This window comes from Leopardus geoffroyi, chromosome D4 (assembly GCF_018350155.1).
Source record: "Leopardus geoffroyi isolate Oge1 chromosome D4, O.geoffroyi_Oge1_pat1.0, whole genome shotgun sequence".
Classification (NCBI taxonomy): Eukaryota; Metazoa; Chordata; class Mammalia; order Carnivora; family Felidae; genus Leopardus; species Leopardus geoffroyi.
The window spans coordinates 86610821-86679246 of NC_059342.1; the positions used below are offsets into that span (position 1 = coordinate 86610821).

The 68426-nt window shown below is 56.0% G+C and overlaps 3 protein-coding genes across 7 annotated transcripts; all 3 read right to left on the reverse strand.

Annotated features, from left to right (window-relative positions):
- Positions 1-1158: 1158 nt before the first annotated feature.
- Positions 1159-9760, reverse strand: PIP5KL1 (phosphatidylinositol-4-phosphate 5-kinase like 1). Of its 4 annotated transcripts, XR_006710174.1 has the most exons (11): positions 9630-9756; positions 8611-8814; positions 7462-7512; positions 7101-7255; positions 6700-6824; positions 6172-6206; positions 6026-6081; positions 4914-5026; positions 4454-4607; positions 1683-2453; positions 1159-1354 (listed from the first exon to the last, which is right to left on the reverse strand). XR_006710174.1 is itself a non-coding variant. In XM_045468761.1 (10 exons), the coding sequence occupies exons 1-10, from the start codon at positions 9657-9659 to the stop codon at positions 2186-2188; spliced, it is 1191 nt and encodes a 396-aa protein (XP_045324717.1). In that variant the 5' UTR covers positions 9660-9756; the 3' UTR covers positions 1159-2185. The 4 variants fall into 4 exon arrangements, 2 of the variants coding, with proteins under 2 accessions (XP_045324717.1, XP_045324718.1); XM_045468761.1 differs by having other exon boundaries at positions 1159-2453; XM_045468762.1 differs by lacking the exons at positions 1159-1354; positions 1683-2453 and adding an exon at positions 2794-3100 and having other exon boundaries at positions 9630-9760.
- A 2694-nt stretch (positions 9761-12454) lies between these two features.
- Positions 12455-15339, reverse strand: DPM2 (dolichyl-phosphate mannosyltransferase subunit 2, regulatory). Its single transcript, XM_045468765.1, has 4 exons — positions 15220-15339; positions 14840-14929; positions 13938-14040; positions 12455-13143 (listed from the first exon to the last, which is right to left on the reverse strand). Exons 1-4 carry the CDS (start codon positions 15220-15222, stop codon positions 13085-13087), a joined length of 255 nt encoding a protein of 84 aa, XP_045324721.1. The 5' UTR covers positions 15223-15339; the 3' UTR covers positions 12455-13084.
- A 1858-nt stretch (positions 15340-17197) lies between these two features.
- FAM102A (family with sequence similarity 102 member A) lies at positions 17198-52534 on the reverse strand. 2 transcript variants are annotated; one of them, XM_045468763.1, is made up of 11 exons: positions 51954-52534; positions 29464-29584; positions 29172-29201; positions 27098-27214; positions 24862-24908; positions 24580-24734; positions 22432-22536; positions 22153-22348; positions 21579-21700; positions 21403-21472; positions 17198-19988 (listed from the first exon to the last, which is right to left on the reverse strand). In XM_045468763.1, exons 1-11 carry the CDS (start codon positions 52097-52099, stop codon positions 19943-19945), a joined length of 1155 nt encoding a protein of 384 aa, XP_045324719.1. In that variant the 5' UTR covers positions 52100-52534; the 3' UTR covers positions 17198-19942. The 2 variants fall into 2 exon arrangements, with proteins under 2 accessions (XP_045324719.1, XP_045324720.1); XM_045468764.1 differs by lacking the exons at positions 27098-27214; positions 29172-29201; positions 29464-29584; positions 51954-52534 and adding an exon at positions 26534-26617.
- Positions 52535-68426: the final 15892 nt, after the last annotated feature.

The window sequence follows — 68426 nt, forward strand, 5'->3', positions numbered from 1 at the left end:
GAGCTCATTCCTACCTCAGGACCTTTGCACTTGCTGTATCCTCTACCTGGACTGCTCTATTCACATAGCCAGCTCCTTCCGGCCAGCTCCTTCTGGCCATTCAGCTCAACTGTCACCTCTTCAGAAAGGCCCTGGCCAACTACTCTATGTGGCACTGCATGCCCATCCCTCTAAGTTTCACCTTGATTGGTCTTTTTCATAGTAATCATCCAGCACGATGTGCTAGATCATGTCTGTTGAATGAGCAATTTAGGACAACCAGGAGTCCTGGGCCCTGTGAGATCTCGGATAAGTCATGTCCCTCTCCAGCCTCAGGCTCTGGCTCAGCCCATTGTGAGAGACCCCAGCTAGGTGAGGGGCTGAGTCGTGCTTATCTATGAGTGCAGGACTCTCAGGCTCCAGTCCTGTCAGACCCAGACCCTGGGGAAATGTAGGGCCAAACCTTCTGTGCTGCCCCACAGCCACAGTTTCCTCAACCCACCCACCTCCTGAGTGATGACCTTAAGGCCTCCATGTCTCAACTTCCTGCTGAGCCCAAACAAGAAATTCTCTGTGGCTTGTGCCAGTTCAGAGAGGTTGAATATCACCCAAGGTCACCCAGACAACTAGGGGTGAGGACAATTGTACACACATTCTAGAAGCCCACACTCCAGGGCGGTGGCATTCAACTTCCCTTCCCTCTCCCTTCCCTCCCCACCATTTTTCTTCATTTCCTCTAAAGGCTAGTGGAATGGCAATGTTTGGTATCGGCTGAAGGGCTTTCCCAAGGTCAAGCTCCAGTCCTGGGGGGTCAGCTCTTGGCCCACAAAATCCCACCACCAACACACTGTCCCTCCCACAGCGAGATGTTTCTCTCTCTCAAGTGTCAGGCGCTCTCTCTCACCCCAGACCTTTGCCATGACCTTGGCCTGACTCCCAGGGCTGCATCGGACTCTCCTGGTCTCAGTTAAAACGTTAGAGTCAAGTTGTTAGGTGGAGGCCCCTTCCCTCAGCACCATGGCCCCATGCTCCCTCATGAGGTTCTGTCACACTGGGCTGCTTTTGTCACAATCTCTCCCTAGACTGTGAGTTCTGTGAGGGAGAGAACTGTGGAATCTGTGGAATCTGTGGATCTTGCTCCCCAGGTCCCCACCACCCAGTAGAGGGCCTGCCACATAGTAGGTGCTCAATAAAGATTTAATGAGTTAACGAAGTCCACTTTCAGCCTTTCCATTTTACACATTCAACCACTGAAGCACAGAGAGGTTTAGCACCTTGCCCTGGTCACACAGCCAGGCCCCAGAGCAGCTCGAGAGGAGAGGCCCACTTGGGTATGGTGGGATTGGGCCAGGGTCAGAGGCCAGGCTGGAGGTTCCTGGAGGAAGGAGAAGGGATGATCAGGGGCTGTGCACGCACTGTGCTTCTTTGCTGCTGGCATTGTCTGTGCGGCCAGGCCCTTGGTCTGACCACCAACCCCTGTCCCCCTTTCGCAGATGAGAAGAGCGACTTCCAGAGGAAGGAAGAACTTCCTCAAGATCAATGGTGGGTCCTAACATAGTGTCTTCCAGAGATGCAGCCGCCCCCAAAACCTCCCCTTCTCCTGCCTGCATCCCTAGAGAAGCAGGAGCCACAGGAACCACCCCAAAAGGCCAGTGGACAGGAGGTAAGGAGACCTGGGATCTTGGGCTGGCCTTTCCACTTACCCATGGGTAATCCCATTAAAGTCTCTGGGCCTCAGTTTCCCCATCTGGACGACAGAGGGGCTTGGCTGGAGCCTTCAGCCTACACCATTCCCCAGAGCATGAAGACAGGGCTAAGGGAGCTGGTGGGTAAGAATACTGAGGCTCCTGAGTCCAAAAGGCATAGTCGAGTCCTGGTTCCAGCATTTATTGCTGAATGATCTTGCTCAGTACCTTCACCCCCTGAGCCTCCAATTCATGGTCTGTAAAAAGAGAATAATAGCATTTTTTTTTTTTTTTTGAAGATTAATCGAGCTAATGTTGGGGAGTCCCTGGCACAACGCCAACCAGTCATCACCACCAAATGAGGCTGTGTTGTCATGGTATTAGTTAGGGGATGCTGCCCTCTGGAGGCCAAAGGGAGGAACAGCAGGTGAAGGGAGGCCGACCCGCCGCCGGGGTCAGACTGGAACCCTGGTTCCCGGCGTGGGCCCATTGTCCAGATGCGACAGAGCGACGGGCGCGGGTCACTCGGTATGAGCCTCCACCCACTGGCAGAGGCGACGGGCGTAGCGAGCGGGGCTGACGGTGGAGAAGGTCCGACCTGGGTAGCGCAGCGTCTTCCATAAGTGCTCCAGCCGCTTGCGGAGCCCGTAGACCGTAGAGAGATCCACCAGACCCAGGAAATAGCGTTGCTCCGGCCCGTCCAGGATGTGTAAGGCGTTGGGGGAGTCGGGCAGCAGCCGGCGGTTCTGGGATCCCGGCTCCTCCGGGCTCTGTACCCCTCGCACAGACCTGGCGGCCGGACAGGGGGGTGAGGCTACTGCCTCCTCCGGGGGGCGGGGGCCCAGCCAAAGGGTTCCCGCAAGCCTTGCCCCGGCGCGCCCGCGGTGATTCTGCGCTGACCCTGCGCTTCCTCCGCTCATTCCCACAACTCCTGTGTGCCAGGCCTATGACGTCAGATGAACTGGGAGGCCGAGTAAAGTGTGGATGATGGTCTAGAGTCGCACTGTCCAATACGTAGCCACTAGCCATATGTGGCCATTGAGCATTAAACTGCGGCCAGTCCCAACTGAGATACGCTCTAAGAGTAAAATACAGACTGAATTTCCAGGACAGTATGAGAAAAAGAATGTAAAATACCTCATAAATGTTTATATTGATTAGATGATGAAACGATAAAATTTGGGGTGTATTGAGTAACAAATATATTCTTACAATTAGTTTTACCTGTTTCTTTTTACTTCTCTAAAGAGGCTGCTAGACAATTTAAAACCACATGTGTGATTCGCGTTACATTTCTGTTGTCTAGAGCATTTGGGTCACGCAGACCCTGGCTCTGCATTTTATCCGCCGGGTCACTTTGGGCAAGTCTGGTGTTGGGGTATTTCCCAAACTTCTGTTTGGGGTCGTCCATCTCTGGAGGATTCGGGGTGGCAGAGCTGAAAGAAACCTTGTGAACAAAGTCCAATTCCGGTTTATAGATGATGTGTGTGTTGGGGGATGGGATGCCTTCCAAATGTATTCCAAATCCGAAGATGCCTTTGGCTGGGTCCCAGTCCCAGCCCAAAGCAGGTTCAATTCCCTATTTCGTCCTCTTGGAGGTGGAGGGAAGTTGGGGAAGTGTCGCGGAGGGAAATAAGCCAACGAAAGACAGGCCCTGCCCAGGCATCGACCAATCAGAACCCAGGGGTGTGGGAGACTGGGCAAACCGCTAGCGTCCTTTGCAGTGCGGGTGCGGTGCGGTGCTGGGAGGGGGCGGGGCGGGGTCTTTTTCTGAATGGGGGGCTGGGAACTGGTAGGGGTGGGGCTGGAACAGTGGCAACTTACCAGCTAGCAAATTTCAATATGACAACAACCACTATATGCAAACTAGGGTTTACCGGCTGAATGACAGCTGTAATCTAAGCCCCAGATGGGGGCAGAGGGCAAGGCAGAAGCTGACCTAGTTTGGATGGGCAGACTTGGCTGGGGGCCCGTCTGTGCCCCATGGCAGGAATTTCACCCTCTGGTCAGGATGTGGTCAGCCCAGCCACAGGGCTGTGGGGAGCCGTTAATCTGGGTTCTGCCCAAGCCTCACCCATCCCAAGGTCTTCCTCCAAAGGGTGGGTTCGGAGGCCAGATGAGAGGACATCATCTTTCACTTTTCTTTTCCACCCACCAGATGGTTGGGCTTCTTTCCTTAATGTGCCTTCCTTAACCCCTACTTAATCCTGTTCAGTCACAAAGGTGGGCCTTGGAGGATTGAAATCAAAGCAACCAACCAAGGACTAACACGAATCCTCAGAAGTCATTCTACAACCTCACTTCCCGTCTCTGAACCTCACTTATCGCGTCTCTAAAATGGGAGGGAGCCCACCTTAATGAGGCTCGTGGCCAGCATGCAAAGAACAGTTGCTACTCCAAGGCAGGGGGACACCATGATGACGGTGCCCATGGTGATGACCCCAGGGTCCTAGAAGTAGAATTACTGGGTTAAAGGGCAAGGGCTCCTTCTCAAGTAAAAATTAAACAGGTCTGAAAACTGTTCTGAAATCTTCCATGGCTCCACACCCCTTCAGGAAAGTGGGCAGATTCTTTAAATCAGCACCGAAGTCCTTGTCCAGCTGGATCTCCCCTGTTCTGTCCTCTGCTGCTGTCCCCATGTGTCCCCCCACCCTGCCAGCCAGGCTTCTCCAGTCCTTCACCCTACACGTGGACACAGCCTTTGTCTGTACTGTCTTCCCACCTCACCACCCATCGCTCTCAGGCTCCCGTCACCTCATTCTTGCCCTTGCCCTGTAGGGGGGGCCCACCTGGCTGTGCGGAAGATGAGGCTGCCGCCCGGGCCCCTCTCATCCTCGTGGAGGCGCTGGAAGGCCATCAGAAGGCTGTAATCCAGCACGTTGAGCTCCCGGAGGAAGGCGGTGTCCAGTTCCATCTGGTGGAGGAGCCAGCTCCGCTGGGGTCCTGCCAGAGCATCAGTGCCCCCACTTGAGTGCTCATCGTGTGCCAGGCAAGGTGCTGAGGGCTCCACACATATCTGCCCCAAGAGGGCAGGTGTCATTACTGCCCCACGTCACAGATGAGGAAACTCCTCTGTAATTTGCCCTGGTCACCTAGTTAGTAAGTCGTGGAGCTAGGATTTGAACTCTGCTCTGCCTGACTCTAGACCCCGGGCTCTTAATGACTCAGGCAGAGGGCAGTGCCAGGGACACCCTTCTGACTTCACCCGGGATGGAGAAAGAGCAGCCAGTGACTGTCCCCATGGCTCACCCAGGTCGATGGTCTTGCCTTGAAAGTTGAGGTCCTTCAGCACGAGGACAAGAGGGCTGCCCTCAGGGGCTGGCTCCACCCATCGGCTCACCTCACAGCCCTTTATATCATACCTGTGAGGGGGTATGACAGAAAGGGGATGACAGAATTCAGGTTGACACAGACTGACACACACAGGGAACCAAGAAACAAGAGCTTCCACTGGGTGGATGTTCAAATCCTCAGCACAACCCATTCCATTATTGTCCCCATGTCACAGATGAAGAAAAAGGCCCAGAGTTTTCTTTGACTTGCCCACACAGTAAGTAAAGAATAGAGCGGCGGTTGGGGGGGGGGGGGGCACCTGGGTGGCTCAGTCGGTTAAACATCTGACTTCAGGTCATGATCTCGAGGCTTGGAGGTTCAAGCTCCGCATCACATTGGAGCCTGAAGCCTGCTTCAGGTTCTGTGTCTCCCTCTCTCTCTGCCCCTCCCCACTCTCACTCTTTCTCTCTCAAAAATAAATAAAATATTTTTTAAAATTAATAAATAAACTAAGAAAAAAAAAAAAAAAAGAAGGCAGAGCAGGAATTTGAACTCAGGCCTCTGGAAGCCCCGTTCAGGCTTTACCCCTGCTTGTGCCTGCCTCTTAGCACCCTGTCATCCCTGGAGGTGTTCCAGACACAGGCATCCAACCCTAGACAGCAGCACCAGGAGGGCTTGAAGGAAGTCCGTGGCCCCAGGGGAGCACTAATGGAGACCCTGCAGGCAGAGTCGGGGTTAGGAGGCACAGAGGCCATGTGCAATAAGAGGCTGGGTCCGAATCCCTGTTCCTCGCAGAGTAGCTGGCCCTCCTTGTCCTCAGCTTCTCATCTATAAAATGGGCATGATAACCACACCTGCCCCTCAGAACCGTTCTGGGAATAAAGAAGGAAATGAATGCCAAGACTCCAGTGCCCAGTGCATCCTGAGTGCTCAAGAGACGCTGGTGGTGCCTAGCACCGTCTCTGATCCATTAGGAGACCTTGGGGATGCCCCTTCTCCTCCCTGGGCCCTAGTTTCGCATCTAGGGGGGGATGGGTGCTGCAGGTGGCACGTCCCGCGTGGGGCCGGGGCCCTGTGAGGCGACTCACCTCTCAGAGATGCGGCCGGCGGGATAGAAGACGCTCTGCATGATGATGAAGAATTTCTGGGGACGGGGGTAGGGAGTGAGGGAGGACAGGATCTCACCCTCCAGCCGCCCCCTCTGACCCGGCCCCCTCGCCTCGGCCTCACCCACCTTCTTTCCCCGAGCCACCCGCAGACTGTGCACTCCTGGAAGGGGAGAGGGCGCCAGGTGAGGGGCCCCAAACTCGACACCCCTGGGCCCATCCCGCCCTAGGCCCGGCGCCAGGCCTCGCCTCCTTCTCGAGGTCCACCGCCTCCCGAGCCCGCCCCTCCCGGCCGCGCCCCCAGACCTCTTCCGCGGCTCGGGTAGAGGTCCCGACTGGGCCCGGCTCTAGGCAGCCCCAGAGATGCGCGGTCTTCAGGCGTGACTCCACCCACATACCCTCCCCACACGGGACTGTCAATCGACTCCGCCCCCTTTAGGCCCCGCCCATCCAAACACCACCTTTCCCCTACAGGAACATCTAGGACACACCCCCCACGGAACTCTCCGCGGCCGGTGGATCGGTTCCCTCCGCCCCGCTCGGGCTCAGATCCCCTACACCCCCCCAACCTGGGAACCGCCCCACTCCCTACCCTCCTCCTCTGCTCTCTCTTCCCTCCCCCAGCCCCGCAGTCCCGGGTTCCTGGCCGGTCGTACCCAGCAACCGCGCAAGCAGCGAGTGCGGGTGCCGCTGCAGGTGCTGCACGTAGCGGGGCAGGTGGGCGAGCAGCGCCCGCACCTCCCGGCGGCGCTGGGTCTTCAGGAAGAAGCGTTGATCGTGGCTGGGGTGGAGGGAGAGGTCACTGGTCAGGCAGGGCTGGAGCGGCCCCCATCAGGCCCTCTGCCCGAATGTGTATCTGTCTCCCCAGGCCCAGGTTGGAGGTCTCCCCACCTCCACCCTTGTCACCTCCCGTCCTCCCTCTCCTCCTCCGTCTGATCCCTACCTGGCCCTGGCCCTCCCCGACCTTGCCATCCTGTTTCTCTTCTCCGCCTCCCCCCCCTCCCCTTCACCCAAGAACAACACTCCCACCCCTTCCCCACCCCTGCTGCCAGCTCACGACAGGAAGAAGCTGGCCTTGCTCTTGGAGGTGCTGAGGAACTGCAGGTAGGGGCCACCTGGGCCTAATGCCGCCTGATAGTCTCCCTCAGCCAGGCCTAGGGAGTGGCGTAGCCAGGCGAAGGCCGGGCCGGCCAGGGTGCCCAGCTCGAAGCCCTGCAGGGGAGGAAAAGCAGGCCCAAGAGTGTCCACGGGGGCCAGGTGTGTGCAGTTGGCCCTAGCGTGGGAGGGTCAGGGTAATCACATCCTTCCCACAAGGCCCTGAGGCAAGTCAGCACTCCCACTGCAAGAAGGGGGAGACCGAGGACAGAGAAGGAACACCAGTACACGCCCCTCCCATGCAGCAGTCTTGGGCTTCCTACCTCATGAACCTGGGTCAGGACCTCGGAGAAATCCTCCTCGGTGGGTGGTCCCTACAGGGAGGGGTGGAGGGATTCAGGGCAAGTCTCAGCCCCAGGATCTCCAAGAGCCCTGCCTCTGGCCTCACCCCCTTTCCACAGTCTGATTGCTCCAGCCAACAAGCAGCAGAACTCAGAGCCTGGTCCATTCACCCAGATGCACGTGTTGGCCAAGTGAAGCCGGAGGCCATCCCAGTGAAAGGGGATGGCCTCAAAGCCAAGGGACCTGCCTGACTCAGTGTGAGAGAGGCAGGATCAGGGAAGGCTTCCTGGGGGAGGTGACCTGTAAGCTGAAATCTGAAAGGTGGTGGAGAGGACGTGCCTGGTGCTCACGGCAGGGGGGACAGCACTGGTGGCCACCGGGAAGAGCAAGAGGGCCCAAGTGGTTGCAGTAGGTAAAGGAAGGATGGAGTATGGATGCAGCTGGACAGCTGGCTCTTGGACTTGAGCCAGCAAGGTCCTGAGGCCATGCTGAGTACTGGGGAGCCATGTTAGATTGGCAGCAGGCGATGAGAGTTAGAGGACCTCTTGTCGGGCTCCGACACTCTTCCTGGACCTCTAGGTCCATGTGCCAGGACTTGGCCTATGGGCTGTGGTCACACTGTGCACATGTGTGCACACACACAAACAACACACGTGCTTGCTCGGGCTCCGTCCAGCTGCTGAGCTTGCAGTTGGGCGACCCTTTCTGCTGAGCCAGCCTGGCCCCAGCCTGAGCTCCGGGGAGGATGGGCCAGGCTGGCAGGGTGGGGGTGGGGTCCTTTCTCAGCCATGCACCCTAGCAGAGCTAGGAGGGCCTCAGAGACCAGGGAATACAGTCCCCCCTACCCATTATACAGATGGGGACTCTGAGGCCCAAAGAAGAAGAGGCCCAACTAGATCACACACCAACCACCTGGGTTAAGGGGGCCTTCACCTCCCCAACACACACTGGGCTGTGTGGCTTCCTGGCCTCAGCCCCCACCCCAGCATGTCCCTCCCTGCACCCCAAGCCCCTGATTTCCTCCTCTTATAGCCCTCTCATCCCCAGTCCTGCAGTATTAACAAGACAGGGCATCGGCGCAGTCTTGCCCTTGGTACTGTTGAGGTGCATGGCACAGATCAGCCACTCACTGTGGGTGGGTGGTCCATGGAGACCTGAGTGGCAGCCCACAGCCCTGCCTGCATCATACATGTCAGCTGGTGCAGCTCATGCCCCGGGCCGATCTCAAACAGGCCAAGGCGAGCCTGCTTGTCTCGTAGACGCCAGAGGAGGCCACGGCGGCCAGAGGTCGAGGTGGCTGGTCTGCATCCAGCCTCTGGGGAGGGGGCCAGGACCTGGTGGCAGGAAACACAAGAAGCAGTGAGCACACAGAGTGTGCATTCCAGAGGGGAAAGACCCGGGTTTGCGTCCCACCTCTGGTACTCGTGAGCCCTCCTGTTATCACTCTCTGCCTCCGTTTCCTCGGTTGCAAAATAGGGAGAATGCTGGTACCCACCTCACTGGGTGTTGTGATGGGCCGCCCAGTGCCTGGCAAGCAGTCGGCACCCAGAATAGAACGATGGTTATTATTATCAGTAGGTAGAGAATGCTTTCCGCAGACAAACCTGTCTCTCACCAGCTGTGTGATCTTAGGTAAGTCACCTAACCTTTCTGCATCTCGTTTTCTCCTCTGTAAAATGAGAACTATAATAACTCCTTCGTGGCAGTTTGAGCTCCATGCCCAGGAACCCTTGATAGTAGGAGCTGTGACGCCAGGGACGGGGGCATCTATTCGACTGGAGTTCCTCCAGGCCGAGCGGAGGGTCAGCATGAAGCTGCGCTCGCAGCAGCTGACCCATTAGTAGTGGGCACCCACCATGTGCCCAGCACTGGCTGAGAGTCTGACTTCCTGACAGCCCTATGAAGGAGGAGCTTTTATAATCATCTCCATTTTCGCGATGAGAAAACTGAGGAAGTTCTCTGGGGATAACCGCCAGACTTCCCCTGCATACCTGCGGCCCCCCTGTGGGGCGTGTCCTGGTCCCCGCCCAGGGCAGGACCCCTCCGGGACTTGGATTGGGGGTCTGTGTCCGCGCTACCCTGGGAGGGGAGGCCTGGACCCTGACCCCCAACCCTTTCCTCTCCTGTCCTCTTTTGGGTCCGCACCTACCTCGCGGGGCCCCGGGCTCGGCGCGGCCATCACCCCCGCAGCAGCTTCCCGGGCTCTGGCCGTGTCCCCGCCGCCGCGCTGCAGGAGCGGGTCCCCGCCCCTGCTTCTGGACCGACCAATAGCGCGGCGCCGGTCACCGCTGCACCCAATCCGCACGGGAGGCGCCGGGGATCGCCTGCGGGTCCCGCCCCCGGGGCTGCAGCATCCTTCAGACCTCGGTCCAGGCCGGGGCGGGGCCGCCGCGCATTGCTTCAGGTCGCCAGGAGGGAAGATCCCCCCCCCCCCCCCCGCCCAACACCTCAGTTCGTCTCCTGAAGTGGGGGATTCGGGTCTCGGGGCCGCATGGGAAGGCGGGAAACCTAAATCCACTCCGGCCCACCCACTCTGGCGTGAAATCCCCACCGACTGCCTCTCGGGTGAGAAAACTATGGTCCGGAGAGAGAAGCGAGTATCTCCAGGTCACACAGGAAGTCCGGGGAACGCATTCATTCAGGGCATATTTTGAACACTCTCTTTGGGCCAGGGCTAGTGCTAGGCCCTGGGGATTCAGTGGTGAGAGGGAGGAACACAGCTGCCAGCGTGATCTTTTAAAAGCATAAATCGGATGATGTCACTCTCATGCTTAAAACCTCCAGTGGCTTCCCCCTGCACTGGAACAAAATCCACACCCCTCGCCCCGGCCATGGCCCCAGGCCCGTCTCAAACCACTCTCCCTACACCCGCCACACAGCCACACGCCCCCCCCCCCCCCCCCGCTGGTCCTTAGGAATAAAATTCTTCCACACCTGGGGCTTTTGCAGGTGCTGTTCCCATTGCTTGAAATCCTTTCCCCTAGGCTCTCATTTGCCCTATTCTTTCTTGTGACCTTGACTGACTCGAAGTGTCCCCAACTCTCATGCTTTTCACATCACCTAGTTTTAATTTTCTTCATCACACTCAACACTGTAGGAAATTGACTTGTGCATTTATTTCTTATATCTCTCCCCCCCCACACCCCCACCCCCAGAATGGGACCACCAGGAGGGCAGAACCAGGCTGGGTCCATTTCTTGGCTTGGTACCTGGCACAAACCAGTGTTTCACAAGTATATGTTGAACCAATGTGAGTAGGATGTGCAAAGGGCCTCTGAGTGCAAAGGATGTGCAAAGGGCCAGTGAGTCCCAGCCAGGGTAGCTGGAATGAGAAGGAATCGAACAAGCGACCATGCAGGCTCTCTTAGGCCATCTTAGGGAGGGGAGTGGAGAACCCAGACAAGCATTCTAAGTGTGTATGAGAAAGATGCTCAGATGTTCTAGAAAGGCCATGGTTGTCATGCATAGTCACATTGGAGGGAGCCAGAGTGGGTGGGCGGGGGGTGGGAGTGAGGAATCTTTTGGTGACTTAGGGTAGAGGCTGGTGGCTTTGCATCAGGAAGGTGACTGGGGTGGGGGAGGGAGAGAAGGGGAGAATTGTCAAGATTTGAGGTCATGTGGATGGGGGCTTGGAGAAGGAAGGGCAGTGATGTCTGCCAGGCTTCTGGCTGGGGTTAGGGTCACAGGATGATGCCAGTCACGAAAGGGGGTGAGGCATGAGGGGAGGTCCAGATTGCTGAGAGGGCGTCTGAGAGCTCAGATCATGACAGGCTTCATCTGAGGTGCCACTACGACATCCAGTGGCAGTTAGCTGGTGCATATGCAATACACCGGGGCTTGGGAGGCGAGCCTGGATGAGGACAAGGCCACCCAGGATATGTGGGGAGAAGGCTCGCGACCAAGTCCCAAGGAGCCCAATGTTGTCTCATGGCAGAAGTGGAGCATGAGGCAGGAGTAGGACAATGGGTCATCACAGACACTGAGAGCATCTGAGGGTGCGTCCAGGGGGGATGTCACAGACTAACATGGGGTCACTGGTGGTCGGAGTGGATCTAGCCCTCCAGGAAGGATGCCGAGCACAGTGAAGGTGAGGAAATCCAGGCAGCAGATGTGGACCCCCTTTTCGGAATTTGGCTACGAAGGGGAGAGACCTGGAGGAAATTAGTCGGTTGATGGACAGTCCTTTATATGGAGGCCTGGGGATGCTCATGAAACCGAGGGAGGACCCCAGTGAGAGGCAGTGGTTGTTCCAATGAGAGGGGGACCATCAGAGACACGATACTCCTGTCACAGCAGGGGGAGAGGACAGAACCCAAAGCCCAGGTCGTAGCTCTGCCTGGACTGGAGGACAGGGGGAAGATGGGCCAGGGGAGGGAAGGGGAGGTGTGCCCGCAGTCGGCCTCTGTTCTCAGATGAGGGAGCCGCCTCTGCTGACTAGAGTGAACATCCAAGGCGTGACAGAGCCTTAAACTAGGAACTGTGGACGGGAGCCTTGGCTGTGCGGGGGGCAGGGTTGATTACCAGGAGACAGGGCTGGGCCTGCGCCAGATCAGTCAACCTGACCACAGCCAGCCCTGCTCTGGTTCCTCCAGCTCTCACTGCCCAGAGCCATGCTAGGTTGGGCTGCTGGGTATAAGAGACGGACAATGGACTTGGCCTTTTAGGGGACTGGCCTGAGGGTCCCTAAAATACTAGTGCGCGCTAGCTGGGCTGGCACAGGGGAGGCTCAGTACAGGCTGATGTGGTTGGCATCTGGCACATTGCCATGCCCCCACTGAGCTCCCATCTGTGGGCTGCACCTGTCTGGATCCACATCTGTTTCTGTCCCCACTTGATCCTGTGTCCAGCACAGGGACAGTCTGGGAGGCGCCTGAGGCACCCTCATTGCACAAACCAGGGTCTCCCGACCTGAGACCAGCCCCTCTCCGGTTCCTGAGCAGCCCGGCTTCCCTGGTCAGGGATAGCACAGAGACAGACACATCATCAGTGTTTATTGTTCAGCTCTCCCCAGTAGGCTAGCGCTAGGGCTGGGGGACTGGGCCTCTGTGAGGAGCAGTTGGTCTGGGGGCCCCCTGTGGCCACCCTAATGTGCCCCGAGGCCTGGTGGTAACCCTAGGGCCTGTCAGTCCTCCCCTTAGGCTTTCCAGGTCCAGAAGTCCTTATGGGGCCTGGGGCTGTGTCAGACCTGGGAAAGCTGCCTCTGATGAGGAGCAGGACGTGTGGGGAAAGGTCACATGACGCCTCAGAACCTGCCAAGTCCAACATCAGCAGGTGACAAGAGGGACAGTGAAACAAGAGGGTGGGACCCTGAGGAAAAGGTGACGGGGAGCCCGAAGGTGAGGTGGGGACAACCAGCATCTTTCAGGCCCTGAGCCAGAAAGGGGTGAGAGGGAGGCTTCCAAGTAATCCTCCCTCCTGGCTTCCGGAAGGTTGAGCAGGGGAGGAGCAGGCCTGTGTGGTCAGTCCTAAACAGCTCCATCCCACCGGGATGCGTTCAGGGCAGCCAGGCTTGAGGGGGGCCGCGGTGCCTGGGTGCGTCCTATGTGCCCCCACCTTTGGAGGGGAGGCAGAGGAAGGGCCGGCAGCCTCAGCCCCACTGGGCCTTCACTGAGCCTTTTTGGTCACTTTCTGGTTCTTCAGCATCACGTAGGTGATGAACACTCCTGGAATACACAGACCAGAAAGGCCGCGTGAGATCTGGGCTCGGGGCTGCTGGGAGGCCAGAGCAGGGCCCAGCATGGTGGAAGTGACCCCGCCAGGCCAGAATCACCTCCCTGGTCCTTCAGCAAGCCACACGTCTACCCACATGTGTTCAACAAACACCACCAGAGCACCTACCCCGGGCAACTTGCCATGTTTAGTGTTTTTGATTCTGCAGGGAACAAACCCACCCAATGATCCGTCTACTCACCCAATCAACCACCTGTCCGCCCACCCACCTGCCTAGCGCACATCCACCTCCCACCCCACCATCCAGTCATCCAGGTGACTCATGCAAACTGCTTTCTTGAGCACCAGCTCAGGGCCACAGCCTGTTCCAGGAGCTGAGGACATAATGATGATGATGAAGGCACACACTAAACCCCGGGGGAGACAGAGAGGGGCAGGAATCATGAGCCAGTGGGTGACGAGGGGGTAAGAGGCGATCGAGGTGTGCACAGAGTGATGACGGTGGTGGTGGAGGGAGCGGGGGTGGGAAAGGGAGACACCCCACTGGGGCCATCCCATTTGAGACCAATGAGCCTGAGGCATAGGGAAGGCCAGAGGGTCTACTGACTGACAGTCTTGAAGGACGAACAGGAAAATCCCAGGGGATAACTGGGGGAGGGGGCGCAGCAAGGAGCCTCAAGCAGGTGGACAGCAACTGGCAAAACGGGGAAGCATGTTCAGGGATGGGAGAGGGTTGTGGGAGCTCCCAGCAGACGCCCTGCTCAGCGTTGAGGGAGTGATAACTTACCCACAAACAGGAGCAGCAGGAGGCCAACGGCCAGTGGGATGGCGACAGCGTAGGCTCGGGGCAGGAAGTACTTGTGGACGACATGCTGGCTGTCAATGAACGGCTGGTATCGAGGGCAGAGCTCTGGTGAGCATTCCTTGTCCTGCCCAGGCCTTCAAGCCCAAACACCACCCCCCCCTCCATCTCCGGGGCTGACCCCAGTCAGTGCACTGGTATAGCACCTGCTTCGCTTTAAGATGATGGCATTGGGGGAGTTCGGGTTTGTTTCCTTCATTCACTTACTGAACAGTTGTTCCGTGGGCACCTGCCTGGTGCCTGCCCTAAGTTGCTGCTGGGGACCCGGCAATGAACAGAAGAGGAGGGACTTGCCCTAAGCCACTCACGGCCCAACACGGGCAAAGGCACGTGAGGAGTTCTCAAGTGGGCTCCGGGTTTTCTTTACTAACATTTCCCTCCAAAGTTCTGCAAGAGTTTGCCTTCCAACCACACTGCGCTTCTTGAGCAGTAACCAACCAATTTTCCAACAAGAAAAAGAAACAAAAACCAAAACCTAAAGGCCCTCACAAAATCCGCTGGCATTCATCATGCCCAGGGGCGAGCAAGATAACCGGAAGGACTAGAACTCCAATCAAAGGCAAAAGCAAATCAGTAACAGGGCCGTACAGTGTAGTGGTTAAGGGCCTTAAGGGTAGCGGTTCTCGCGCCGAGCCTTAGCTCCCTCAACTATACACTGGGACACCTCTAGCATCGTCCTCATAGCGCTGTTCTGGAGATTTCACGAGACGAAGCAGGTAAAGCGCCTAGCACCGTGCCCGGCACACAGCAGCTTAAATGGGTGCTAGGGGTCGGCTTCAAGATCCGGGGGTGGAAGGTAAGACGAAGGGCGGGGGCAGCACACATACCAAGAGAATCACCCAGGCGGTGTAGTAGGTGAAGATGATCAGGCTAATGGCGACGAGGCCGAGTCCCACCACCTGGTCTGTCCCCGTGGCCTGGAGAAAAGGAGGGCTCAACTGACGAAGTAACTCCCCCTTTAGGTGCACTACTGGCGGGGTGGCGTCGCAGCCGGCTTACGCTAAGCTTCCCATTCACTCAACAGCCGCACACAGGCCTGACGAGTATCACTTTGCGGGCTGGGCGAATGCCGGGCCGCGGGATTTTCACTCCTTCACTGGGCCGGCGGGAGAGCGAGCCATCCCGGCTCCGAGTGCCCAAGCCCCCGCTCCGCGCCAGACCCCACTCCCAGCCGCCTCCCGCCCCTCGCACTCAGTCCGCTGCTCACCATCTCCCCGGCGATCCCTCCCCGGAGCCACAAGCCACAGCGCGCTCCGGGTCCGGGCCCTTCTGGCCTTGGGCCGCGGGGCACGCTGGGAGTCGTAGTCTTTAAGTGGGCCCGGGACTACGTATCCCAAGACAGGAGGGTGCCGCCCCCCCCCCCTCGCATGTCGGGAAATGTAGTTTCCGAGGGCATTATGGGACACGCTGTTCCCAGACGCTTTCTAGTGAATGGAAACGAGTGGGAGGATCCAGACTGGCTGGCACTCATGCCATCCGTCCTGTCGAACACGCCCCAGAAGAAAAACTCCATCTCTAAATATCCCAGGACCCCAAACCCAGAGCGGGCATGGCGTGGGAGGTCAGAAGTCCCATTTTGCAGATGGGGAAAATGAGGCTCAGAAGACTTGCAGATCACAACTCGAATCAGTGGTGAGGCCGAGACCGGCACCCATTTCCTAATCCCGAGGCCCTAATTGTCGACAGGGGTGCAGAGGGTGTTCATTGCCCCCACCTGGGGTGGGAGGAGGAGGGAGGGTGGGTAAGCCCGCGTCCCCAGGGATGAGGAGGATTCTCACTGGCTGTGAGGGGAGTGCCCCCTTCCGGTCGCCTGGCTTTCCAGGAGACCCTTTCTGGTGTCTTCTCTTCACTGCGGGGATGAGGTCAGGGTGATCCTCCGTTTCCTCACCATTTGCCTGTTGGGCTCTGCGTGTCCCTGCAGCCCGGGCAGCAGCACAGACAGGTCTTGGACTGAGCCCCCACGCAGGTCCTTCCCCAGTCTGGAACACTGTCTTGTTCCAGGTCCTTCCCCAGTCTGGAACACAGCTCGAGGGGCTGGCTACCTGCTCCTCACCCATCGGGTCTCAGTGGGATGCCACACATCCTAGGGAAGCCCCTTGACAGCCGGGCAGGGTTCCCTCCCCTGTGCTCCACAGCCCCCCTGTGTGTCTCCGAGCTAACGCTTGTCACTGAGTTTTCGTTCGCTCATGTACTTGTTGAACTGGCCTGTGGGCTCCCTGGGGATGGGGTCTGTGGTCACTGCTGTATCCCTAGTGCCCAGAACGAGGGGCGGGAGGATGGGCAGACCGACTTGCAGAGATGTGTCTGAACCTGGCGTGATTTGCTCCCGCTGGCGGCGTGACTCCTTGGGTCACCTGAGCCGGTCCCTGTGGGGGCTGCACTCTTCGAAGATGATAGGAGCAACTCTTCTTGGCCTACAGCCCAGGGACTTCCCTCTCCATCTCAGGACAGACTTTGGCCTCAGCCAGGGGCCGACTCTTCCCTCCCCAGGTGTGCCGTGCAGAACAGAGGAAGAGGCTCAAAATCAGCCTCCAGGGTTTAAAGGGGCCATGAGTGGGTGTCAGCCCAGAGAAGGGGTGCAGACGAGGTCATGCTGCAGCGGGGAGGAGGCCTGGTGGTCTGGTCCCTTCTGGCCTGTCCACCGCCGCGGAGGCTTCCTGCCACTTCTGAGCTAATTAAAGGCCAGGGTGCCTTGCCCTTCTCAGAGCTTGGCCAAGCTGCTGGCTCCTGTGTAACTTGAGTGTGGGGGACAGGAAGTGAGGGGCCTGGGCCTGGAGACAGTTGTGGCCTGGGGCTCGAGAGGAGTTGGGAACAAACTCAGTACCTCCCGTGTCAGGCTGTACACCCATTTTCATCCGCCAGCCCATTTACAGCTGAGGAAACTGAGGCACAGACAGTTATTTGTCCCTCAGGCTGACTGCTGGGGAAGTCCAGTGGTTAGAACTTGTGCCCTGAGATCAGAGCTGCCGCTCAGTAGGTGTGAGACTGGCAAGAAACTGCCTTCCTGGGCCTCAGTTTCCTCCCCAGGAATCTGGAGTAATAAAGGTGGTAATAATTTTGATGGCAGCCAGGACAGGGAGAACCCAGGCCACCTACACCTTCCCCCATTCCCGGATGTCCACCTGCACATCTGGCTTTCTTCTGATGCTGACCACGTGGTGAAACAAACAAAACCCAACATGCCATAACAAACAAAAATTGCGACATTTAATTTTTTTTCCCCCAACCAAGACACTGACACTAGGCTGATTTCCCCTTACAATGTGATTTTCTACAACAGAAGCCGGGAGACAGAGATACAAACACAGCCTTCTGAATAAGGGGCGGTGGTGGTGGCAACATTCTGTTAGAAAGGAGGGGATTAAAAAAAAAAAAAAAAAAAAAAGACCAAAAGAAAAAAAAAGATACCCCCTCCCACCCCCCCACCCCCCATTTCCCAGCTCAACCCTCTGAGAGAGAGGAGAACACAGAAGATCTCCATCCCAGCAGACCACACCATGTGGTCAGTTTGGGGTGACCACAAAAAAAGTAACCTAAAAATATTGTAGACTTTTCTTTTCTTTAAATCTCCTAGTAAAAACGTTAAACTGTCTTTCAAGAAGATTCCAAACTGGCATTGCATAGACTGATTCCTTTCCAAAAATATCTTTAATATAGTCTTTCTCTATATATAGCATTTTACGTCCAGGAGCTGTGGGTGCCTGGCGGGAATTCACCGAGCTTGAGAAGACCAGAGATTGAAGAAAGGGCTCCAGGCCTCTGGCTCCAGCTAGTGTTAATTTGGATGTGGCCGAATTCTCAGTCCAATTACCCTGGCCCAGAGACTGGCATGGAAGAATGTGGCAGGCTCTGTCTGCTTCTGGGGTGTCTGTCAAGCCCAAACCTCAACTTGGGTGGGGCTGGGGTTTGGGGGAGTCCCAACAGGACCAGAACTGGCTGTTTTATGCCTGAAGCCCGGAACTTTGAGCCAGACCCCAAATACACCCTGAATGCGCTTCCCCATTGGGCAGAGGTCACGCAGACACAGAAGGCAAGGAGAGGGCTCTCCCGTTTTCTGGGGGTCACTTCACCTGGAGACTGCACAGCCAGCTTCCTTGGAAAGCGCCAGGTGCCTGCGGGGCAGGAAGGGACCCGCAGGGCTAACCAGAGCCCTCTCCAGCCACAGCAAGTACTCTGTCCTGTCTGAGCAAGAGCCTCCTCACATTCAGTTTCTAAGAGTTAGGGGATTAAAAACAATGACAACGAATCCTAGAAATGCTCTCCTCCCAAGGCCAGGAGGTTCCAAGACAAAGGCTCCAATTCTTGCCAGCTGGAGCATAAGGGCAAGGAGCCCTCCCAGCCTGGGGAGGACACCCCACTGGCACCTGCACCCCACCAGGGAGAGAACCAGTATCCTGCCCCCCCTCCCCCCATCTAGATCCCTAGTCCTGCTGGGACCCAGCCAGCAGGTAGGGCAGAGGGCAGAGAACAGAACCACCTCCCCTCACCGGGGGGAGGAGAAAATACCAAACTGTGAACTCAAAAAAAAAAAAAAAAAAAAAAAAAAAAAAAAAAGGAAAGAGAAAGAGAAAGAAAGAAAAGAGGAAATGAAATGTTAAAAAGAAAAAAGGTATAGGAGTACGTAAACACCAGCCTGCTGGGTTCACACAAAATAAGTGAAATTTCAGGGTGGCAGGGAAGTCTGTCCAGGGACTGGCTGGCAGCCAGAACCCATTTTCAAGCAAGTAAGGAAGACGGGAGGGGTGGGGTGCAGACAGCAGAGGCTTTAGCGAGGGGTGGGGGCAGGGCCAGACTGCTCCCCACCTCTCCTTCGCCCAGAGAGAGGGATGCTTCCAGAGGAGGGCTGAGGCTTTTCTGGCCAGGAAGCCAGCTCTGGGCCAGTCCGGTCACAGCCCACCTGCCTCTCAGCATCGGCCCCAGCCTGGGCTAGCTGACCCTGCGGGGAGGGAGAGGGGGCTTTGCTTGCCAAGCCCAGCCCAGCCAGACTCTCAACCTCTAAGGGTTTGGGAGGCACCTTCCCTGGCTTCCTACAGGAAACCAGCTGCTCAGGATCCAGCCCCGAGCAGAGGTGAGCCACCATCGATGCTCAGACCTTTCTCGACATGGGCTCAGGCCTGAGCTGGAGCTAAACAGGGGGAGAGGCGGTGCCACGTTCCAGCCGGACCGCTAGAGGCAGGCGCTGGCTGCACAGCAGGCAGTGCCAGGGAATCCTTGCGAAGGGCTCAAGGGAAAGGCAGGCAAGGGCCAGGGGGGCTGTGCTGGAGACGAGCATGTGCAAAGTGCAGGCTGCCGGGGCAGCAGGAGAACATTCGTTGGGGGAGGGGGTTTCAATGTGGAGCGTGGGTGGTCTTGGTTCCCAGGAGAAGGCCGCCAGCGGGTCCCCCAGGACACAGGGAAGGGACAGCTGAAGCACTAAGCAGTCAGGGAGCCGTGGTGGTGGGATTCTGGGGGTGGACCGGCCCTCCCAAGGGCAAGGGGGTGGTGGAGCAAGGCCCTGCCAGGGCACGGCTGAGCCAATGCTCCTGGGGTGAGCAGGGACACGGGGCAAGAGGCCCTTCAGCCACAGGCATCCCCGTGCGGAGATGCCACTGCATGTCCCCACTGAGGGGCCCAATTGGTCTCCAGCGGGGCAGTCCCGGCCATCTTGGTCTTGTCCACCTGCTTCGTGGGCCTGCATGGCCTGCCCCCCTAGTGGTTCAGAGGAGAATATTCACAGTGGTGCCCGGGGCCTGGCAGGCCAGGAGGGTCCCGGCATGGATGGGAGGACAGTGGAATGATGCTTTGGGGCAGGAGCGGGGCTGGAGTGCACGGAGGAGGCACAGATGAGATGTGGCGCGGAAGGTGATCCGAAGCGGAAGGTCCCTCGTGGAATGCTGCGGGCCTGGATGCCCGCGAAGGCAGGGCCCTTCTCCAGGCTGGACGCCCGCTCCTCAATGGCTTTCGATTACGACAGGCTCATAGACCCCAGAGGAGACCCTGCAGGGGAGGGGAGGGGAGAAACAGGTCAGCTTATCCTCCTAGACGCTCTTCCGGGGCAGGCCCTTGTAAGCACCCCACGAGTTGGCACTGTAACTAACTGGCCCTGTTTCACAGAGGGGTAAACCGAAGCTCAGGGAAGTTGAGTCACCTGCCTAGGGCAACACAGATGGTAAGTATCGGAGTCTGTGGGATCTCAGAGCTGCTACAGGCCGCGCCTGAGCCCTTCCTGAGCACGTGGCTTACACTCAGGGGTGTGCTGCACCCATCCTCATAGCAGCCCCGGCAGGGAAAGACTTCACTCCACCCCACTTGACAGATGAAGGCACTGAGGTGCAGAGGGATCATGAGGCTTACCAAGAAGACAGCAGAAGGTCAGGGAGCCTGGTTGGCTTTTTTTTTTCCCCCCCGCGGAAGCCAGGCCCACCCAGCCACAGGGTCGTGGACATTCAGGGCTTGGGGTGCAGCTCTGCTAAGACCTTGCTCCTGATTAAATTGGTTTCTCCCATCTCCCGTATCCTCACTATCATAGGGGGTTAGGGGGTGGTGTTTACAAACCTCCAAGGAGGCATCCTGTTTTCCTCTTGCCCACCTTACCCGGGACAGCCCAGGAAGCCACCAGGAAAGGCAGCTGCAATTTCAAGCCTCAGCCAGCAGGTGTCAGCATAGCAGCACCAGAGGGAAGGTGCCGGGCGCCTGGGCAGCTCAGCCACGTCCCCCCACACCCCGGAACCTAGATAGATGTTAGATGTGCACTTTCCCATCCGGCCCACAGGAACAGGGGGGAAAGGCCTCAGGACGACCCTGCACATGGGAAGCTCCTCTGCTCATTCATTCAGTGACCCAGTAAACATGCTACAAATAAATAAATGATCACAAGAAGGCCCTCTATAAACTGCAGACCTGAAGCCCAAGTTTGGTCCTACCACCCCCTCATATGTAAACATTAGGCAGGCACAGATCTGTGCTGCTCACTGTTGCATCCCCAGGACCTAGCTCAGTGCTTGGTGCATAGCTGGTGCTCAATAAATATTTGTTCAATAAATAAAATGAGTCAGCAGCATCATTTTTAGGGGTTCTCAGATCCAGAAGGAAGGGAAGAGCAGAGGGCAAAATAGAGACGGATAAAGCCCCTGCTGTGTGCCAAGCCCTGTGCTAGGCACTTTCCAAGGCTATCCTTGCAACCCTCAGAACCAACCCCTGCATGTTGTCCCAGGTTTCTAGGTGGAGACGGTTATGGTCCACAGCATTTGACGGATAAGGAAACTGAGGTTCAGAGAAGTGACTGGTCCAAGGTCACAACGTGGTGATAAGAACTGGCATTCGAAGCCAGGTCAGTGTCTGCAGAGACCTCGCTCTCACCCCTGTTCCCCATGGCCACCCTAGTGACCCATCCCCAAACTGTCACCCTTACCTGTTGGCCAGCTGGATGCCACTCAGCGTGGTCGAGCCATCACGGCTCACAAACAGCCGGAGGTTGCTGTCTGTGGGGACACAGGGGAGGATGGAGGCTGAGTGGGGCAGGGGCAGCCAGGGGACCCCTGGAACAGCTGGCATCGTCCCCCGGTCCTCCCCGTGCGGGCAGCTCACCCTCGGTGTTGCTGCCGTCCGTAAAGTCTTGGCTTTGCATGATCTTCTCCACGATGTCATCTGCGTCGATCCGAGTGTCATCCACCCAGGTCGGGTGACTCTCCACGGAGTCCTTCTTCCGCCTGGGGTGGAGCAAAGCAGGGCAGAGTCACAGCAGTCCGGCCAGTGACAGGCACAAGGAGGACACCGGAGCACCTGCAGCACTGAGGCTGCTCTGAGTGCACGCGAGGATGTATTCCCAACTGTGTTCCTTCAGCCCTCACCTCGGCCCGCAGGGCAGGTGCCATGACCTGGTTTTATGGATGGCGACCCGGAGGCTCTGAGAGGTTACCTAACCTCGTAGCCTCTGAGAGGCTGCACGGCGTGTAGACCAGGGACCTAGGTACACCAAGGCACACACAACGGCACGTGCATGCCAGGCCCAGGCCATGCTTTGCATGTACGTCCACTGGCTGAATCATCACCATCCAACCCTCTGGGGTGGGGGACCCTGCTGTCCCCGTGTCACAGGTAAAGAAGCAGAGGTTCGGGGGGCCCCTGAGACGGCTCTGTTCTCCAGGAGCACTGTGCTCACCGAAATGAACGGTCAGACAGATGCGGGGGCCGAGGCGGCCGCGGCGGCTTCTCGGGGGGCCGGTGTTCCCGCTCCCCGCCCTCGGGGCCCTCCACAGTCATGCTGAGGCCGCCCGAGGCGCTGCTGCTCGTCGACGTGTTGCGGCGGTGCGTCAAGTCCGAGAGGCTGGAGGAGCGCGAGTGTTCTGTGCTGTAGCCTGGTGGGCATTTGGGGAGGCTCGTTACAGGGGCCGGCCAGGGAGGTGGAGGGCCAGGGGCACGGAGCCAGGCGGGCACTCACCAGAGATCTTGGACTGCTGGCTGGCGTAGCTGGAGTTGCGGGAGTGACCGGAGTGGAACACCTCCTCGGGGCTGGACAGGTTCTGTTCGGCCTCCTCTGGCACCCCTGGAAGGCGGGGAGACAGGCTTACCAGCGGTGCCGGCCCCTGCCATTCACACACGTCCTCTCACTGGGTCAGGGTGGGGGGGTGGGGGGTGCACTGAGTGTTTCCCATTTAACAGACTGAAAAGCTGAGTTCTACCGCCGCCACAGTTCACCGCTGGAGCCCAGGTCTGTCCATTCCACAAACATCCGTGGGGACCTCCTCTGCACAGGGTTCTCTACTGGGGGCCGTAGATGGGAGATGGTGTCACAAGGCCAGTGGGAAGGGAGAATGTTGAATAATGACCCACAATTAACCACAACTGAGGTGCGTGTTACAGAACAGGGAGCAGTATGTACGGGGGTCTGACCCGGTCTGGGATCAGGGAAGGCTCCTCTGAGGAGAGGCCTTAATGGGAGGCCTTCAGGAGGCATGGGAGGGAATGAGCCACATAAAGCATCAGGGAAAGAACCTTCCACACAGAGGAACAGCGGAAGCAAAGGCACCGAGGCTTTAATGAGCCTAGGTCAGTAGAGCCAGAGTGGAAGGAATAAGGCGAATGGGGAGTGGCTGACAGTCCTGTCACAAGCCACCCATAAGCCCAACTTCGGAAACAAACTTGCCGGCACTCGCCAGCAGGAGGCACAAGGGGCCCAGGCGGGATCCACTCAGGGCTCCACGAGTGCCTGCCTACCACTTCTGGTCACAGGAAGGAAGGACTCATCTCGTCCATCTCCTCCTCAGAGAACAGCACACCAGGCCACAGGCTGGACCCCAGTCCTGCCTGTGTCCCCACCCAAGGCCACAGGGCTTCTCAAAACAGGTGCTCTGCAGATGGGGTGAGGGTTGCAGGAGGAGATGGGTAGAAAACCAGTTAAGAGGCGCGTGGGGGCTCAAATCCCCGCCCTGCCTGGGACAGGCACCTCTTCTACTTGGTACAACAGGCACCGTCTACACTGGGGTGGCCTGGTCCAGAAGCTGGAGAGAGCGATGGCGCAGGGAAGCCCTTAATCTTGTGAGCAGTTTCCAGCCCGAGGCGGGCTTCCAGTTCTAGGCCTTACCTGACTGAGTCTACAGGAAAAATGGGAGCGGAAGAAAGCTGGCCCTTGAGGTCAGGGCCCTCTCTGCTCCCAGCCGCCCTGGGGGTAGAATCACTCAGCAAACATCCGCTGAGCTGCTGGAGGCCCAGCACCCTCTCTAATTGCTCTCATGGTGCAAATGAGGGCGGCAGGTGCTGCCCCGCTCACTAATCAGCTTAGTCTGCCTCCCAGCTCCGGGCTCACCCCCAGGGACGGGGTCCTTGTACAAGGCTGGTACTCAGGGGCCCCGCTTCACCATGCACAGCACTAGACACGGGGTGGCGGGGGAGGCTGGAGCCTCCTCTCCCGTAGCCCTTCCTTATCCTAATGGCCAGGCTGTCTCCTCTGGGGATTCAGGCATCTGCACTTTTTATGACGTTAGTAATAACGGTAATTTAATAGAAAGCCAGTGCTGGGAAATTTATAGAGTACCTACTGTGTGCCAGGCAAGGCTAATCTCCAAAGCAACCCAGGATGTAGTTACTATGGCTGATCCCATTAGTCAGGGGAGGATGCTGAGACTGGAGAGGCAAAATGGCCAGTCCTGGTCAGGCAGCAAGCGGGAGAGAAGCGCTCACGGCACATCCCTCTGCCAGGAACATTGCCCTGCACCCCACACCTCGGATTCGGCTCAAATGCCACCTCTTCAGGGAGGCTTCCATGATTGTTCCCAGGCAGATGCTTCCAGTGCCCGTCACAGCTCTTGTCACACCTGAAGGTGACATGGACTTATTTACCGCCGGACTGACTTCTGTCTCTCCTGAAAGACGGGGCCTCGAGGTCAGGACACTGATTGCTGCGATCCTGGGGCCCAGCACAGCGCCCGGCATGCAGGAGGGACTGAGACTTCGGCCCACTGGAAGCATGGACCGGTGTAAATGCCATCCCAACACCTCTGTCTTCTCAGCAAGCGTCCCCCTTGGGACCTGGGGAGACTGAGCTGAGCCTCGGGCCACAGGGAGGAGCAGGGCAGGTGGAGAGTGGCACCTGAGCTGAGGATGGTGGGCCTCGCCTTGGGGGGCCGGGATCCCGTCAGGGAGTTGGTGCCACCGCCGCCGCTGCCGGTCCCACCGCCCTTGCGCGTCAGCTGCAGGGAGGAGTCCTGGCCCGGGACGGAGATGGACTTGGCGGTGGACGGCGGCCTGGGGAGGAAAGATGGCTGTGACTGGGGTGCCCCATGTTCGGGGTCAGACAAAGACAGGGGAGCCCAAGAGCCCCGAGGTGGGAAGAGTCCCTGTGTGGCCCCCCACAGCCTGTGCCCACACTCACGTCTTAAAGCAGGGGTCTCCGGAGAGCAGGAGCATTCCGATGGTGACCTGCACAGAGGGAGAGATCAGCCACACCACGGCCACCCCCCGGCCCAGGGGCCTCCCTGCGGTCCACCTGCTCTGGCTTCAGATGGGCTGGCCTCGGATCCCGTCTCTGCCCCTCGCTGGCCCCGGCGAAGCCACCGAACCGCACCGAGCCCCCGTTTCCGTGGGTGGAGGACAGAAGCGCTCCTGACACCTGTCTCCTGAGACAGTGGAGAGGACTCGGGGAGATGAGGCTTGGCATGCTTTGGCGCCAGGCACACAGTGAGGGCAAGCAGAAAAAGTTAGCTACTGTGACTTTAACACTGTGACGAGGAGGGGGCTACAGTCCCTCTCCAGCCTCAGGGCCTGCTCATGGCCTCAGTGTGGGCAGGGGTATGCGAGCTCCACACGGCAGGCATGAGGGAGGCTCACGAAGCCCACCTGGTAGGGAGGGGGTTCACCAGGCACAACATGGTGGGTGGGAGTGGGAGATGGGGTGCCCACAGAGCCCAACACGGAGGGCCGGGGCTTGGTGAAAGCGTGTTGAGTAAAGGAAAGCAAGATGCCATCAGAAGTTCGACATCATGCACCTGGGCAGAGATCAATGGACCAAACAAGGCAAGGCTGGGTCCCCAAGTCTGGGCTGAGATAGAGCGACGGGAAGAGGGAGATGGGGTAAGAAATAGGTACTCAGGGGCGCCTGGGTGGCTCAGTCGGTTAAGCATCCGACTTTGGCTCGGGTCATGATCTCACAGTTTATGAGTTCAAGCCCTGCGTCAGGCTCTGTGCTGACAGCTCAGAGCCTGGAGCCTGCTTTGTGGATTCTGTCTCCGGCTCTCTCTGCCCCTCCCCCGCTCGTACTCTGTCCCTCTCTCAAAAATAAATAAAACATTAAAAAAAAATTAAAAAAAAAAAAAAAAGAAATGGGTACTCATAAGCCAGTGCCAACACTGACAAAAATGGAGATCATTGGGCTGAGACTTTTTTGTTGTTTTAAGTAAGCTCTACACCCAATGTGGGGCTCGAATTCATGACCCAGAGATCAAGTGTCACATGCTCTAAGACTGAGCCAGCCAGGCACCCCCTGAGACTGTTTTTCTTTTTTTTTTTTTTTAATGAATTATTTCATCTGGCTGTGATAGTGCCTACAAAGTAGGTGATGGCCCCAGGCTGTAGGAGAGGGAAGGAAGCAGGACCCAGACACAGACTCAAGGGAAGTAAGGGCCCAAAGCCGTGCAGACAGGACGTGAGGCAGCCGGCTTTGCAGCCACCTGCAACCCCCCCTTAGGCCCCCTGGTTTGCCTAAGGGTGCACAGGGCCAGTGGGGTGAGACTGAAAGGTCCCGGCTCCCATCACAACTAGCCTGGACCTTTTTGGGTACTTCTGGTTGTCTCTGCAAAGGGCCTAGGGGCTGCAGCACCCCAGGCCACCACCTCTGCCTGGCTCTGCTTTAAGCACAACACGTTCCCGCTGGGTCAGCTCGCAGAGGCGTGGTTAGGGCAAGACTGTTTTCTCAATCGGGTGGAAGGGTGTGGGGACGAGGAAGAGAGGTGTGCTGGCCATGGCAGATGCCCAGATAGCTCTGTCCTGAGAGGCCAGAGAGCCAGCTGCCTGGAGGGAGGGAGCTGCCCCGGCCGCCGGAAACCTGCCTGTGGCTGGGCTCTCGGAGGAAACCCCTCGGTCTGCCCGGCTCAAGGGATGGCAGGTTCTTCCACACTGACCCTCCACTGCGAGCTCAGGCAGTCTGGTGTCACATGGGGCAATGGTTGGGAGCTGGACCGTGGAGTCAAACAGCTGGGGGCCAAGCATCAGTTCTGCCTGTGACCCCAGGCAAATGATCTGACCTCTGTGCCCTGACCCCCTCCTACGCAAAACTGGGACCAAACCACACACCACACCCGATGGGGCTGTTGTCAGGTGTCATGAGATGCGAGGTGGCAAACACCTGGGGATGCTCATCTCACCAAAAGTGCTCATCAAACCCTTAACGAGACTGCTGGGGTCCCCCCCCCACGACCCCCCAATTAAAGATGGGGAAACTGAGGCCAGTGGCAGAGCCAGGCTTCTGAGGGTGGTTTCCTGACCCTGGGACCACATCTTCCTAGTGTCCAGGCTAGGAATCCATATTTTTCACAACCCCCCAGAGGATGGGGGCAGGTCTGCCGGGCTCCTTTAGTAAAAGGGGCAGAAGAGGTGGTGGGGGACCCTGGTACCTTGAGGATGGAGTTGTCCTGACGGGTGTTCTTCGTGTCATATCCCTCCAGCAGGCAGCAGCGCACTGTGGAGCCTGAGCCTGCGAATTCGGCCAGGTTCAAGTCGGCGAAGCCCAGCTGGGAGGGACAGAGGAGAGTGTGGGAAGCTGCAGGGGGTGTGGGCGCACAGCGGGCAGCACAAGGGTTAACTTGTCAAGGTTGGGGGCGGGGGCAGGCAGATCCCCGGGCCCGCCCCACAGCCCAGACTGAGTGTTGCATAATGGCACCCAAGGACAGAGGCTGGTCTGGGGCTCACATCCCTGAGCCGCACAAAGCGCCCTTTGTGCCACGTCCCAGCGTGCACTAGGGCAGCGCCTGAGATGAAAGGACATTGTTGTCTGTGACACAGAGGCATTGTTCCCTGGGAAACAAGGCTGTGCTGTGGGAGCCGCCAGGGCAGCACGCAGCGGGGAGGAAAGGCCCGTGGGAACTTGGTATGGCGTGGGGCGGGGGGAGGTGGGAGGGCAGGAGTCCCTCATGGAGGTTGGAGTGGGGGGCTGGTGGGAGCACCGGGCTGTTCTGGGACGCAGAGAGAGGCACCAGAGACACAGAGGGAGGTAGGAGAACGTTTGAGAACAAAGTGTAGGAGTTAAGAAAGCCTTCGATAGAAGCCAGGTCTCCAGACCTGTGGGCAGGAAACTGAGTTAAGGCAGGGGGTGCTGGGATTAGGGACTTGGGGGGCAACCAAAGCAACAAGTGGCATTTACTGACCACCTGCTGCACGCAAGTCTCCACGGCAGTTTAGGGGCACACATGCTAGAATTAGAGGTTTAGGGGGTTCACATCCTAGCCCTGCCATCAAGTCACAGGGACCCCCATTTGGCAGAGAAGGAAACTAAGGTTCTGGATAAGTGACTTCCCCAGGGCCCCACACCGCCTAACCCGCAGAGCCAGGCCCAAGACCAGGCCCTACCAGCACCAAGTCCAGCCACCCCTCTGGGCCCCGGCTTCCTTCCCTGGAGAACAGGAGCAGGGCCTGGCGAGGGCGTTTGACTACAGGACAGAGGGGAAGGGCCTGCAGGTCTGACACGCGCCAGGCACCTGCTAAGCGTCTGCCAGTAGTTCCTTCTGGGCAGCTGCCCCTGCCCATGTGAATTAGTGGCAGGAGAAATTTCCACTCTGGTGGCACCTTCCACAGCCCGGTTCTAGCCACCCTGCCCAGGGCAGAGTGCACAGCCCAGAATGCTGAGCTTCCTGAGCTCTGGTCAGTGGGAAGGGACACGCCTTCCACGCAGGGCGAGGTGAGGCAAAGGCATTTCCCCTCCAGACTGAGCCCAACCCCTGCTACCAGGCCGCCTCCCAGGGGCCACACAGGGTGGGCTGTGAGTCCCCACCACGAAGGGGGTCGAGGGCAGAGCAGGCTTATTCAAAGCCAGAGGTGACCCTTCCGGAGACACCTTTTCTCACTTTTCCCAGGGGGTGCCACGCAAATGGCAACAACACAGACGTGCGACAGCGGGGGCTGGCGGAGTACCCAGCACCCAGCCGTACAAGGGGATGCTGCCTCTGTTAGATGGCAAAAGGAATTTGTGAGGATGTGAAAACATGCCCACGGTGCACCAGCAAGCGGAAACCACGCTGTCGAATCTGTTTAGAACAAGTCCCTTTTGTGTATTTAAAGATCCCACTGTCTGCGTGCACATAGGTACACGTACGGGGAGCTCATTCCATACTCCTCTGACCCACACGCGCGTATGTTTTATTCGCTGCTCTGTGTATTTCCTAACTTTCTTTTCCTTAAACGGTCTGGAGAGACCTTAACGAACCCAAGGATGGGATCTGGGGAGGAAGCCTACAGGGGAAGGGGGTGGAAACTTCCCTTTTCACTCCGAACTTCTGTGCCATTTGTGTTGCGACAAGCACATGGGACCTTTATATTAAGTGCAAAGACAATCAATAAAGACATTTCCAAAAAACAATACATCTCATGCAGAGCTGAGTGTCTCCTGTTTGGGGCAGAGAAGGGGCTGGAAGTTCTTCTGGGAGCTTCTCTCATGCCTGTTCCACCCCACTATCCCTTCACAGCCCCACTCACCTTGGAATACGCCTTCCCGCCTTTCAGCTCCTGCACAGAGAGACAGAGACACAAGCAGCAGCGTAACTGGGGAATCCAAGTGATCTCGGGCATCTCCCCAGGTGCCTCCCACCCCACACCAAATCTGACTGCTGGGGGGGAAGACAAGCCAAGGGACAGAGCGACTCATTCCATGCTCTCTCAAGGGGACAGGTCCGGGGGTGGGCCTAAAGCCACTGGACCAGCAGCCTCACACCCGCCGCCTTAGCCTCGGGTCCGCAGCCCCCCGCCCCAGCCCGGAGCCCAGCCTCACCTTGCGCACCGACACACGGAAGATGCAGGGGTCCAGCAGGCCGGTGGCCGGGTTGGCGCTCATCTTACACACGAAGGTGAACCTCTTCCGCCACCGCACGCAGTTTTCCCGCACCTCCTCCCTGCAGGGCAGACAGACAGGTGAGCACATGCAGGCAGGTCAGCACAGGTATCAGGGACAGGGCTGGCCTTTAGGGAGTAGAGGGAGGAGGGGAGCTCTGGCTTTTTACTTTGTATCACAGAGTGACTGTGTTTTCCTAACAAGAACACGCTTGTGTAAGTGTTGCAAAAACAAAAATAGTAAGTGATAAAAAGTGAAAAAGCACAAGGTAGGGGTGAGGTCAGGCTGGAGGCAGCTACTCCTTGTCCCTGCTCCCAGCACTGCCCCCTCCCCTTGTCCTGTGGCTCCTTCCTCTGCCATTACCTCCCTTTGGCCCCTGACCATTCTGTTCGGCCGACCCTCACAACAGTCTTCCCCAGCAGACGAAAAGCGAGGTAAGCTGCCCAGTGTCGCCCAAACAGGAAACAGTTGGCCGTCGGAGACCATTTCTTTGCCACTAACAACAACAATGATAGTAATAATAGCCACGTCTAGTGCTCGGATCGCACTTCACACGTGCTGGGCAGCTCTCACGGCACTTTAGTGGGGCTGCTCCCAGGGTCAGAGACCCACGATAACGCCCACCCTTCCAGCAGCTGTCTGGGACGGCTACTACCCTTAGCCCAATCCCACATTCACAGACACCGGAGCTCAGGGGGCTAGCATGCTGGCCCGAGGCCCACCGCAGGCACAGCAGAACAGGGACTTGACCTTGAGCAGTGGGCCCCAGGGGCTGCATGCGTCACTCTCACCATACCGGCCTGAGACACCACCTTGGGGTCCTCGGCTTCCCTGACACTAACTGGGGGTCTAGCCTCCCGGCCCGCACTCCTGCTGCACCTGGGAAGTATCACCACACCGAAAACCGCAACACACCCTTAATAGGGAAATGCTTTGTGCCCTGGGAGCCAGAGCAATGCCAGGAGCTCCCCCAGCCTCTCCCAGCTGCTCGGCAGGACCTGGGGTGGCAGTGGCGAGTCTGCATCCCTGCACAGCTCCCTAGCCCCCCGCAGCCCGCCTGGCAGAGCCCGTGCTCAGGAAGGGGTGGCCACGGAAGGGAAGGGACGGCATGAGAGACATTATCTCCTGCTTCATCATCCCATCTAACAGGAACAGCCACGTGGACAGATGAGGAAGTGACCGCCCTACACCCCGGGGGACCCGAGGATCACAGGTTAAGTGTCAGACTGGGGCCTGAGGTTGGAGGGTCAGCGCAAGCAGAGCATCATTGGAACGGGGGCGTGTTTGCTTCTCGCACGACCTCAGACAGTAGGCTCTATGCCACCCCCTTCTACCGCTGAGGGCACTGGGACCCCAAGAGACTGCCCCAGATCACATCCCCAGTGACTGACAGTGCAGGATTTGAACCCAGGACTGTCTGACTGCAGTCAAAGCATTTGGCCATCACCTTGGTTCACAGGCCCCAGAGCCAGGGAAGGCCTGGCAGGTGGAACCCACCAGGGTTCTGGGGCCAGCAGTGCCCTGCGATGTACCTGAGACCACACCAGTGTCTCTGACTGACAAGTATGAGTCAGGCACTGAGCCTGTGGTGGACTTTATTCACAGACCGACAGTGACAGTTACCCCGGTGATGACTCAGTGTCACCAGGAGGGGGTGGAGGGAAGGGTGAGTCAGGGTACAGGACTGACTTGCAGGGGGGTGACATTCAAGCTCAGGCAGGAATGAAGAGAGGGGAGTAGCCAGTGGGGGAGACAGTTCCAGGCAGAGGAAACAGCATGAGTGAGGAACAAATCTACTTTGGTTTCCTTGGCTATGAAAACCCCTGCGCCAAGCCTCTCTGAGGAGCCCCCTCCGGACTCTACAAGGCTTCTCCTACATCCTGTCGGGGCCGTGACAAGGGACAACAGGACTTGGGTCAGGCAGACCTGGGCTCACGGCCCTCAGATCACTGAGTGACTCAGCGAGAGCTCGACCTCTCCACCCTCATGGGCAAAACAGGCACGCCACCCGCTGACTTGTGGGCACCAGGAGGCATCAGTAGGTCCCTCAAAGGCCCCAGCCTGGGGAGGTCCGTGAGACGTGTCTTGCGTGATGAAGACACTGGGGGTCCAGAGGGACTGTCCCCAACGTGCTCTGACCTTGTTAGGAAGGGGAGCTCCAGCGACTCCCTGCAGCCCCAGTACTGGCACAAACAGAAAAGGTTGGGGCTAGAGACGAGGGGGAGGGAGAAGAGTGCCCAACCCCCAGCAGACGTGGCAGGGACCTTCAAGAAGCGGGTGCCACAGGGGGAGCAGGGGCCCTGGGCTGGGGAGCAGCCCCTGCCGCAACCATGCTGGTTCCACCCATTCATTCAAATATGTGCCAGTCCCTGTCCTACACACTGGGACCACCGCAGTGACCAGCTTACATTGTGGTGGGACAAAAACGAGGTCAAGCAAACTAGAAAAAGAAATAATAGTGGGCGGAAAGAACTAGAATTACCTTTATTGGCAGATAAGTTGAGCTTGTATGTAGAAAATCACAAAGAATCCACTAAAAACTATCAGAATACAAGAGTTTAGCACGGTTTCAGGATACAAGATCAGTAAACAAAAATCCATTATTTCTATATACTAGTGAACATCCACAATGAAATGAAGGAAATAATTCCATTTACAGAAAAGCCAAAAAGAACACAATAAATAGAATCAAATTTAACAAAAGAAGTACAAAATATATTCTCTGAAAACTACCAAACATTATTGAAAGAAATTCAAGAAGATCTAAATAAATGGAAACACATCCTACAGTCATGTTTCAAAAGATCTAATCTTGGTGTGACAATACTAGCAAATCGATCTAAAAATTTAACACAATCTCAGCTGGCTTCTTTGTAGAAATTTGACACATTGGCCCTAAACCTTCGAAATTTAAGGAACCAGAATAGTCAAAGCATCTAGAAAAAGTGGAACAGAGCATAATCAAAGGATTCAATGTCTTTGACTGCAAAACTTCTACAAAGCCGCCATAATCAAGAAAAGATGGTTCTGGCCTAAGGATGGACACATAGATCGTCGGAATGGAATTAAGAGCTCAGAAATAAACCTTCATGTTTACGGTCAATTGGTTTTCAGCAAGGGTGCCTGCCAGTAGGGGAAAGAGGATAGTCTTTAACAAAAGTTGCCGGGACAATGAGATATTCCTGTGCGAGTGAATGATGTAGGACTCGTGTCTCACACCACATACAGTAACTAACTCAATATGAATCAAAGACCTAAGTTTAAGAGCTCAAACCCTTAACCGCCTGGGTGGTTCCAGATGGTTAAGCATCTGACTGACGGGCTCAGGTCATGATTTCATCGTTTGTGAGTTTGAGCCCTGCATCGTGCTCGGTACTGAGTGTGGAGCCTGCCTGGGATTCTCTCTCCTTCTCTCTGCCCCTCCCCAGCTTGTGTACCCGCTCTCTCTCTCTCAAAATAAATAAATAAAAACTTTTTTTTAAATGCCCAAATTATGGGCGCCTGGGTGGCGCAGTCGGTTAAGCGTCCGACTTCAGCCAGGTCACGATCTCGCAGTCCGTGAGTTCGAGCCCCGCGTCGGGCTCTGGGCTGATGGCTCAGAGCCTGGAGCCTGTTTCCGATTCTGTCTCCCTCTCTCTCTGCCCCTCCCCCGTTCATGCTCTGTCTCTCTCTGTCCCAAAAATAAATTTAAAAAAAAAAAATGCCCAAATTATGAAATTCTTCAAAAATATATAGGATAAATCTTTGTGATCTGGAATAGGCAAGGGTTTCTCAGATAGGACTCCAAAAGAACAGGCAACAAAAGATAGAAATACTGGATTTCAGGTGCACCTGGGTAGCTCAGTCGGTTGAGCATCCGACTTCAGCTCAGGGCATGATCTCGTGGTTCGTGAGTTCAAGCCCCGTGTCAGGCTCTGTGCTGACAGCTCAGAACCTGCAGCCTGCTTCAGATTCTGTGTCTCCCTATCTCTCTGCCCCTCCCTTGCTGACACACACTCTCTCTCTCAAAAATAAATAAATAAATAAATAAATAAATAAATAAATAAATAAATATTAAAAAAAGAAACAGCTTTCTCAATATTGAAGACACATTTAAAAAAATGTGTAGACACATAAAAAAAAGAAATACTGGATTTCATCAAAATTAGCCTTTTTTGTGACTCAAAGGGCACCATGAAGAAAGTGAGACAGTGGCTGAGTCAGTTAAGCATCTGACTTCAGCTCAGGTCATGATCTTGTGGTTCACGGGTTCAAGCCCTGTGTCGGGCTCTGTGCTGACAGCTCAGAGCCTGGAGCCTTGCTTTGGATTCTGTGTCTCCCTCTCTCTCTGCCCTGCCCCCACTTGCGTGCGCTTGCTCTCTGTCAAAAATAAACAAACGTCAGGGGTGTTTGGGTGGCTATCAGTTAAGCGTCCAACTTTGGCTCAGGTCATGATCTCACAGTTCATGAGTTCGAGCCCTGCATTGGGCTCCGTGCTGACAGCTCAGAGCCTGAAGCCTGCTTTGGATTCTGTCTCTCCGCCTCTCTCTGCCCCTCCCCTGCTCTCTCTCCCTCTCTCAAAAATAAACATTAAAAATAATTAAAAATAAATCAACAGTGAGAAGGCAACCCACAGATGAAGGAAAATATCTGCAGACCAGATACATCACAAGGGAATTGTCGCCAACCAATACGTAAAGGGCACTTACAACTTAACAGTAAAAAACAACCCAATTTAAAAATGGGCAGATGATCTGAACACACATTTCTCCAAAGAAGATACGCAAATGGACAACAAGCACATGAGCAGCTGCTCAACATCATTCGCCATCAGGGACACACAAATCAAAACTGTAACGAGTTACCACTTCATACGCACTGGGAAGGCTATAATCAAGACCGATAATAACAAGTGATGGCAAGGGGGTGGAGACACTGGAACCCTCCTACACAGCTGGTGGGAATGTAAACCGGTGCACCCCCTTTGGAAAACAATCTGGCAGGTCCTCAAAACATTCAACTCAGAGTTACCTTATGACTCGGCAATGCTACTCCTAGGTGTATATCCAACAGAAATGAAACATATGTCCACAAAAAACAGATTGTGCATGAATGTATACAGCGATATTTGTAACAGCTCAAAAGCGAAAGCTACCCAAATATCCATCAACCGGTGAATGAATCCATAAAACGTGGTCTATCTATTCAGTGGAATTATTGCTCAGCAATCAGAAGAAATTAAGCACTTAATACCTGTTACCCCGTAGCTCAACCTTGTGATATGCTAAATGAAAGAAGCCAGTCACAAAGAACTGCATGTTGTGTGATCCCACGTATATGAAACGTCCAGAATGGCCAAATCGCTAAGAGATAGAAAGACTGCTTGGTGATTGCCATGGGTTAGGGTATTCGGGAGAAAATAGCGAGGGACTGCCAATGGGTAGGACGTTTCCGTTTGGGGGTGATGAAAATGTTCTAAAATCGACTGTGCTGATGGCTGCACAACACTGTCAAGAGACTAAAAGCCACTGAAATGTGTGTTTTAAACAGGTGGAAAACCAAAAAACATGGTAGGTCGGATAAAGAGAGAAAAATGGAGAAAACAGAGGGGGTGTGGTTGGTGAGGGAGCAGGGGGTTAGGTGTCATGAGGGGCCTCAAGGGCCCGGGTGAGGTCTTTGAATCTTGTTCTGACGGTGCCTCTGTCTTGCCACGATGGCTTTAGGCACAGGCAGAGAGCAACCCTGGAGTAGGTGGGTGGAAGGGTGGAAAGCAGCCAGAGGCCCAAGCCTGAAATGGGAAGCCGGGGGCCGGCCATGGCTTCCACGTGGACCCTCAGCTCTCCACTCGCCCCCCCTCCACTCAACTCAGCCCAGGCGCTGGAAGCAGCTGCTGGAGACCTGAGGAGAACGCTCACAGTGTCGGGCATGTTGAAACACCCCAAGGAATTAGGATTAGCGTCTGGGAACAAAAGCCGATATCGGATTGTAGGCTCTCTCCCTGCCCCTTTGTGAGTCTGCCCTGGGAACGAGCAGCCAGGAAGCCTGAGGCCCTCTCCGGGTTCCTGTGGGCCTGCCAGGCCGAACCAGAGAAAGCCACGTGGTGCCCTCCCAGGCTCAGGTAACAGGCGCCTTCCTCTCCCTCCGCAGGAAGATGGGCCAGGACAGGGCTCACCGGAATCAGTGCTGGGCCACCCCCTTGTTTCCACAGGGCTCTAAATACACACTATTAAATGCCACCACTCCCACGGGAGAGGCTCACACCTCCGCCCTGGCCCACCCCAGGAGGGCACAGGGAGGGTAAAATAAACACCCAGCAGCGGCCATTTCCCGAGGGCCTGCCACGTGCTACCTGGAGCCCTTCGACACTGAAAGTTGCGTGCTATCATGGCCAATCCTCGCTGAGTGAGGCTCAGAAAAGTTGAGTCACCCACCCATAGTCGCAGAGCTGTGAGGAGCACATCTGTGTCCAGAGCCCATGTCACAGAGCCAGAGATGGCCCAGCCAGGACTCGGCCGTACGGCCACCTCTGGAGAGAGGGACTCGGGCACCCCTAGTCGGGTGGAAGGGAGTCACAGGTTCAGGAGAGGGATGATGGAGGGATATGAACACAGGCTCAGGGGCAGGGGAGGGCTGTTCATAAAAAAGGCAGGAATGAGGATGTCAAGCAAGTCAGTTGCCATGAGCCCCAGGGGGGAGCTGGCCGGGCTTGTGGAAGTCTCAGGGACTTGATTCGCTCATAAACCTTTTATTAAGCACTTGGTAGCTGCCAGGTAGAGCTGAAGGCCCTGGGGATACGAACATCGAACGAAACAGAAATTCCTGCCCTCCAGGGACTTACAGTCTGGCGGTGGGTAGTAGGAGACCGACAAAACGGGGCAGACACATATCAGATGGTGGCATAAGTGCTGTGGAGGAAAAAGGGGACCAGGTGAGGAAGCAGGCAGTGCCCAGGCGGAGAGAGCGTGAGAGAAAGGTGACCAGGGAAGGTGACATCTGAGCAAAGAGCTGAAGGAGGTGAGAGTGACCCAGGCACTGGGGACAAGCCGTCCAGGCAGGAGGAAGAGCTTAAGTGCAGAGACCCTGAGGTGAGAGCGTGCCTGACATGTTTAAGAGACTTTTTAAAAATGTTTATTTATTTATTTTGAGAGAGAGAGCACGAGCAGGGGAGGGGCAGAGAGAGACAGGGAGAGAGAATCCCAAACAGGCTCTGTACTGTCAGCGCAGAGCCCGATGTGGGGCTCGAACTCACGAACCGTGAGCTCGTGACCTGAGCCGAAATCAAGAGTTGGAGCCACCGCCACCCAGGTGCCCCTTGACATGTTTAACAAAGCCAAGGGGGCCAGTGTGGCTGGAGCAGAGTAAGCAAGGGGGCCGGTGGGGGCAAAACTGGAGAGGGGGTCATGGCCCCAAGCTTCCAAGCCGTGGAGAGGTGCCATCGATCATGGACGTCCACGTGTGCACAGGTGGGTAGGGAAGGACAAAGAGACGACATGAGGGGAAGGGCAACTGCGTCCTTTTCTTTCCGAACTGGAAGTATCAAGGTGGCTTTTTTTTTTAAAAGCACAACTAGGGGGAAATGAACTCGTCTGGGAGTTCTCAGCATTGCAGTGACGTCTGAGGCCACAAAGCCACCGTGGCGAACGAGCCCCGGCAATAGCAGAGGCCCCATGCGAGACCCCTGATGGGTGGCTAGGACCCTGACAGGTGAGTGCCACGTGACACCGCTATGACCTCGATGGACTGCGGGCCCCGGGGACAGGGACCGGGCCTGGCTAGGCACCCTTAGCCTCCGCGTACATGGGCAGTGACAGGAGGCACAGTGAGCGCCTGTCTCGGAAAGATGGGGAGTGTGAAAGAATTAAAACCAATGAACATCTAGGGAGAAAAGTCATAAATAAGATGTTCGTTAAGAAAACAGGACTGGGGCGCCAACTCTTGATTTCCACTCAGGTCGTGATCTCAAGGTTGCAAGCGCCGCCTCGGACTCTATGCTGACAGTGCGGGGTCTGCTTGGGATGGTCTCTCTCCACCCCTGCCCCCCCCCCCAAAATAAATAAATAAACTTAAAAGAAAATAAAAACCATACAGGACTGTGCATCCCCTCCGCTTGTCCTGCTGACGTGGCTCAGGATAGGTGGGAAAATGGAACTAAAAAGACGATGAAGCCTAGAGAGGAGACTATCCAGAAGCCTGGACTTCGGGCTTCCGGGCAAGGGCTCATTCTCATTCATCCGTGTGCTGGCATGAGGGGACAGGGTGAAGGAAGGAGAGAGCTCATAGCAGGTCTGGCTGGGGTGGGATGAGGGACCAAGACAGTTTTCTTCATTTCTGTCCAAGATTCATTTCTATAATCGAAATGTAAACCGAGAAATGCAAAAAAGGGCGTGAGATCAGAAGGGGTGGTCAAAAGCAAAATCACCTCCCTGATTCAAGGTCTGGGCCCACACTCGCCCTCCTTCAGGACCAGGCGCCCCTCACCCCCCAAGCCTAGGGTTTCAGGCATGAGTACCCAGAGCCATGCTGCCAGGGATAGGTAATTACAGAGACTGGGTTTTCAGGGGAGTTTTGTTTTTAGCTTTAAGATATACAATTAGACGTCCAAATCCCAGGAGGCAGGGTGAGCCCTCCACCCACCGCAGCCCACTGTGGCCATCCCAGTGGCAGAATTCTGTTATTTCTGGGTTGTCCTGAAATAGGACAGAGCACCACACCAGGCTGCTGTCATCAGGCCAGCAGAACTCCCTTGGAGCCCCCCTGGCCCCAAATCCCAGGGCCTCTATTACGTATCCACAAAGACTTACTGTGGGTGCTGGCTTGGCACGAGGCCCCGGGTGGGTGTGGGGACACTACAGGGGCAGTCCTCCTGAGGGAGTCCCCAGTTGAGTGGGGGAGACAGACACTACACAAGTGACCGGTAACTGCCACCGGCCTCCGAGAGTGCAGACAGGGGCCTGACCCGGTCTGGGGCAGTGACACCAGAGCTGGGACCTCAAGGTGAGGTTGGCCAGGTGACGATTAGATGAGATGTCCTAGGTCATGGGAACGGCCCAGGAAGACCCAGAGGGAAAGGGGTGGCTTCCAGGAAGAGACAGGACAAGGCCAGGGAGGGGCGGGATCAGGTTGGTGAGTGACCCCAGGAGGTCTGTCTCAGGGAGCCCGGGCTTCTTCATCTGCAGAAGGGTGACACTGCCCACCGCCTGAGGCTGTCACAGGGTGACTCCGCGGTGCCGTGTCCAGCTCCTTCCTCCTGATCAGCTGGACGGGGAACACAGAGAATTCTGTCAACACGGTGCGGGTGGCTGCGTCTTCCTAGTATCTGCCTTGCCGTGTGTCAGAGACCAAGGCAGCTGGCCACCACTGGGGCCTCACGCAGATGATGATGGCATTTCATCTGTCACCACTATCTCCCCAGAGCCCAGGACAGAGCTGAGCAGAGTGCGACTCTCACTCTAGACCACTTTCCCCCGCACCCCTCCAGGCTCATCTTTAATTTAATCAATAGTAAAATCAGATCCTGTTCACTGAGCTTGTTCTATAGGAAGAGTGTTTCTTTCTTTTTTTTTTTTTTTAATTTTTTAAAAATGTTTTTATTTATTTTTGAGACAGAGAGAGACAGAGCATGAGCCGGGGAGGGGCAGAGAGAGAGGGAGACACAGAATCTGAAGCAGGCTCCGGGTTCTGAGCTGTCGGCACAGAGCCCGACGCGGGGCTTGAACCACGAACTGTGAGATCATGAGCTGAGCCGAAGTCAGACGCTCAACCGATTGAGCCACCCAGGCGCCCCTACAGGAGAGCGTTTCATATACGAATTTTACCACAATCCCATGAGGCGTGTGCCATTATCATTGCCAATTTACAGATGAAGAAACTGAGGCCCAGAGAAGGGCAGGATAGATCCCAACTCACAGAACAACAGGGTGGGATGCTAGTCTGAAGAGGCCCGACATCACGGCACAGATTCACTTCCTCCCCGTGTCCGTTCCCCTCAAAAGCAGGAAGTGGATCTGGGAGGCGGGAGGTGCTTCTTCCCGGGCCCCAGCCACTCGAAGGCTGTGAGGAGTGGCGGGCCAGGTTGAAGTGAGCCCCCATCCTCGGCCCCTCAGAGAAGTTCGGGACTCCCAGCAGGAGACACCTCAGAGGCCAGGCTCCACGGTTCCCCAAAGTCAGCTCACTGCCATGTCCCCGGCACCCGGCCCAGACCAGCATCACGACCCAGGAAGTGCAGCAACATCCCAGAGCCTCAGCAGCCCCGGCGTCCCCATCACTCGGGTGACGAGGGCTCGGTGCGGTGGGAGCCACCTCCTGGCCACAGGCTGTCCATGGCCCCCAGGGTCCTTGCAGACGGGAACCGGTTGGGCCCTTCGGTGCCTCTCCCTGGAGCTGGAGCAAGGATGCGGCACGGCCAGCAGTCACCAGAGGAGCAGAGAGTCGGGAGAAGGGAACCCGGGGTATCAGTGGGGCAGCCCATGGAACAGCCTCCGGTGTGACCCCATGCCCAGCCTCAGCACCTCGCCCTCCCAGCGGCCTGGCCTCGTCTGCACCTCCGGCTCGTGACCACCGCCGCCCGCCAGCACGGAACCCCAGTCTGGCAGGGAGTGGCTCAGTCGCGGCCACAGGCAAGGCCCCGTAGGACAGGGCTTCTCAGACTTGAGTGAACACCGCAAACTCCTTGGCTCGTCACGCAGATTCCCAGGCCCTGCCAGAGCTACAGACTGCAGGGTGCCTGGACCTCAGCACCACTGCCATTCCGAGATGGAAATTCTGGGTTGTGGGGGCGGGGGTGGGGGGGTCTCCTGTGCATCGTCGGATATTCAGCAGCACCCTGCCGGGAGTACAACGCCAGCTGGGACCACCAAAACTGTCCTCAGACATCGCCAGCTGTCTCCCCAGGGACAAAGTCACCCCGTGAAGAACCACTGCTGCAGGCCTCGGGCCGAACTTTTGGAACACGCCCTCCTGTGATTCCGATGCGGGAGCTGGGCCCCCACCTAAGAGAGGGCACATCCACAAGGACTGAGTGGGACCCCAGGGACCCCTCAGCCCCAGCTGTGCTCCTGGGTTCCTGAGAACGCTGGCCCCTGGATTCTTCCCATCTAGCCCCTACAATGACAGGTAAGCAGAGCGAGGCTGCACCCCCTAAGTCCCTCCCAGCTGGTCCAGCAGCCCCGGGGAAGGGGGTGCTGTCACGGTGCCCAGCCTGCTCCTCCTCAGCCACACCCACTCCATCCTCTCCAGCCCTTGGCTGGGTTCCTGGAAGAACGAGCGGTCGGTCGCAGTGATGCAACCCAGGTTCCCGGCTGATGAAACCCAGCCCAGGCCGGGAGAGGCGAGAGTCTAATAAGGAAACAATTTAAATCCACAACATCTGCCTGCGCTTCCCCGAAGAGAAGAGAGCACAGCCGCCCGGGGAGGGGCCCACCCCAGGGAGCAGCCAAGGCGTCCATCCAGGGGCTGTGAGGCGCTCGAGCTCCCATCCCAGCAACGTGGCCAACGTGGCAGCCCAGCCGCATCGGGCTCCTGCCAGGAATTCAGGGCCGCGTGCAGGGAAGCAGCTTGCTGTGGCTCTGACACTGCCAGTGACAGGGTGAGGCGGCAGCCAGTTCCTAGAAGCCAGTCACTCTGTGCTGACACCGGAGTGCTGGGCGGGGGCGGGGGCGGGCGGGTGGAGGGAGGGGGCCCCCGGCCGCCCCGAGACCTCTTCTCTGCTCCCCTGCCAATAGGAGTCCTGCTGCTGGCCCAGGAGCAAAGGCTGGCATCAGCAAGTGACCCATGGAAGTACAGAATGGACAGCCCCCTGGGGGCTTCAGAAACTCCACATCGGAAAAGGGGTAGGGGGTCAGCCAAACCACTCAGGCTTAGTGGGGAAGCGTCAGGGTTAGGAGTAGGATTCCGGAGTCACATGCACCTGAGTTTGAATCCTGCCATTCATCAGCCCCACAACCCTGAGCTCGATCAAAACCCCAAAAGCGGGCAGGTGCCAGCTTCCCCATTTTGCAGACACAGGCACATAGCCTCTCTGCCCCAGCCTTCTGCACCCAGTCAGGCCATGTAGGTGGCCTCCCCACCACGCAGGCGAGGGCCTATGGATGCTCTTCTCAACTGACAACGGTGGGCCATTCCCTCTTGTTCTCAGAGCCCAAGAGGAGAGCGGGCCATTGAAGGGGTCCAAAGTAGACTGCTAGCTTTGACCAAGTGCTGATCGAATCCCACGCACCCCACTACCCAGTGTGACCCAGCCTGGCTCCTGTTTCCTAGGTATCCAGGCACACGTGCCAGGTGCTACTCAAGCATTAACTCTCTGCAGGCACGACCGCCACCTACTTCACAGATGAGCAAACTCTAAAGAAGTCCTCTCGTCACACAGGAGGTGCTTATCTGGCCCACCAAGCCTGACCTCACGAGCCCACCCCCAGAGGGCACTCACGTGGAATGGGGGATGTGGCTGCAACCGTCGGAAGCAGGAAGCCAGGCTCCTAACTGAGCCTCCCCTTGCCCACCCCAGGACCATATATCTGGATATTTCCCCAGGCCTTGAACCCGGCAGGTGGCCCAGGCTGCTCTTGGCTGACTCACACCTGGGTGGCGTTTGAATCATCCAAGGAAGACAAACAGGGGGGAGGGAATCCCATCCCCAGAGTCCTGTTCCTTGAATGGCTGGACGTAAGTGAGTCACGGGTGTGTCCCTGTCCTCTGAGCCCCTATCCAACCCCGCTAGGCCTTCCAGGTAAGCACCCTTCCCCCAACTACTGTAGCTGGACAAATCACTTCGTCTTCTGGGTCTGGGTCTTAGGTGAAAACAAGACAAGGCTCCTGTGTCTCAGAGCATGGGACTCCTGGACGCAGGGCCTTTGTCTCACTCACTGCTGCTCTGAGTCCTGGGATGACACCTGGCACATAGTAGGTACTCAGTAAGTATCCAATGACTAAATCAGTGACCTTCACAGCCCTGCTCTCAACAAGGGCTGCCATGGGCCTTCGTGCAATGCTCTTTCCGTCTCCAGGAAGAGGGCCTCCCAGCTGTGCCTGGGCCATGTCCTCTGGCTCTCCACAGAGTCCAAGGCGTCGAGAGTTATCGCTACCTCTGGATCTGTCCCCAGCTGTTCCCACTGCCCCGCACATGGCTCCCTGGTCTTCTGAAGTGACCGAGGAATACTCAGAGACCACTCAGACTCAGAGTCATGTCTCCTCACAGACTCAGACCTGTTTTACCAGCCATCTTCAGCATTTCTCCGAGATTCCAACCACAGGACAGAAAGCTCAGGGTCAGGTGGGACCATGAGGCCATCACTCACCATTCTCTACCTCCTCCTTGACACCTGATTCTCCTACAGACTCATGCTCTGACCCTGGGCCAATCACTGCCTCTGTCATTCACTTATGCCATATATATTAACTGAGCATTAACTACACTGAGCTGGGCCTGAGGGGGACGCTGAAGATACCCCCCGAATAAGCCTGGGCATCAGTCTTGTCTGCATCCAAACCGGGCATGGCCATTCTCACTCATGTCCATGTGATTCCTCTTCAGCCAACTCAAAATCTTCAGAAGGGGCTGGAGCCTTCTCTTGGCATTCACAGAGAGTACCCAGTCAGTCAAAGGGCCATTCCCAAAAAATGGGGCAGGGCCAGAGCAGGAGGGAGAAGCCAATGCCTCCCCTCCCCCTCGGTGCTCAGTACTTCTCTGAGCATGGTTGCGACTAATGGTCTCCCCCGGCTCATGGGCCCCCAGGTCAGGGGCCATGGCTGTCTTGGCCACTGCTGGGCCCAGTGCCCAGTGCAGGGTCAGGGCAGTAGCCTGGCTCGAATCACAAATGTTTGCTGACTGGGTGAAAAACAGGAAGAGAGAAGAGAAACAGTTAAAAGGAGAAATGGAGGAACGTGGATTTTTCCTTTCTGTCCCACCCGTGGATCCCCTCCAATAACTGCCCTGGATTAATACCAATCACTGCCAGCCTTCGCTGAGCACGTACTCTGTGCCAGGGGCTATGCTGGGTACACGACTGGTGTTAATCTACTTAATCCCACACCAAATAGCTTATCACCCCATTTCACAGATGAGGAAAGCAAGGCTTAGCGAGATCCCGTGGTCTGGCAGCCTCAAGAGCCACTCCTATCTCTGAACCGCCAAGCCCTGTGGTCCAGAAGCCCCTGCTGGGGTTTGCGAGCAGCAGAAGGAAAATCTGCAGCCGGAGAAGACCGCTGGCAGCTGCCAAGATGAGTTATGGCCTTGTAAACAGGAGCGATGCTTATCAGGTCAGGACGGTTCAGACCGCCCTTCCAGCAAGACTGAGGACCTCCTCCAGGCTTCCAGGCACCCAAGAAGGAGCTTCAGTTTTGTCTAGAGGCGCCCAGCACTCCCGAAGGCGTGGGAGGTCTCACGGCTGTTGCTGACACACATGTGTGCACACACATCCTCAGTGTTCAGCTCCCAGAGTCTCAGCACAGCCCTGTAACCAGCCCCCAAGGAAGAGGACAGGCCTCAGAAGTCCCTCCCAGGCATGACTGCCACCCGGCAAAGATAACCTCATCCTGACCTGTATCAGGTGGGTTTTGAATCAGATTGTTTTTGAACTTTATATAAACAACATCACACAACGTGCTCCTGTCTGCTTCCTGCCCTCAATGTCGTTTGTGACGCCCGTCCTGGTTGTGAGGAGCAGCGGTGGAGGCTCGAGCCTTGTTTTTGAACCATTCCATGATGACCGAGGTGGGAAGCTGCCCTCTCAGCTGAAAGCCACCTCCCCTTCTGCAAACTGGAGCCCCAGGCGGTCAACACCATGGCTGCCCCTGGTCCTAAGCGATCTGACTCCTCCACCGGCTCCCCGCCTGGGAAAGGTCCGACCCCCTCCTCCCATGGCCTCCTGCCACTCCAAGCCCCCAGCCCACTGGCTCCTCCTTGCTCAGCACTCTTGCCCTCGCCCTCCCTCCACCCCAGGGTGCTCTTCTCCCCACCACCTGCCCACTCCTCACTGGGACCAAACCCAGCATCGCTTCCTGTGTGTGGTGGGGGAGGGCTGTGATTGTAGGACTTTGCCCCCAGGAGCCACCACGGGCCCTACACACAGAAGGTGTTCAGGAAATTATCCCTGAGGGACTGAGGGCCGCAGGTGTGCTGCCCCCGCGTGTCTGCTTGCAGAGAGGAAGCAATGGGAGGAGAAGATGCCGGGCCTGCGAACAGGACCCAGACTTCTGCCTTCCTTCCCAGAGCCCTCCCGAGCCCGGGGCTATATGCACCTTCTCCCCTCTCAGCAAGTTTTGTCTGTGTTTGGCTGCCAGGTACGTGGCCCTGTGCTGAACAGGTAGCCCCCCGCCCCCGTATGAGCACCCCCACACCATGGAGGAAGAAACCAAGGCTGAGAGGACAAGGCCTCTGGCCACAGTCACAGAGCCAGCGAGCAGCTGCCAAGGTCCAACAGCAGAGCCCGGGGCGGGCCCCAACCCCCTCGTCCTCCGCATCCCACCAGGAGCATCCCCACCTCCCACAACCCATCAGTGCCCCCAGCTGCCTCTCCATCACACCCTCTGAGCCCATGGTGGTGCCCAGCTGCCCGCTATGCGGGTGAGGGCTGCTCCTGACACGGACTGATACCTCTGGCCCCGGGGGTGGGGAGGGGCTGGACCCAAGCAGCTGGCAGTGGCCGGCACACGATCCGGCACACGATCCGGCACCATCAGCGCCCACGCTGGTTTGGTGCCAAGAGAGAAAAGTCCCAGCCCCGTGCCAGCAATGACCAACAGCAGCAAGTCCCAGGACTAAGATGCAATGGAGGCCGCTCCTGCCCAGTCCGGGGAAGAAGCGAAGAGACAGGGACACAGCCTATAGGGTCCCAAGATAAGGGCCCATAGTGGGTGTACAGGGCAAAAGAATCCAGGGGGGGGGGGGCTTCCCAGAGGAGGTGGCTCTTGGGCTGAGCAGGAGTTTAGCTGAGTGAAGCAGTGGGGGAAGGGAGCCTGAGGTCAAAGTAACTGCAGAAACAAATAGCTAGAAGAGTGAGGTCCGGTGGGAGCCAGGGGAGCGCCAGGGGCCTCCCACCCACTGAGGGGCCCCTGGCTTCCTCACCCGCTCCCGTCTCCAGAGTCTGACACCGGGGACCTCCACCTCGAGTGGGGGGGCTATCTTCAGACTGTCAGAGTGGGTTCCAAAGCTGGCCGTGGAGAGGGTCCCTTCCCGCAGGCAGGAGCCCACCCGAGCCCAGGCCCTCCTGGGGAGAGTGCCCCAGCTCTCTCTGGCTCAGAGCCAAGCACCCCAAGGTTCTAACCAATGGGGGCAAAAAAGCACGGAGACCCACCGGGGCGCCTGGGTGGCTCAGTCGGTTAAGTGTCCAGTCTTGATCTCGGCTCAGGTCATGATCTCGCAGTGCTTCTGGGTTCAAGCTGCACATTAGGCTTGGTGCCGACAGCAAGAAGCCTGCTTGGGATTCTCTCTCTGCCCCTCCCCTGCCCTCTCTCTCTCTCTCTCTCTCTCTTAAAAAATAAATAAACTAAAAAAAAAGAAAAGGCACGGTCACGGAGACCCACCGGAGACCCTGTGCTCCAGCATGCTAGCACGCCCCTTAGACACTAAATGTTCTCCTCGCCCACTCCCCCACTTCTGGAAGGCAGAGAGCCCCCTGGGGAAAGTGCGCTCTCTCCACAGCACTCCGGTCAGTCCTGGCCCACAAACAAGTGCCAGCTGCCACAGGACCAGTGGGCAAAGGGGGTGGGAACTGAGGTGTGCATCCAGCCCACCGCTGTGACTCAGTCCAGGGACGGGAGGATGGACTGCAGGGTGCACTGTGCTTCTAGCATGTGCCAGAAGCCAAGCTGGACGCTTGACAGGCATTATCTCACTGCGTCCTCCCAAGAACACTGCGAGGCAGGCACAACCAGCCCCACTTGGTAAGGTCTAAAGGACTAAGTCCCTTGCCCAAGGTCACACAGGCAGCAAGAGGCAGGACAGGAATGTCCTTCCCAGTCCTACAGCAGGGGCAAGGCACCAGCCTGACCGAACACGCAAAGTCCTCCATCAGAGCTGCTTCCTCCCGACTGCTGAACCAAGTTGGCTGAGGGGGCTGCTGGCTGGCCACTCTCAGTTGACATCTGGGTAGGGACGGGGGGATGGCGACTCCAAGCCTGCACGTGGGCGCCTTTCCAAGCCCAAGGTGCCAAAAATGGCTCAGAGCGGAGACCACAAGTTTGCAACCACAGCCCTAAGCAGACACCATTGCCAGGCACAGACTGGGCAGTTTAAGGCCTCACCAAGGCCACCAACGGCATGGTGTGACCTCACGGAGAGCCAGAAGGCCCAGGAGATGACAGACATCGGGTCACAGGGCACATCTGAAGCCCTGGGGGCTGGTCTGGTGCCTCTACAACTAGAAGCACTGGCCAGGCAAGATGGATAATGAAGAGAGACGCCCCTGCTGCCCCCACCTCATGTTAAGCTACAGGTCACTTTCTAAGCAAATCCAACGTCTGTCGCCTGCTCAAACCTTGCCGTGGCTGTCTGTCAGGATGAAGATAAACGCATACTGGCTGCCATGGTGTTGTGCTGCCCATCCCCGGCAACAGGCAAGTGACTGCACGGTCGCCCCACGGCAGTCACCAGACTCCATACGCTGAGTCCTCAGGCTCCTGAGGCACGTGAGCAGACAAGCCAGTGGCCGTCACAAGGCTCAGTAAAGGCTTCCCAAATGCAAGTCAGGACTTCCAGGTACCGAACAAGCCGAGTTCAAGGGCACTCAGGGCCCTCAGACACACGATGTCATCGCTGCTAAGAACCCCTGGCCAGAGTGGCTACCAGGACAGAGCCTGAAGTGAGGAACAGGCCTCAGGGAATAGCCTTGGCTCCAGAGACTCAGATCGCCTCAGGTCAGGGCTCTGCCACTGCCAGGCTGGGAGACAGGCAGCAGGGCTGCCAGGGTGGCACCTGCCAAAGGTGTGGCCAGCTGGCAGCAAAGGCCAGGTCCAAGGAGCAGACACCAAGGCCAGGCACAGGCTGGACAGGTTCAGGCTTCACCAGGGGCACCAGCAGCACGGTCTGACCCTGTAGGGACCAGTGGCTGGCCTGGTGCCACAGCCCGGCTGCCTGGGGTGGCCTTTATGGCTCGCCAGCAGGACCTCTCTCCGCAAGGGTCTGCCTCCTCATGCCCCCCAGCCCGCACAAGGAAGGCCTTCTGCAGAGGCCCCGGGGACCAGGCAGGACCTAGTAAAGTGAGGGAGACAGACTATGGCAGAAATCCAAGGGTGTACAGGTGGGGTCAGGAGCCTAGAGCAGGCAGCCCGTGGAGAAGGCAGTCGCAAAGCCCCTTGGTCCAAATGCTGCCACGCGGCACTGTTGCCAGATACCCAACTTAAAAGAAACCGAAAGTCTGGATTTTTACTCTGTCAAAAACTAACAGAGCACAGTATGGGGCAGCCAAACTCCAGCGATATTTGGCCACTGTGCACCCTCTGAACTTCCATCTTCTAGCAGCCACTAAGCAATAGTGGTGCCAGTCACTTCAGGACCAGGAAACCCACCTGCCCACTCTGCCTGCCAACCTTCTCTCCAGTCTGCCCACTCTTCTCTCTCTCTCTCCCTGCCACCACGCAGCCGGGCCAGCAAAACCCACTCAGCCAATTCCAACTGGCCCTTACAGGGTGCTGGTCAGGCCCCCTTGTGTCTTCTCCACTCAGCAGCCAAGAGCCATCATCCTAACGGGCAAACCAGGCCGCACTGCTCCCCTGCCCCTCGCCTGGGCCCTCAAGGCCACGAGCAGTCAGGCCCGGCAACTCCTCCTCCTCATTTGCACCAGCCCCCCAACCCTTCGGCTAAGGAGGTGCTCTCCTCCTGAGAGGACTTGCTATAAGGTAAATCAGCGCCTCCCTCTCCCTCCCTCCCCTGGCACCGCCAGCACGTGCATGGGCCGGGCCACAGGACCCGTGCCGACCGGGCACAGAGCCCTCTCGGGATGTTTGGGATTCTTCTTGCCTGAAGGATAGATTGGCTCAAGGCTGGAAGCCTGCACCCTGCCCTGGAGAGACCACGGCCCAGCCTGCTGCCTCCCGACTCACCAGACTTGGCTGGGACCTCTGCATCCCTCCCAGGACCCCGGGAAAGCCTTCCAGATGCCATTTGGATGCATCTGCCTGGAAGGCCTCCAGGCAGGGACCTTGGCAAATGCCTACTCTGCCCCAGTGCCAGCCCATGCCTGGCCCCAAATCCACAGCAGCGATTTTAGCTTCACCCCCACCTATGGCCCTAGGGCCCCTTTTCCTCAGATGTCACAGGGCCTAGCTTGGTGCCTAGAAAGTATCCAAATCTGGACTTTCCCAATCTGGACCCAGCCCAATAAAAAGAACCTTCTTCAAAAGTCTGAGGATATCACATGGGCTGTAGCTGCTTCCAGCCCTCTGCTACCAAGGCAAGGCAGGACTTCGGAGCTGGGCCTGCCACTCCCTAGCTGAGTGACACGGGCCCATCACTTCAGGTGTCCTGACCCCAGTTTCCTCATCAGCTCATGGAGCGGTTCCAGGGCTCAACCGATCACACATCCAAGGTGCTCGGCAGGTCCCTGGCACACGGTAAGTACACATCAAAGGCAGTTTAAAACCCTGATGATAAAAAGGTTATCTTCCCAACTGCACTACCAGATGGGTGACTGGCACGTGACTTCACCTCTCCGGCCTTGGTGCCCCTCCGGGCGACCCAGAGGATTAGCGGACATACCGCTTGCAGAACACTGAGCGCCGCACCGGGCACGTAGCGCCGGCCCTCGGAATATGGTAGCTGCGAGCGTCACTGTTCGTAAGGAGGCCTCAGAAGGCTGGGGCTGGGGAACAGCGCGACATACCACCTGTTGTACCTGCTCAAATTGGGTCAGGCTGGAGCCGTGTACCCGGCTGTTGCCATGGCACCCAACATAAGGAAACACTCCAGCTAGGAAGGCGGGTGCTGCAGGGGTGGGGCCTCAGGCCTGCCTCGCTCACACAACCCCCAGGCCGCCACCAGCAGTCTCTGGGCCATCCCAGGGGTCCCTGGGGTTGGGAAGCGTATGCTGTTGGATCTGGGCCCAGGATCTGAGCAGGTCTCATCACCTCTGACCCTATTCGAACTCCAAAACAATGGGGCCTTGGCCATCTGGAAGGGTGGGCTGTGAGGCGGGGCTCCCAGACTGCAGAACAGGATGGGTGGGATGCGCGCGGAGGTGGAAGGAGCCCAGGAACCCCTATCTCCTGGGCAGAAGCCAAAGCAGCTCTAAAGCAGCCTCAGGTCCCGACATCACTGTCTGCTCTCTTCAGCCACACCTGCCCAGCAGCAGACAGGTACCCAGAGCTCACTAAGCGTCCAGCCTTGGGGGCTCAACGTCAGCTCCTCCCTCCACAACCGTCTCAGGTTTCATCCAGGATGAGGGCTGGGAAAAGCTGTTTGGGCTCGGCTGGGTTCAGGGAATCCATGGCTCCTTGCCAGGAGGGAAGAAGGGGAGGCAGAGGGTGAAATCCACACGCTGTGGGCCAAAACCTAGAACTTTCTAGAGCTTCCTAGATGAGGAGGCAGCTTTATGGCAATGGAAAGGCTGATGGGCCAGGTAGGGTGACGGTGGCCCCAGTGCCTGGGAGGAGACCTCAGTCTGGGGCTGAATACCGGTTCCTCAATGGGATCCAAAACCCTGCTCACATATAGACCCTCTGCTGACTCCAGCTGGTCCCTCCAAGACACAGGACGGCTGGGGCCTGGGGCCTGGACCCCTCCCTCTGCCATAGGAACTACAACTGCTGCAACAACAGGCACAGACATTACCCATGATCCTCACAACTCTAGGGACAGGTGTGACTTCTCCCACTTCACAGACAAGGCAACAAAGGCTCAAAGGTAGAAGCGGGTAGTGGTTAAAAGCACACCCCAACTCTGAATCTGGGCTCTGCTGTATTTGCTCAGGCAAATCACTCCTTCCCTGAGCCTCAGTTTTCACCTCTGTAAAATGGGGATAAAAATCCTACAGCGCCCCCCTCCCCACCTGGACCCGGCTCCATGGCATAGTCAAGGAATTAAGGAAGAAGTGCTAATAAAACAGGCAGCACAGCACCAACAAATGCTGGTTCTTGGAATCCAAGAGGTTAGGTAACTCGCCCAAGGTCACCCGGCCGTGAGTGGCCGACCCCAGGCCCTAGCTCTGAGCGCAACCCCATCCCCGAAACCTTGTGCTGCTATGTGGGTGGCCACGGGATCACAGGCTTCCCAGGCAGCGGAGGACCGCCACCAGCCCCCACAGCAAAGGGCAGCCCTTCTCTGAATTCCTCAGATAAGCAATTCCTGGCAGACTGGGGAGCCTCCGGGCCTAAGTGGGCCCAAGTGCAGAGAAAAGGCACCCCACCCCGTCCACACCGGAGATTCCTAAATCTGGGTTAGGCTGTATGCCCACCCACCCCCTACCCCACGCCCCGCACCCGTCCTCCCAGATCACCAGATTCATCCAACAGGTCTCCAAATAGGCCAAGTTAAGTTGACAACTGCCTCCTGTGAGGTCCCTGGAAAGCCCTTACTTCCTCTTTCTGGGCCTCAGTTTCTCCACTGCAGAACCACGAAGCAGCTCCAGCCAACTGGGCCCACAAGGAGGCCTGAGGAGCAAAGGGACAGACCAGGGAAGGGAACCAGCATGTCCTAGGCACATGTCCCAGGCCCTGGTACTGCATTCTATCTACTGAAACTTCTCCACAACTCTTACAGAGACCTACACTGGGCCCAGAAAGTGACAGATCCAGGACTCAAACCCCCATCTGTCAGACTCGGAGACACTCTCCCCACCACAGGCCCAAACTATGTAATCCCAGGTGGGCCCATTCAGTGGGGGCAGCTTGGGAACTCAGTCACCCTCAGCAATGAGCTGGACAGCCGGACCTGCAGGATGGGGAAGAACACAAAACCAAACTGGATCGGGCCTCTTTCTGAGAGAGTGGCAGCCTCCTTAGCAAGGGCATTTGCAATGCAAAACAACCCAGCCCCAGCCAAAAGAGGACAGTCACTCAGAGAGGGCTGGGCAGGCCAAAACCTAGCCACCTCCCTCCATCCAGACCAGGAGTGCCTGGGAACCTGTGGCTGGCCTAGTCTCTAAATCATATGACAGCCCAAGCGGCCAGCTGGGTGCAAGGTGGCCTGGAATACTCCTGATTGCCTCAGCCCTTCCAGGCACAAACCCTGGCGGGCTCTTTGTGCAAGTCTGAGGAATGGGCCGGCATGCAGGGCCCCAAGACGGGCTGAAAGAATGAACCCCCACCTAACCAGCTGGTCACCTGCAGACGGGTGCCCGGCACCCTGCCAGCTTCTCAGGCCCAGACCTCCCAGATCACTCAGCCCTGCCTTGTGCAAACCTGCCCCAGACACACATAATCCCCAGAACTCTCTGGGCCCACAAGGGCGCTTCCACGTGCCAAGTGACTAGATCTGGCTCATCATCCCCCTCCCCTGCAGGCGCGACTGCCCCAGCTCCTACCTTGACGACAAGCTGACAAAATCCCCGCCATCCAGCAGCCGGACTTTGCAGAAGAGGACTCCGTTCACGAAGGGGACCGCAGTCAGCTCCTCCAGGGTGAAAGTGGTTTGAAATTTGAATTTCTTCTTCTTCATCAAGAAAGCCATGAGCGAGTTCCCTGAGTCTGAAGCCCCGAAGGCCAAAAAAGGGGGGAAGCCAGAAATCCCCAGGATTCCTTTCCCTACACCACACCCCCTCCTCAAAACATCAGAGCCGGATCCCGCCCAGATGGTGGCGAAGGCGGCCGAGCGGGCGGGGATCTGAGTCCGGAGGGCCCAGGTCTGAGCGACCAGTCCAGTTCGCGGGCCGGCTGGCTTCACTGTCGGGGAGCCGGGGCTCGGAGGGGCTCGGAGTGGCCGGGGGCTTCACCGGCATGTAAACAGCGGGGCATGGCCCAGGAGGCAGGGGTAGGGGTGGCGGGCGGCGAGAGACCGGCCGCGCTGGAGGGCAGCATCCCGCACCGCGGTCCCCGGGGAGCTCTCAGCCGCGCTACCGGGCGCGGCTGGCGGACCGGGGAGGCCGAGGGCGGCGGGCGGCCCCGCCCCCGCCCCGCTGGCGGCCGGGGGAGGCGCCCTCGCCGCGCACACGCCCCCGCACCTGGGAGCCGGGCGGCCCTGGCAGGTGAGTCCGGGGCTGCTGAGGGCACCCCCAGGGGGCGAGCGGGAGCTCTGGGGGGGGCCTCTCCGGGAGGCGCGACGGGGACACTCCCGGCCGGGAACGGCCGGCCGCGGCCCCCTCCGGGCGGGCACCAGGCCCGGGCAGCCGGGGCGCCGCCTCCTCTTCGGTCCTGGGTCCCGCGCCGCGGGCCCCGGCGGAGCTGAGGCGCCTTTCCGGCCGGCCGGTGGCACCCGCCTCGCTCGCCAACTCTGCCCAGCACCCCGCGAGCAGCAGCGCCGCCGCCTGCGCTCCGGACGCGGCAGCCCGGGCCCGACGCTGTGCGGCGCCACTCGGAGAATGCCCAGGCCCAGCGCGGCCGCCCGCGGAGCCGCCGCCGAGCGCGGGAGGGGCGGGGCACCGGCGGCCCAGGCTGCCGGCGATTGGGCGACCCCGCGGGGCGGGCGCGGAGCGCGATTGGGGGACGGCAGCGTGGGGCGGGACTTGCGGGAGGCAGAGGCGGCCCAAGACGCTTGGATTGGTGCGCCGCGCGGCTGGACCCGCCTCCTCGGTCTAGGCCGGGAGAAGGGAAGGGGAGAGGGCCCCCGAGAAGGCGGTGGGAGGTCGCGGGGCGGGAAGCCCAGGCTGGTCCGGTGAGGAGGAGGGCGCGAGCGGAAGAAAAGAAGAAACAATGAAAAGAAACTATACGAACACTATGGCTGTAATGGCCCTCCAGCGTCCCCCCTCCCCCCCCCAGACTTGAACTCGTTAGACACTAAATCGAGCCCAGAGGTAGTGAATCCATTTTTCAGAAAAAAACACCCAGAGAGGTGGCCAGGACTAGACCAAGCAGGTTCTTCGCCTGGGAATCTAGTTCCGAACACTGAGAAGGAAGTGTCTGCAAAGGCTTAGCCGAAGGAATGACTTGGAGCAGTTCATCACGCAACCCGTGCTAGACCCAGCTTCTCCCCCAACCTGCTTTCCAAGCCTTTTGTTGTCGGCTAGCTTCTTAGATAGTTATGGCTGGTCTCTCTGACTACATTAACTCCCCTAGATGCAGAGCCCGCTTCTAGAGCCTCGGACCTCCCAGACTCTGAACACATTGTAGTTCATTCATTCAGCCCCGAAATGTTAAGGGGCAATCTGCTCCCAGCTGTGTGAGTGGTGGCCCTCTCCTCCGAGCCTCTCTAAGCCAAGGATCAGGTGAAGAAGCAGCCTGGGACACAGGCAGCAACAAATCTGGTAGATGAGAACTGTGATAGTGGATGTACAGGGGCCTGGAGGAGCTGCGTGGATGCAGGGACGAGGGCGAAACCATGAGGCTTCTCACACAAAGTTATCCAAGCCATAGCGGGATGCGTGCCCCGAGTTAGGGCCCATGCAGAGGGAGCCTCTAGAGGCTGGGAAAACAGAGAGTGAGGTGCCCACAGAAGCCCTGACTACTTCATCTGGCTGCATTGAGATGGGGGGGGGGGGGGGAGGCAGAGGGCAAGAGATACAGCTGGAAGGCCTGTGGTGGCTGGCTCTTGCAGAGTCTTGTAGGCCAGAGTAAGGAGGGGAGCCACTCACACATTTTGAACAGGAGAGTGACCCAGACTTGTTTTTTGTTGTAAGAAGCTTGCTCTCGCGGTAGGTAGTGTGGAGGAGAGCATATGGGAAACAGGGGCGAGGAGGCTTGTGTTGATCCAGGCAAGAAATGATGAAGGCAGAACCTCAGAGCTGAGAGAAAACGAGAGGATGGGTTTGAGGGGTATTTGGAGACAGAAACTGAATGGACTTGGGGCTGAGTTGGGTCCAGACATGTAACTGAGGGCTCAAATTTCTGATTTCTTTCTGCTTCCCAGCCATAAAATGGGTAGCAACCCATGCTTCTCTCCAGTTTGTCCCATCATTTAGAAAACAATTCAGCCAGATAGGTGAAAAATTATGATTGCAGCTCTCACTGCTCTCACGTATCCCCATTTATAGCCAGGGTAGTTGAGGCCTGGGAAGTTTAGATCATTTGACTACAGTCTTGACCCTGGAGCACAGGAGCTAGAGGGCCAAGCTGTGCTGCCCACACTGTGGGGTGTGTTCCCCTTGCTGATCCTAGCTGGGTCTGCTCCACAGGGGAAGATCCTGTGCCTACCTGACCCCAGGAGGGGATTTCAGAGGAGAGGACCAGCCAAGGAGTTCTCAAGGCCTGGCTGGCTCCTCAGCTGTGACCATGAGTAACCTCAGACTGCTCTAACAGGAAGCAGGGTGGGCCTGGCTGCCAGACTTAGCTCGGATGGGGTATTTCTCTCTCTGTAGCCTCAGGGCTCGGAGCCCAGGAAGTTTCCCTTTCCTCATTTCCCAGATGGTGCCTGAGGAAGGGAGAGAGCCTGGTGCCAGTTCAGGATGCTCCATTTAGGGTGAGAGAAACTCGTTTTAGAATCCTGGCTCTGCTGCACAGTGGCAGTATAGCCTTAGTTTGGGACACTGAGGTTTGGGGACTCCCAAGAGCGAGTGGGTTCAGTATGATATGGCTAGAACTACTTGCTCGGAAGCCATCAGGGCAGGGTTCAAAACCTGGCTTACATAACACTGACCACCTGCGTCGCACAAACTTTGGTTGCAGTTTTGCATGGATAGAAAGGAATCTTGAGGGATACAGCCTAAACTTTTTTTTTTTTTTTTCTTTTTAAATCTCTGAGCCATCGTTTTTCACCTGTAAAAGGGGAATAAGAATACCAACCTAGGGTGCCTGACTGGCTGAGTCGGTAGACTCAAAAATTTTTAAAAATTAAAAAAAAAAAAAAAAAAGTCAACATTTTCAGAAAGTTGTGAGGACTTCAAATGGGCTACACCTGCAAATGGCTTAGGCCCGAAGAGACATGGAGATCTGAGCGAGGGGTCAGAAGGGGGCCCAGGCCAGCACTTCTACAGTTCTCCAGCACCCCCCAAATTCCCAAGCATAACCTGTCCTACCTACTCGAGGCCCTGAGCCGACATATAAGGAAAGCAGTAACTAACAAGATAATTCAGACAAGTGGTCTGGGGAGGGAAATCCAGGGAAATGTGAGAGAGGATGATTGGATCGGGGTTCCTGGCCTGTGTGAGGTATTATCTCAGCCCAGACCTTTATAATAAGGAGGGCCCACGTGCAGGAAACTCCAGGGGCAGAGACAGGGACTGGTGTGTTTGGGGGGCTGTGTGTGACTGCAGGGGAATAGAGGGAGGCATGGGGTCAGAACCTGCTGACATGGGCTCTGTGAGCCTGGAAGGAGTTCAGATTTTATTCTAAGCCCAAAGGGACGTCACTGGAGGATGCTAGCAGGTTAATGACAAGATCCAAAATGCCTCTTTCAAAGTTCTTTCTGGCTACGTGGAGAATGGGCTGATTGCCGGCAGGCAAGAACAGGAACAGGCAGATAGGGGAGGAAGCTATAGCTCAGACCAGGGTGGAGCCAGCGTGCTGTGAGGAGAAAGGGGACACATTGCAGAGGAAGCGCTCAGCATTTCCTGAGCAACAGTAAAAGTTACTCAAATAGAACTTCTTGAATATTCCCAGGGTTTTGAACTTGACTGAATGCCACGGGGTTCTTTTTTTTTTTTTTTTTTATGTTTATTTATTAATTTTGGGGGGGAGAAGGGGCAGAGAGAGAGGGAGAGAATTCTAAGCAGGCTCGGTGCAGTCAGTACAGAGCCCCACGCAGGGCTCGAACTCACGAACCATGAAATCATGACCTGAGCCCAAATCAAGCGTTGGACGCGTAACCAACCGAGCCACCCAGGCGCCCCGCCACCGGGTTCTTGAAGTCAGGATGTGAGTGAGCATAAGCACTGGAATAGGTATGAGGAAGGAATAGGGGGAACAGAGAAATTTTGTGGGACCGCAGCCTCTGGAACAGAATCACGGCTGCAGAAAGTGGGAGACCTTAGAGAATCCTTACCCTTGTCTGACCTTGGACAGTCTCCTGTGATACTGTTTACTTCTCTCTCCCCTCCCCCCCATTCCAGCATGAGCTTCACAGGGTCAGACACCTCATCCATGGTGTCTGTATGTCAATTTCAGGGCCTGCCACATGGTAGATATTCCATAAATGACTGTCAAAGCAAGGGATGCCCAGATGCATTCATGATGTACGTGTGCATATATGCGCATATGCATGGATGATGGGTAAATGGATAGAAGGGTGGATGGATGATTAACCAAATCACCTCCTACTCTAAAACTCCTCAGTGTTGCCAATAACTACCAAAATTCAATGTGCACAATACCTTGGAAAGTACGTTACCAGGGGTGCCTGGGTGGCTCAGTTGGAAGAGCATGCAGCTCTTGATCTCAGGGTCGTGAGTTCAAGCCCCACGTTGGGGGTAGAGATTACTGAAATACATAAAAAAAAAAAAAAAACTTTTTAAAATTCTATAAAGAAAGTAAGTTACCCAATAGCAGTACTCACTCATGCATGCAGAGATACATATGCAAGACTGTTCCTGCACCCTTGTATGTTACACAAAAATATTGAAGCAACCCTGATGTCTGGCAATAGGAAGAAGGAAGCCTTGAGGGCAAGAACTGTGTTTTGTTCTCTGCTGCATCCTCGGCACCCAGAATGGTGCCTGGTACACGACAGAGCTCAATCGATATTTGTCATATGAAGGGGAGTGTCATCGATGAGACGTTACGCAGCTGCGACAAGGATGTGGGAGGGGGGAGGTGTGTGTGTGGCCGAGATGGGAAATGCCTACCCTGCCGTGGCAAAGCAAGTCACAGAATAGTATGTGAAGGGCGAGCTTATTTTTGTCAAGAAGCACGGGTATATTTACGTGTGCATAGAGAAGAATCTGGAAGGATACACCCTAAACTGCTACCAGAAGCTTCCACCTGGGGAGAGAGTTTACAGGGAAATTTTTACCCTATTTTAATGAATTGGGGAGGGGGTATTGTTTGTGTTTTATAATATGATGAATTCATTTTGTAATTTAATAACAGATAAGGATATTACAAGCAAAAATATATAAGGATATTATTTCCATGCTTCCCCATCACCCTGTGGATAAAAATCAAAGGTTCTTAGCCTGGCATTCAAGACCCTCTTGAGGGTGAGCCTCTCACTACCTGCCTCCCCCAGGCCCCTGTAGCCCCACCCAAAGGTTCTGGCCTTGTCCTCTGCCCACCTGGTGACACCTACCGAGCACGAAGCTTCAGCTCAAGCATCTTCTCCCACCCCGTGCCCCCACGTCAGACACCACACTCACTCCCTGATCTGTGCCCCCCAAGTTACCAACCATCTGTGTGCAGAGAAAATAAGAGCTTGCCGTCTGTTTGCTGTCACAATAAGTGATGCATATTTGGCAACTCATTGGAAGGTGGTGGGAGAGGGAGGGAGGAAAGAAGAGAGGAAACAAGGAAAGAAAGGGAAAGAAAGGGGGAAAGAGGAAACTGAGGCAGGGTGGAGAATGTCACTTGCCCAAATCACTCTCAGGGCAGCTACCCAGCTGGTCTGCTCTCTGTCACCTGACACCCAGCACAGAGCGCCACGCCAAGCCGCCTTCCCAACCTTGCTTGCCAAGGGCGGCCGGTGCTGATTCACCGGTGACTGGGCTCCAATTATTTGCAGAACTGGAATGGCAGCTGAGCCACCACAGCAGCTGACCAAGCGTGTATTGATTGGTGCTGGGCCCCTTGCTAATATCTGAGCCAGTCACACAAGAAGATAAAGGGCGCCAAAGAACTCGCCCACGGGGATCCGTCCTGCTTAAACCTCCCACAGCCAAGTCCACAAGTATCCCCGTCGACCCGCTGACTCTGCCCTTTCCAACCTAAGCCTGACCATCACTCATGGAGAGTAGTCATGGTTCAGAACACAAGATCTGGAGTCAGATGGCCTTGGGTTCCAGCCTAGGGATTACTGATTCAAAGAGTATTTACATACTTAGTGTTGAAAAAATGTGGCCACACTGCCTTCCAAAAAGGTTGGACCCATTTGTACTGCCACCAAGAGTATAAGATAGCACCCATTCCCACATTTTCTCCACCTTTACCAGTCTGTTTGGCGAAGACAATAAAAATAAAAAAGCTATAGTACTGTACATTTCTTTCACTAGAATCTTTTTCAATTTTCTTTTTTTTTTTTTTCCTGTAAATTGCCTGGCTTCTCCTCGTCTATTTTTCCAATTGAAGTAGTCATCTTTTTTTGTTGTTGTTGTTGTTATTTATTTGTAGTAGCTTATTACATATTATGGATATCAACCTCTGTTATATTTCAACATTAAAGTATTACTTCTACTTAAGCAATAGTCTTAGGACTTTGTGGTATCTTTTTGCCTCACAGAAGCCCCTTACAAAGCTCCAGCTAAGAGATAGGAGTCAATGGAGAGAGCTGGGTTGGGAGTCAGGAGCCCAGGTTTTGAGTTCCACCCCTGTCACTGACTCACTGTGTAACTTTGAACCAGTCCCTGATCTATCTTTGTCTGTTAAATAAGAGCATTGAATTAAATGGTCTCCGAGGACCTGTCCACCTTCACAGTCTAGACTAGCAGTATTGATAGAACTTTCTGCAGTGATGGAAATGTTCTATATCTGAACTATCCAATATGGTGACCACTAGCCACATGTGGCTATAGAGCATAAAACGTGGCTAGTGTGGTGCCTGGGTGGCTCGGTCGGTTGGGCTCCCGACTGCGGCTCAGGTCACGATCTCTCCATTCATGAGTTCGAGCCCCACCTTGGGCTCTGTGCTGACAGCTTGGAGCCTGGAGTCTGCTTTGGATTCTGTGTCTCCCTCTCTCTCTGCCCCTCCCCTGCTCCTGCTCTGTCTCTCTCTCTTTATCTCTCTCAAAAAATAAACATTAAAAAATAAAATGTGGTTACTGGGACTGAGGAACTGAATTTTATTTTATTATTTTTATGTTATTTATCTTTTTTTAGGAACTGAATTTTAAGCTCCATTTAATTTAAATTTAAAATTTAAATAGCTACAGGGGGCTAATGACGACCATATTGGACAGTGCAGGTCTAGATGGCCTGGATCCCCCTAACTTCTGAGCGAACTGCAGTAACTTATAACTAAGGCAGGGATAGGGAGTCCCTGTGTGACTTGGGGCAGGTCGCTCTACCTCTCTGAACCTCAGCTTCCCCATCTTGTCCAGGGGGGTCCACAGCAGTTCCTGCCTCCTGGGGTTGTTGGGGAGATTCGATCATCGAGTGTGTAAAGGCCGAGGCCCAATGCCTGACCCGACACTGTGCAGAATCAGGCCGGATTCCGAGGCTAAAACATGACAGTGTGTCTACCCCATTCCCATTGTGTCCAGAGGCCTGTGGGTGGCTTTCCCCAGAGCCACCCACCTTCCCCTGTGGCTTTGAGGGCAGCCTTACTTTTTCCTAAACCCTGGCTTTGGCTCCAGCATGCCTTAAGCCCAGGACTCCAGATCACTAACCCAACAAAGTCCAAAGTCCAAATTCTGGGCTCTGAGTGCTGGCCCTGCCCTTCCTTCTAGTACTATCTTAGCACTAGCCGCAGATCAGCCCAGCAGCCTCCCCAGCCTTGCCGTCTGTCTGCGTCCGAGGTCTCCAGCCTGCCAAGGTCTGCCAAGCACTTCATTCCTCCATTTTCATTCACAGGTGTTTATCACACCATCTGCCCTGGGACTGGGGCTGCGGTGGGGGACACGCAGGTGTGGCCCTAGCGATGAGAGCTGTGGTACACCTGGGGGTCAAGGGGAGTTCGGGAAGGGGTGAGAACGCAGAGTGGGCCTGACCTGGTGTGTGTGGCCAGGGAAGGCTTTCCTGAGAAAGCAGCACGAAGGCAAACCCTGACGAATGGGTGGAAGTCAGCCAGGAGACAGGAGTTGGTAGAAAGTCTCAACTGTGAAAACGCAGGAACCTCGAATCCATGAGAGGTGAGGGCAAGGCTAGAAAAGTAGGCAGGCCCCTTCCCACAAGGGAGGGTCTTGCAGGCTGTGATAATGATGTGCTTTATCCTAAAGGTAATGGGGAGCCATGGAAGGTGTTAAAGAGAGGATGGTGTGATTATCCCAGGCCAGTTCCCTGCATGACCTTTGCCTCCCTGTAAGATTCAGGAATGTATTCCCTGTAACTTTCCTTTCTCTGCCTGTCACCTGGGTCTCAAGATATTCCATGAGCACACAGTTCCCAGGGCCTTCCTTCTGCCTAAAGTGACCTGGGTTCAAATGCCAGCCCCGCCACTCCCTGGCCCTATTGCTTCAAGCGAGTTATTGCCCTCTTTCACCTTCAGTGTCCTCAACCCATAAAAATGGAGATAATGACACCTTTGCACAGTTACATAAAGTAGGAGGGAAAAGTGTATGGCACAGAGCCCCTTAGGAAATGGAGTCCAGTTGAATTCCTTCTGGGCAAAGTCAAACTAAAGCCTTGGAGGGGGCCTGAGGGGGCATCCGAAAGAGCAGACAAAGTCCTACTTCTGGGAAGTGTCCCTGTGACCCTGCTGGGCCTGAGCAGGTGGAGGGGTTGGCGGAGGCCTTGTTTGGGCAAGGCGAGCTCAAATGAGACACCCACCCCACCCCACTGCCGAGCTAGACTTCTGGACCTTCTCAGACCCCCACCCAGTGGGCCAGGAGTTGGCAGGTGAACACAGAGCTTACATAACTGGTCAGGAGTCCGACACCTCTGGCCCAGTGATCAGGGCCATGTTTACCCAGAAGAGGTGTTTCTAGGTTACCACCCTGTCCTCTTAGGCACACGCACAGCCCCTTAGCCCTTGCTGAGCTCTGCTTATTTTCTGAATTCTTAGTCACAGTCCCCGATGTACTGTCAGCAACAGGTCTTACTTTTAAATGTGAAAATCATCAGTGGTGCCATTTAATGGCGAGGCATTGGGGGAGCAGTGGGAGACAAGGGCTACAACAGGCACCGGCAAGCACACCAGGGTATGAGCCCTAGACTCCTCCCCCTTCGCTCAATGACCTGGAGCCAATCCCTTGGAGGCTCTTAGCCTCAGTTTTAACAGCTGTAAAATGGTTTCAGTGGTCATACTTACCTCATGAAATTCTTTGGAGGATTCAATGAGGGCGTAAGGCATACAAAGGACTTTGCAAATTACCTGGCAGCCGGGAAGGGCTCATCGAGTGTCAGCCTACGAACTCACACAGTATTTTGTAACCTGTCCTTTCTACTCAGCTCATTAGGAACCTCTCCCCATCAACAGGAGGGAATTAACACTTGAGATTTCTGGGCACATCCCGAACTCCTGACTGCCTAGGATCACAGGGCTGTAAACTGGGAATCCCAAATGTTAATCTCCTATTTGGCCTTGGGGTCCCACCCTCTCAGACCTTTGTCCCCACCTCCCACTTGTGGAATAATGGGGGAAGAGGGTGGAGACGGGTGTTCGCTAAAAGCCCTGCTCTCTGATTCTGCATTTCGGAACTATAGACCCCAGAGCCTGCACCTCACCTCTCCTTCCTTCCTTCAGCAAACATCGCCCAGGGTTCAAATTCCAACGTTGCCACTTCTTGGCTGTGTGATCTTGGAAAGTTATGAAATCTCTCTGAGCCTCAGCTTCCTGATCTCTAAAATGAGAATATATTACCCATTTCCCAGGGGTGTTATGAGTAGAGAATGATATTTGTAAAGTGCTTACAATAGTTCTTGTTTGACTAGAACAAAAACTGTGCCAGGCACCGAGGTAAGCACTGGGACATAGGTGTGGACAACGGACAAGAGTTTTTACCTCAGTGAGGATTTTTTTTTTGGGGGGGTGGGGAGGTGGCTAGAAATCAACACCGATGATGAGCCCCAAGGCAGGTTTGACCATTCTCCTACAAGGGGGCTTTCAAAAGGGCCTTGATGGGGGTGTCTGGCTGACTCAGTTCGTAGAGCATGCGACTTTTCATCTCAGGGTCATGAGTTCAAGCCCCATGGAGGGCATAAACCTTTCTTTAAAAATAGATCGGGGCGCTTGGGTGGCTCAGTTGGTTAAATATCCGACTTTGGCTCAGGTCATGATCTCACAGGTCATGGGTTTGAGCCCCGCATCGGGCTCTGTGCTGACAGCTCAGAGCCTGGAGCCCGCTTCAGATTCTGTGTCTCCCTCTCTCTCTCTGCCCCTCCCCTGCTTGCTCTCTGCCTCTCAAAAATAAATGTTAAAAAAAAAAAAAGATAGATAGATAGATAGATAGATAGATAGATAGATAGAGTGGGTGCCTGGGTGGCTCAGTTGGTTAAGTGTCTGACTCTTGGTTTCAGCTCAGGTCATGATCTCCAGTTTTCGTGAATCCGAGCCCTGCATCGGTCTCCATGCTGACAGCACTGAACCTGCTTGGGATTCTTTCTCTCCCTTTCTCTCTGCCCCTCCCCCACTTACGCTGTCTCTGTCTCTCTCAAAATAAATGAATAAACTTAAAAAAAAATAGAAATAGATATATAGAGATAGAAAGGCCTTGATGCTGGTACTTCTCCCTCTAAACAACAGCTTCCTTTTTTTTAACGTTTTATTTTTTTATTTTTGAGAGAGAGAATGCAAGTAGGGGAGGGGCAGAGAGAGAGAGAGAGACAGAGAATCTAAAGCAGGCTCTGTGCCGAGAGCAGACAGTTAGATGCGGGGCTTGAACTCAAGAACCCTGAGATCATGACCTGAGCCAAAGTCAGTTGCTTAACCAACTGAGCCACCCAGGTGCTCCTCTAAACAACAGCTTCTGTGTGTTTATTGACCTTACTCTGGGGGCCCCTGCCCTGGGCTAAGCGCTGTGTTCCTAAGATCTCCTCAAATGCCAACAGCCTGCAGCAGGCGGTTCCATCATTGCTATAGACAGAATGTGTCCCCCCCAAATTCATATATTGATATCCTAACCTCCAAGGTGATGATATTAGGGAGTAGGGTCTTTCAGAGGTGGTTAGGTCATGAGGGCATAGCCTTCATGAATGGGAACGGTGCCCTAATGAAGGGGACCCCAGGAGTTCCCTCCCACCTTGCACCACGTGAGGACGAACGGCTGTCTGCGAACCGGAGAGCAGGCTCTTGCCAAACAGCAAATCTATCGGCGCCTTGACCTTGGACTTGCAGCCTCCAGAACTGTGAGAAATAAATTTCTGTTTATAAACTATCCTGTCTGGGGTAAGAGCAGCCCAAGCAGACTAGCATAATCATATTCCCATTTCCCAGAAGAGTTTATGTCTATCCTCTCCCCACCCCCACCGGTCCCAGGGTAGCACATGGGGGAGGGGGACAGTGAGTAAGTGCTGAATATCAGAAGGAGGGGACAAATGAACAAGAGGAAAGACTGACAGCACCCTTCCATGGGGTCAGGTGTCAAGGGTTCTTTGGTCCTGGAGGGCAGGTAGCGCAATCCTACATGCTTGTGGCCGCCACCCTGGGCTCAGTGGAGACATCCCCAGACTTTGAGTTGCCCATGTCCCGACCTCCTCTTCCATCACCAAGCTGACATTTCACTGAACGCTTACCGTGTGCGCCAGGCACTGATCTGAGGTTTTCTTTATATGAACTCTTTTAATCCTCCCAAGATCCCATAAGGTATGTCCCGTTTCACAGGTGGGAAAGCTGAGGCACTGAGTGATGACATCACACCCAGGGTCACCCGGGTGGTAAATGATGGAGCTGACTTCAAATCCAGGCAGTCTGGGTCCCATGCCTGAGCTCCTACTCACCAAGCTACGGAGACCTTCTTTCCTTTTCATCACTGCTTTTCTGACTTCAAACATAGCACGTGTCCTGCGATGGGAAGAAACTAGAAATCAACGGCAGAAGGAAAACTGGAAAATTCACAAGAATGTGGAAATGAACAAGCACGCTCTTAAGCAACCAGTGAGTCAAGGAAGAAATCGCAGGGGAAATTAGCAAATACCTTGAGAACAAATGAAAACAAGAACACAACATACACAAAATCTCTGGGATGCAGCACGCACAGGGCTAAGACGGAAGTTTATAGCAATAAATGCTTACGTGAAGAAAGAAAGATCTGAAAGCAAAAGTAACACATGCTCATCATTTAAAAACTCAAGCATTGCACAATTTATGCCATAGAAAGCAAAAGTTTAACAAACGAAAGTCTCCAGTATGCCCGTCCCCAGAGATAACCTGTGTTTAACAGTGTAGTATAGATGCTTCAGATCATTTTTTTCAAAGCTTGTAGTAATACTTTCTTTAAAAAACAAAAACAGGGGCACCTGGGTGGCTCAGTCGGTTAAGCGTCTGGCTTTTTGGCTCAAGTCGTGATCTCACGGTTTGTGAGTTCAAGCCCCGTGTCGGGCTCTGTGCTGACAGCCTGGAGCCTGCTATGGATTCTGTGTCTCCCTCTCTCTCTGCCCCTCCCCTGCTCATACTCTCTCTCTCTCAAAAATAAATAAACATTAAAAAATAAAAAACAAAAACGGAATAACACAATACACACTGTTTTGTCACTTGTATGGTTTTTTGTTTTGTTTCACTTTGTTTTACCTAACAGTGACTCTTAGAGGCTGCTCCTTGCTGGAACATTCTCTTGAGGGGCTGCAGTTGTCTGGCATGAGGACATCCGCACTAGACTTAGCCAATTGCATTGGGATATGTCTGGGGGTGTTTGCAGTTTTTAACTATTTGAAGCCACTTTGCAGTGAGCACCCTTGTAAATGCCCCCTGTGTGCTGGTGGGAGGGTCTTGGGGAACAATTTCCAGAACTAGAACTTCTGGGTCAAAGGTCAAGGATATTTTTAATGTTCCCTCCTGGAAGGCAAAACCAGCTTCGCCCAGAGAGTAGGAAAGAGTCGTTTCCCGCACCCACACAGTCCTGGCCGTCTGTCATCTCTGCCTTGCTGGCCAGCAGGAGCCCCAATTGTTGTCTTGCCTTGCTAAGCCTAACCCCGTTGTGATGACAGCCCCGTCGCGGCCATTAGGGTCCAGAAATTGACCATTCTTGTCAAGAATATCCATCAGATGGCCGAGATTGGAGCACTTCTCAAAAACCCCGGAGTTTGCTTTTTAACACGCTTAGGAAGGCCAGCAGTGTCCAAAATAGGCCCTTGGAGAAAGGCCAGGGCTGCCGTGCACAAACTGCCAGAGCCCCACTTTCGAGGTGAGTGGTGCCTGGGCTGGCCTCTGATAAGCATCTCCACACATGGGCAGCTGGGCTGGCTGAATTCCCTCCAGAATCCAGCTAGTGGTTTTTTTTTCCCTGAATCATCATGACTCCCACAACCCGAGCACTGAAGACATCAGCGTCCTTCCGGGCCACTCGGTAGCAAACATTTACCCTGAAAATATTCATGGGTTTGTCCCTCCTGCCACCTCACAGAGCTGCAGACATTCAGCTGTGATTGCCAGCGGGGAGGTGGGGCAGAGTCACAGAGAGAGTGGCCAGTCACCTGGAGGCCAGGGCAGGGTCCCTATCCTGCCCTGTAACCTTTGCCTGAGACACCCTTCCACAAAGTGCTTACCTAATGTGGGCACACTGCACATGACGTTCCTTCTCACCTGGACCCCTTCCTGCTACACAATCTGCCCTCGCCGCTTTGCCTGCCCCGCTCCTTGTCACTCCGTAGACCTCAACATTGGTGTCACTTCTGCAGGGAAGCCCTCTCTGGCCCCTCCAGGCAAGGACAGTCCCTTTCTAGATACTCTTAGAGTTCCAAGTTTCATAGCACTTAAAACAACAGTGACCACTCACTCATTATGTGGGTCATTGCTATTTATGTCTCTCCCTGAGGCAGCGAGGCTCACGGAGTAGGGTTTGTGGCTTGTTCTGTATCCCAGTGCCCGGAACAGTGTCAGGTACATGCCAGTGCGTAGGGAGCAGTGATTACTGGCATGACGTCGGAGCCAAGCTGCCCAGGTTGGAATCTTGCCTCTGCGAACTAGGGCAAGTGACTGCACCTCTTTGTGCCTTACTTTTCCAATCTGTAAAATGGGGATAATAGTATCTACCTCTTGGAGTGGTTAGGAGGGTTACATGAGTGGACATAAGTGAGGTGCTTGGAATGGGTGCCTGGTCTGTAGAACGTGCTAGATCAGTGCTAATGTTAGCATTAAACACTAGTGGTTAGAGAGGGTTCTCCAGGGTTCTCTTGGTAGCAAGCACTACCCAGCAACCTCCTGCATGAAAATGGCTTAGCATGGCACAAGCATGCCTTTCATTGTGCCTTTCGTTGTGGTAGTTGTGTCAGTGTTGCAGCCATATGACTGTAGCTCTGGTGACAGTGATAAAAAAGCCCCCTCGGAATCACCGTGAGCCTGCTTCCTCTGCTCGCTCTGTGTGTCTCTCTCCGTCCCTGCTACTCCTGACAAAGCCTGACCTTCCTCCGCATAACCTAGTTTAGATTCCTCAAAGGACTTTTGCCACGACCTTGTTGAGGCAGAGCTTTGCTGCCCTGGGGCCGGGGTCTGAGCAGCTGTCACCAGGGACGGCGCTACGGTAGAGACCTGCGTGGGGAACCATTCCACGGGAGGGGGCTTGACCCAGGCTGGTTTTCTAGTGCTTGGGCCCCTGAGGACAGCTGCACCGTAGGGAGGCACCGTACTGTCCGGGGACTGCACCACGAAGTCAGGCTTTCTCTGCTTGCAGAACATCGCTCACAGCCTTCAGGCAGCGGCCCACACCTGCCTGCCCCTCCTCCTAGAAGCCCTTGAAAACCCCTTGGAAAGCGGCTTAGTATACGGGCCCCCACCCCATTGGCTAATCGGGTGCCACGTGACCCGAGACGGGCCAATCAGATTCCAGCTTGGCAAATTGGTTCGGAACCAGACTTCGTTGGCTGAGAACTACCTGCCCAGGCACAGCCACGTGCCCAGAGAAGCAGGGAATGAAACAGGTGGCCCTTGGCACCAAGAACTCAGGAGTGTCCTGCTGGTTTTTCAGGTCTCCGTTCCGGTCCCTGGCCGGCGGAGCTGCGCCGCTTCCCCTCTCTCCATGCACTAAATTCCTTATCCCCTTGCAGCCAAGCCAGGGTGGGCGCTCGTTCCCTCACCCGCCCCAGCTTGCATGTCTCGGCAACGCTGGCCCTGCCCCTGCGGAGGAAACCCTTGGGCCCCTTCCGCGGGTGATTTACTGGTCTAGCCCAGGCTGACCCCCAGGCCTTCCGGGAAGCATCTGCAGGGCCGCTCTCGTCACTGCCCTGGGGGCCGCCGGCCGGCCGGCCGGCCGTGCGTGGGGACCAGCTCACAGGAAGCGCTGGAGTCTGGGTCAACTCATGCCTCCGCTCCGGCTGGAGAGGACCGGGCAGGGGGAGGAGCGAGGCTCTGCTTAGGGCATTTGTTTGGCTTTCCTTTGGGAAAATGGAAATTGTTTTATTTATATAAATATAAAAAAATTTTTCTAATGTTTATTTTTGAGAGAGAGAGAGGGAGAGACAGAGTGTGAGTGGGGGAGGGGCAGAGAGAGAGACAGAATCCGAAGCAGGCTCCAGGCTCTGAGCTGACAGCTCAGAACTACACCGGGCTCGAACTCAGGGACGGCAAGATTGTGATCTGAGCTGAAGTCAGTGGCTTAACCCACTGAGCCACCCAGGTGCCCCTATGTATTATAAATATAAATTAAAATGTGTGGTTTTACGGAAACGCAGAAGAGTTTAAAGACAAAAGGCCACTTCACTTCCGATCCATCACCCAGAAAATGTACACACACAGAGGCTTTTTCCCCCCTGAAAAGGAAATCAGACTGTATGTACAGTTGGAAACGGGTTTTTTTTAGAGGGAATATTTTCTAAAATATGGATTTATTGAGGTATGATTGACATGCAGTAAACTGTACAGATTTCACGTGTGTGGGTTTTGGGAGGCCTGGGTGGCCCAGTCGGTTAAGTGTCTGGACTTGGGCTCAGGTCATCATCTCGTGGTTGGTGAGTTCCAGCCCCCAGTAGGGCTCTGCCCTGACAGTTCAGAGCCTGCTTCAGATTCTCTGTTTCCC

Bases quoted from the DNA above. Each gene is read 5' to 3' on its own strand.
- PIP5KL1 (XM_045468761.1), bottom strand. From the start codon at position 9,659: ATGGCCGCGCCGAGCCCGGGGCCCCGCGAG. The intron at 6,082-6,171 runs GTGGGTGAGGCC...CCCCGTCCCCAG, and splicing joins GGGTGGCTCGGGGAAAGAAG to AAATTCTTCATCATCATGCA. The intron at 5,027-6,025 runs GTGAGTCGCCTC...ACCCCCTCACAG, and splicing joins GCCGGCCGCATCTCTGAGAG to GTATGATATAAAGGGCTGTG.
- DPM2 (XM_045468765.1), bottom strand. The intron at 14,041-14,839 runs GTATGTGTGCTG...CCTCGATACCAG, and splicing joins CCGCCTGGGTGATTCTCTTG to CCGTTCATTGACAGCCAGCA. The intron at 13,144-13,937 runs GTAAGTTATCAC...TGTGTATTCCAG, and splicing joins CCTGCTGCTCCTGTTTGTGG to GAGTGTTCATCACCTACGTG.
- FAM102A (XM_045468763.1), bottom strand. From the start codon at position 52,099: ATGGCTTTCTTGATGAAGAAGAAGAAATTCAAATTTCAAACCACTTTC. The intron at 27,215-29,171 runs GTGAGTGGGGCT...TGTCCCTCCCAG, and splicing joins GCGGGAAGGCGTATTCCAAG to CTGGGCTTCGCCGACTTGAA. The intron at 22,349-22,431 runs GTGAGTGCCCGC...AATGCCCACCAG, and splicing joins CCAGCAGTCCAAGATCTCTG to GCTACAGCACAGAACACTCG.